Raw genomic sequence first — 69,899 nt, 5'->3', positions numbered from 1 at the left:
TGGAGGAGAAGGACATGCTCCGGAGCAGGGCTTTCCTGCTGCACCATCAGAGGGACAGGGCATCACGACTCTCCTGGAGATGGCTGCAGGGGTGTGAAGCCAGGCCTGCAGGCAGGGGTGTCCAGGGCTGTTCTGATCCATGTCCTTTGTGCCCCAGGGGGCTGTGTGCCAGGGCAGGGACTCTGCTGCCTGCCAGGGTCAGTGCCCAGCCTGCCTGGGGTGCTCCCCCTGGGACTGTGGGAAGCTGGGGGTGGAAGGAGCAAGCCCCAGCAGGGCAGGGCAGGGTGCTGCATGGGTCAGGGTCGCTCGCAGCTCCAGATCATGCCAGGACATTTCCGAGGGGACTTCTCAAGAGGAAGGGCAAGGTCTGGTTACATGAAAGGGAACGAGTTTGTGCTTTGAGTTTTCTCCTCCTGTTTGGCTGGGTGGGCATTAGGAGATGGGAATTTTTTTCTCCACTCTGGAGAAGGCACTGAGACCCCAGTTCTCATTAGAACTTTTCTCAGCTGCTCCTTACGTTCTGCACACACAGAGCTGTGTCCGGGGAGTGCCCTACTGCCAGGAGGTGCCTGCAGGGCAGAGCTGAGCACACAGTGGGTGGGATGGGCTCTGTGAGCACTGACAGGGAGGAGACATGGGGATGAGGAAACAGCTGCTGGCAGGGAGAGCTCCAGGCAGCGGAGGCATGGGCAGGGAGTGAGAGGGAGCTTCTACCAGAAATGCCATGGGAGGGGGGATTCAGCGTCTCCCTGCCATTCCCTGCAGTGCAGACACCTTCCCCAGAGCAATCCCCAGTCTCCTCTCCCACCCTTAATGTCACAGGGACTTGATCATGAGCTTCCTTCCCAGCAGCCCAACCACAGAAGAGGAGAAACCCTCAAGTGTCTGACTGCATCTCCCTGTCCTGACTCCCTTGGCAGGAGTACTTTGGCATTTTCCCCTCTTGTCCCTGCTGCCCTTGTTCTTCCCCTTGCAATCACTGGTGTGGCAGGTGAGGATTAAGGTGCAGCTCAGACAGCAATGCTGCATGTTCTCTCGTGCAGATGGATCCATGGAGGAAGAGCATCCACGTCTCCTCCTAGTATTGGGGCCCTGAGCAAGTGCAGTGTATGGGGCTGGGAGGGAGCTTACCCTTCCTTCAGGACACCCCATCTTTATGACATTCAGCTGCTTCCCTGGATCTTGGGGGTGGGTTCTGCTCAGCTGCAGGCTGCCCTCCAGAAGGGCACATCTCTCTGATGGCCTCTCTGTGTTATCTAGCAGCCCTGTGGAGAAGACACCTCAATGCTAAGGGTATGGAAATGCTGCTGAACCGTGTATATAGGCAGCTGTAATGAGCCCTGCGTGTCCCTGGCTGGGAGGGGAGCACTGAGATCCTCCTCACGTGCAATGAGACAGGATGAAGGGTCTGGAGATCTGCACTTGGAAAAGAGATTCCTCTGCTCTCTGCAGTGTCTCGTTTCTTCTCAGGGAATGTATGAGTGCGATCACCCTCCAGTTGAAAGAGGTGCCAGCACAGGGCAGCTGAGACCAGGACTGATGGACAGACTGGTTCTCCTCATCCTGCACTAAGGGACAGTCCCTTTTGCCACTCTGGACCCACAAGGTTTCGCTTGGAGTGCTGCAGAAAATCCAAGGATTTCTGCCTTGAAAAGACTCCTCGGGTGCGGTGAGGAAACGATAACAAAATGAACAAAACAGAACCCCTACAGTGGTGCTCTGCAGTTGGGAAAATTGGACGGGACAATGCTGGAAAGCTTTTTCATATCACAAGTGGCTTCAATCTGAGATCACCCTCTGTTCCTATTTACCTCTGTCTACAGGGCAGGACTGACTCCTGCAGAACCCCCTGCTCCCAGTGGCACCATCAGCCAGCACCAGGCCAAGCTAATGAAAGGGACCTGCTGAAGGTCTTTCTGAAATGGGAGAGGCAGGTGGGGGCAAGGGGGGAAGTGTTTCTGTGAAAGTGAATCGGTTGTTCTCAGAAAAGTCTACTGTAACTTGTCATTGCCTTTTGCTCCTTTGCCAGGTCCCCATGTCCAGAGGCAGCAAATGTCCAATGGCAGCTCCATCACCCAGTTTCTACTCCTGGCATTTGTAGACACACGGGAGCTGCAGCTCTTGCACTTCTGGCTCTTCCTGGGCATCTACCTGGCTGCCCTCCTGGGCAACGGCCTCATCATCACTGCTGTAGTCTGTGACCACCACCTCCACACTCCTATGTACTTCTTCCTTCTCAACCTCTCCATCCTCGACCTGGGCTGCATCTCTGTAACTCTCCCTAAATCCATGACCAATTCCCTCTGGGACACCAGGGCCATCTCCTATGCAGGATGTGCTGCACAGCTCTTTCTCTTGCCCTTTTTGATGTCAGCAGAGTTTTATCTGCTCACTGTCATGGCCTACGACCGTTACATTGCCATCTGCAACCCCCTGCACTATGGGACCCTCCTGGGCAGCACAGCTTGTCTCAGAATGGCAGCAGCTGCCTGGGGCAGTGGGTTTCTCACTGCTGTGCTGAACACGGCCCATACATTGACAATTCCCCTCTGCCAAGGCAATGCTGTGGACCAGTTCTTCTGTGAAATCCCCCAGATCCTCAAGCTCTCCTGCTCACACTCCTACCTCAGGGATTTTGTGGTACTTGTGGTTAGTGTCTGTTTAGTATTGGGATGTTTTGTTTTCATTGTGCTGTCCTATGTGCAGATCTTCAGGGCCGTGCTGAGGATCCCCTCAAAGCAGGGACGCCACAAAGCCTTTTCCACGTGCCTCCCTCACCTGGCTGTGGTCTCCCTGTTTATCAGCACTATCATGGTTGCCTGCCTGAAGCCCCCCTTCATCTCCTCCCCATCCCTGGATCTGGTGGTGGCAGTTCTGTACTCAGTGGTGCCTCCAGCAATGAACCCCCTCATCTACAGCCTGAGGAACCAGGAACTCAAGGAATCCATTAGGAAAGTGATTTCATGGATGTTTGTCAGTATTGATAAACTTTACATCACTCTCCACAAATGAAATCTAATGTCACCCAATGCAGGCCCCTACTTTGTTTATTGATTTAGACTTATTGTTAGTACTACCTGTTCTGTGATTTATGCTTGTTATGTTCCTACATAATCGTTTGTATTCAGCTCACTCTCCTGAGAAATGAACTCGTCTCTTTCTGTCACTGAAACCTGTATAAATGTGTCAGAGCCGCCTCTCTCATAGCATCTCTGTAATAAAATGACATTTCTCCCCGATGCAGTTCCTGAAGATTTGGCTGTTCTTCCAAAGCTGATGTCAACAACAGGCCTGGGAATTTTGCCTCAAAAGGGCCTGAGTTAAAAGCTCACTGTCACCTTGGTAGCTGTTAGAGAACAAGGGTTGGATTTAGGACACATCCCTTGCTCTGTATTGATAGCGGAGATGGTGAATGCTCACTGAGATACTGCCATACCATGCTGTCCCAATGCGTGACAGGGCAGAGGATATCCTCCAGGAGTGGAATCTGGAGCTGCCTGGAGAGCCCGCGACATGTGCATGGACCACGTTGTGCCTGGGGTGGTCACTGACTGGAGCCCCACAAAGTGAGAGATCGCCCGAGGTGGAGTCAACGAGAGGGAAAGCGCTAAATCCAGGTATCTGCAAGGAAACACAGATGGACACAGCCAACCCTACACAGACCAACTCCAACAGGCCACAGCGCCTTGACAGCAACCACACCACCAGCAGCACTTACACAACCATGAGCAACACAACTGGCCCCATCCTGTCCCCCCTCTCAGGCTGATCTGGTGTGAAGGTTGCACGAGTGGTCTGTGCATTCCCAGCAGAACTTACCCGCAGGGTCACACACCCCCGCAGCTCCTCCAGTGTGGGCCTGGGCTTTGGGTCTGCCCAGACTCACAGATATTACCCAAGTGGTAGTTCCAGCCCTGGGTCTCTCCAGATCCTGGGGTCCTCCTCCTCCTTGCTAGCCCCACTTGACGAGCAAAGCATGTACATACATTCACGCCCAAACACACGCGCACACACCAGTGAGCCCAGGAAAGGTAAAAGTGAGACAACTCATGCGCTGACATAAAGATAGTTTAATAGGTAAAGCAAAAGCCGCACATGCAAGCAAAGCAAAATGAGGAATTCACTCACTGCTTCCCACCAGCAGGCAGATATTTAGCCATTTAAAGGAAAGCAGGGCTTCATCACTCCTAACGGTTACTCGGGAAGAGAAATGCCATCACTGCAAACATCCCCACTTCCTCCTTCTTCCCACAGCTTTTATTGCTCAGCGTGATGTCCTATGGTCTGGAATATCCTTTTGGTCAGTTGGGGTCAGCTGTCCCAGCTGTGTCCCCTTCCAGCTTCTTGTGTACCCCCAGCCTACTCTCTGGCAGGGCAATGTGAGGATCAGAAAAGGCCTTGGCGCTGTGCAAGGACTGCTCAGCAATGACTAAAGCATCGGTGTGTTATTAACACTCTCTTCATCACAAATCTAAACCGCAGCACCATATGAACTACTATCAAGATAACTCTACCCCAACTCAAACCAGTATAATAAGCAGGACAGACCACGGTGATCAGGCACAGGGTTTGGCCAGACCACCACTGACCAGCCACCTCCCCATGGGCACCTGGCCCCAAGAATCCTCCTCTTCTCTTCTCTTCCACAGGCTGCTTCTTCCATGACCCACCTTGATCCCTCCCTCTCTCTGCCCACGTCTCCTCTCCAATTCATAACCCTCAGCAATTTCTTTTTCCCCAATGGTCTCAGGTTTTCTCCGTTTGTACCCAAATTTGATAGTTTGCATACCATTGCCTAGGTCCTCTGGGACTTCAATGGCAGCACTGATGGCTTTCCCAGGCACTGATGGCCTTGCAAGACTTGACTGCCAGGAAGGTCCCCAGTGCTCCCCTCCGTGCAGTTTGGCCACTTCTCCCATCTGCAGCCACCTGCGAGACCCAGCTGGGACACACGGTGCTGCCCATACTTCTGGTCCCTTCTCACGCTGTTCTCTGTCACATCCCGCAATTTCTCATGCCGTGTCCCATAGGTTCCCTTGTCATGTACAGGTGCCTTCACCCCAGGGCAGGGCCTGACTAGGGGCCCAGTCATCTGCCTGCAGCCTTCCCCATCTGGTGTCCTTGATGACCTCATGACACCTGCCTGCTCCTGGCCAATCACATTGTTGTCATGAGGTGACCTCACAAGCAACAGCCCAAGCATGTTGGCTTTGCCTGCCTCTACCCCTTTCCACTGCCTGAGCAGCCATCTGTGTCATGTTGGGGTTTGTGATGCGCTTGATGATGTCACAGTATCTGCCTGCCTGCCGCAAGTCAGTCCGGTTACTGCAAGAGAAATGGCATCACAATCCACCCCCCAGCCATGTCATCTTCACCTTCCTCTGCATCTCCCCTCTCCCAGGCTCTCAGCACTGCCGCAGGGGTTTTCCGACAACGAAGGCGACATCCCGGGGCCTGCCTCAGCACCTGGCCAATGGGGTTGTTCCCAAAGAAGTGACTTCAGAAGCCACCTCCCAGCTATGATGCCTCTCCTTGCCTCATCCTCTTCTGGCAACAGGAGTGACCTCCCAGCCAGCCTCCCAGAACCCTTCCCTTTTACCTGCTTCTCCTCTCCCCTCCCCAGCGCTGGCATTTCTGCTGGGCAGGCAGCAGCGTGCTCCCCCCCGGGGACTGCAGAGCCCTGCTGGGACAGCTGGAGTGGTGGGAGGGCAGCCACGGATGGCAAGGGCTCCTCAGGAAGGCAGGTAGGCGGGTGAGCAGGTGGAGGTGAGCTCTGTGCAAAGGGGAGGCTGGCGTGCACAGAGCCTGGCCTTGGAGGAAGCCTCGTGGTCACAGGTCCTCAATTCCGTGGCAAGTTCATCCACTCCATGATCTGCTGGGAGGGCAACAGGGCTGGGCACAAGCAACCCAGGAGATTCTGGGAGGGTGTGGAAGACAACATTTTGACACAGACACTCGATGAGCTCACTGAGGCTGGTCTCTTACTGACAGACAAGGTGGATCTGGCTGGGGCTGGGAAGGATGAGGGCAGCCATGGCTGCAAGGACCATGGGATGGTAAAGAAGTAGGACAAGGAGCAGAATGACAGTGCAGGACTGCGGGAGAGCTGATTTCAGTTAGCTGAGGATCTGCTTGGACTGTCCTGGAGGACAAAGGGGCTGTGAGTCCCTCCTGGATCTTCAAGGACAACATCCTCAAAGCCCAGGAAGAAGCCAGTCTGATGCACAGGGCATCAAGCAGGGCCTGGCAAGAGGTCAGCGTGGATGAACAGGGACCCTCCTGACTTAGGAGGTCACACTCGCGAAGGAAGTGCAGGGAGGCTGGAGGGGGAACGGGCTGCCCAGGAGGCAGAGACCCCTGGCCTGTGGGTGCAGGGATGGAGCCAGCAAAGCCAAAGCTCAGCGGTGGCTGGAAATGGCCATGCGTGGGGAGGGCAGCCAGAAGGGCTTCTCTAAATGTGTTGTCAGCACAAGGAAGGCAGCTGAGGGAACGCTGGCCCCAGTGCCCAGTGGGGCAGGGGACGGAGAGACAAAGCCAGTACCAATAGCGTAATTCCTCAGAACAAAGCTTCTCCCTTGAGAGTGCTGGTAGGAAATGTATTTTGCTGAGTAACTGGACACACCTATACATTTTTCTATACGTTAGGTTTACGTTACATGGACAGAAGTATAGATTTTTCCATAGACTCACGTCGAAAGACAGATACAGATTCAGTGAGAATTGTGCAAATTTGGCCATCCATAAGTTTCACTGAAGCTTTGTACCCTGCTTTCCTCCATCAGGCACGAGTGGTCAACACCTCCGAGCGTGACTCACTCTGTGCCAAGAGTTAGAAGTGGCATGGACAGTCCAGGGCAGGGAGTGTTTTGGGGCCCTGGGCTCTGTGCAAGCCACAAAAATTATCTTTCTTAATGCTGTAGGCCTCAGTATGATGGAAATGTTGAGACCATTTCCAAAAAATGAAGCAACAAAGAAACAGAATGAAAGATGTAGAGTGAAGGAGATGTCCTATTACAACTTTAAGCTTTGAACACTGTTGATGTTATTCTCCTCCTTGCTTTGTTTTCTCTTGTTGTAATATACTGATCTCTGGGGGATTTTGTGTACTGCCTTTGTTTGCAAAGGAAAGTGGTCCTAGAACTGAGGTGGGATGCAGTTACAGGGACACAGGCTCCAGCTGCAGCTTCCGAGTGTCTCCTCTGTGACACTGCCAGGCCCAGGCTCTGGGCACTTCAGAGACACTGGGTCCTCCAGAGGTAGCACTGGATACTTATGGTCAGGCAGTGAAGCACTGCCTGACAACCTGAGAAATTTTTACACGCGCTTAAAACTATGAGCATGACCTCATCAGCTGAAACGATTGAATACTTTTAATAAAAAGTCAGTGTTTTCCCATGAGATCAAACTGAGGGGTTTTCAGGATGTACATTAATCGCAAGAGGAGAACTGTTGACCTTCCACTATATTTGCATTGTCAGTACTCTCTCTGTTAGGCCGTGCATTTCATCTCCCTCATCTCTCACCTATTTCCACCTGTCCTAACTGAACTGACCATGTCTGAAGTCACCTTTCCAGCAGCCTATCCGCACATGAACACTTGCAGTTGCTCTCTAGATTTCCCTTCCCTTTATTCTTGGATCAGTCAGATACCTCTCAACAATCCAGTAGCTGCTTTGAGCATCAAGGAGTTAAAAGCTTGCCTATCTTTCAGTAGTCTGTCTAATTCTGTCTTTAGCCAACACTTTAATTGTGTTTATTTTATAATTTTGGTTCTGTGTAAAACATTTATTGCACGGTTATCCCTTGTGGAAGGTGAACCTCATTGGTGGCAGCTTGTACTTGGCATACAGTTGAGGAGTGTGTTATACTGTAATGGTGAATCTTATCAGTTTTATTTTGTTTGTTCAAAAATCAGAAAAGTCCCTCTTTGCCTTTGTGCAGCCAGGTCTCTAAGGAAAGCAGGCGGGGGCTGCTGCAAAGGAGCTGTAACATCCAGCTGCAGACTGCAGAGGAGAAGTCTGCTGTAGGATGGCTGATGAGAGACATGAGGGGGCTGGGGAGGTGAGGAGCAAGTTGTCCATGCTGTGTCAGACCTCAAGGGACAGCTTCTCCTGCCAGTCCAGACCGCCGGAGGAGACACCCTGCATCAATACCAATCAGAGTATACTGTTACGCCTCTTCTCTACACTGAAAAGTAATAAACTACACCCTTTAAAATAGAAATTCATTTTTATTGGAAGTTCTTTGAAGTCTTTCTTCATAACTACACTAGGAAAACCTCTCTAATAAACTGTACAAGAGTAGAGGAAAATTACAGGAAGAGACATGGTTCGTTAGGGCTTGCTTTATTTTAATGAGCCCCGTGGAGTATTTGTGCTGATTCCTTCAGCTTCAGGCACTGAGAGGAGATTGCACAAACCTCTCCAAGAGTCAGCATCAAAAGCAAAACCCAAAGTACCTTCAAGTATTCATAAGCCCCACTGAGGGCCATTACTGGCAAAGCCTCCCCAGGGACTCGTTAGAGCAGAGAGTTGGAGGCCATGATTGCAGGCAGGCAAAGGGAATGTGCAGGCAGCTCAGATGCTGAGAAAACCCTGGCTTTGTTTTATGAAGCAGAGAGGCCAAGCGCTGACCCCCAGCCCCGGGGAAGGCAGGTCCTGTCCCTCACGCATTGCTCAGGGCTCTTCCTGGGGCAGTGGGATGTGTGTGTGGGGGGTGACGCTGAGTGCGGGACAAGGCTATGGCAGCTCCCAGCCTTACTGGGGGTGTGCAAGGAGGCAATGAGGCCCCCCACTGCCTTAGGACAACATGTCTTCTCATAGGCCTTGGTTGCAGGGATGATTGCCATAGTTAAAGGAAACGGCCTTGGGTTCTCTTGGGCACTTCCAGCCTTGCCAGCGCTCTTTGCCATCTCCACCACAGCTTGTCCTACGCTGTCCCACAGCTGCTTCTTTTGCCCTGCAGGCTGCAGACACCCATCTCACTTCCTCACCTTGCTCTCACCCTGCCATTTCCATACATTCACTGACGGCTGTCCACCCTCACACTCTGTTCCTTCAAACACAAGGAGATGGACTGACCTCATGCTCCTGCTGGAGGACTTCATGTACCACAGCACCACCCTCTGAGTGACATTTCTTCCTCCTCGTGTCCAATCTCCACCATCCAAGCTGCACTGTGTGGCACTGTTTCTCTCTCCTGCTCTTTCCTACATCCAAGGAAAGCTCCAGCATCTGGGAAATCACCCTTCTAAACAGGCATCCAAACCCATCAGCCTTCTTGGAGCCCTTCATCTGACCAGACAGAAGTAACCTCTCCATGATCTTCCAAGGCTGTGAGCTTTTCTGCTTCTCATATAGACTTGACCAAGCTGCGTGCCTGCTGCTGTCCCATCCTGTACTCAGGCAGAAGAGACAGGACAGCCAAAATAGAAGCCCCCTTCCTGCACTGAGCCTAGGTCCTTCGGCAGAGGGGGTCTCACAGCCAATGTGCCAACCAGGTGCCTTCTGCTGGCCTGTCAGAGACACTGGCAGAGGTGAGTTTAGAAGCACATATCCCAGCCATGAGTCAAGGGCTGACCTATCGGCTGTTTCAGGAAGAAGTGACCTCACAGTCCCTTTCCCAGACACATTCCTGCTGTTGGCCTCTCACCTCCAGAGGCAGAAGTGACCTCACAGCCCCCTTCACAGCCATTGGCTTCCTACTGGGTTATGAGTTCCTGAGACACAATTGACCACATGGTACCGTATCCAGCCATCACCCTTCAGCAAGCAGATAGATGTACGTGAGCAGATAAAAGTAAGCTTGTTTCATCGTATTTATCTAATAGATTTCCTACCAATGGTTTGAGTAGAGAAATGTTCCTCAGAGGAACTGCTATATTGGTGCAATTTATGCCTCTACTTCTGCCTCTCTGTTTTTCCTTCTTCTTCTGTCTCTTCTGTCTTCAAAAAGCTCTCCAAGGAAAACATTCATTGAATCCTAGAATAACTCAGCTTGGAAGAGACCCCTGAACATCACCTTGTGCACCTATCCTGCTCAAGGCACATTGAACAAGATGAGGTTGCTCAAGGGCTCTGCCCAGTTGGGCATCATCCACAAAGGAGCTGAAAAGGCACTCGGGCACATTATCCAGGCAGTTAATGAAGACACTCCAGAGTGTTGGCCCCAGTGCTTGCACTGAGGGATGCCACTAGGAAGTGGCCACAGCTGACATTTGGGCTGGATCCACCAGCCAGCTCCCCACCCACTACATCACCCACTTCTTCCGTCCAGATTCCTGGACTGGGAACCAATCTGGCTATAAAGAGACTATGGGAAACCATGTCAAAACTCTTGCTAAGGCCCACGTACAAAACATCCCCTTCTTTCCCCTATCCACACAGGTTCAGCAATCCCTTTCTTGTCCTACAAGTACCTGGAAATGGCTGCAGCAGTATTTGGCCCATCCCCTTCCCGGGAAAAGATGTAACATTGACCAGCCTGTAATTCTCCCAATCCTCCTTCTTGCATTTCTTCAAGAAAGGTTTGGTGTCTTCCTTTTCCAAGGACCCCAGAACCTCTCTGATGGCTCTGACACCTTTGAGGGCACAATCCAGAAAGGGTGACGAGACCAGACAGGAGCATTTGCAATGAGCCTGTCCAAGGCAGGTGAGATGGATCTCCCTGGGCCAGTGGGGTTTGTTCCTGGAGTCACAGACACAAAGGGCAGGGCCCTGTGAGGTGCCCATATCTGAGCTGGCCTCATGCACTCCTCATACACACAGGGGTGTTCAGAGGCACGAGTGCTTCCCTTGCATGTGCGGAGGCAGGGCACTGCAGCAGGCACAATGGCTCTCTGGCCTCCAGTTGCCACTGCCAGGGGCTGGGAGGCACCTCAGCCCTGCGGTGTATTGCCCTGCTCTGCGCCTGTCTGAGATGCCCCTCGGCATGAGGAATGGACACAGGGACCTCGGTTCGCAGAAGCACATCCCACTGCTGCATTCAGGAGGTTTCACAGGGGATGTTACTCTCAAAGTGAAGTAACCTGGAGGCCCTGTGTGTCCCACTGTCCTTCATGGCACCTCTAGGAACATTTGGGCTCCCTCGGGTTCATCTCCCCACATGCACATGTGTGCATGCTGAAGTCTCCTCTGTACAATGCAAACATGGACTTCTGACCTAGTCATTCGGTGTCCTTCCATGGAGGGGCAAAGAACCTCTCCGAGCTGGAGTGAGAGGCCAGTGCTGGGAATGGTGGTTGCAAGGGGCTGGTCTGTGGCCATTGCCCTGGGGCACCTTGCCCAGGGTGTCAGGCAAACACGGGCACAGACTAGACGCTGTTCTGCTGGTCCTTTCAGTCTGTCCCTAGATGCCTGGCTGTGCAAGGGACACTGCTGTGTGCACCAACCCTGCACACTCACATGCTTCACTTGTTCACTGGTGGTTTCCTCACCAGGGCACTGTCTTGGGCTTGTTCTTGACAGCAACTCAAAGAATACCTAAGCCTTCATGCACTGCCCTGAGGAGGTCCCCCTTCTTTATGGAAATGCTGTTATGGAGTCCAGCTGTGTCGCAGAAGTGTCCATTACCTGTCCCTCCCTGCGGTCACAGGACGACCACACAGCACGACTGTCATCAAGCTGCCAGAGTACTCCAGCCTTACACCAACGCAAGGGATCAGAAAGAGAGTGTGGAAGTGGCAAGAGAACAGCCCTGGAAGACCAAGCGCTGGTGCTCCCTGGCAGTGCTGCCATGACGGGACTCATTTCTGCTCCACCCATGCATACAGGAACTGTCCCTGCAGCTCCAAAAAAGCCTTGGAGGAAGGATATCAGGAAAAAAAAAAGTCATTGAATGGCCCTTTTTTATGTTTAAATACACAGAGAGCAGAGCTGCTCATTTACACAGCCACTTGGTCAGAAAAGAAAAGCAGACAGTGAATTAGAAAGGGGATAACAACATTATCACAATTAGACCATGACCAGCTGCTAGGCAGAAGATGATGGGAAGTTTGTTGCTCCAGGAAAACATCCAGTTATCAGTTTCCACACTGCACCCTTGAGCTGCTGGTTCCTCATGCTGTAGATGAGGGGGTTCACTGCTGGAGGAACCACTGAGGACAGCACTGCCACCACCACATCCAGGGATGGGGAGGAGATGGAGGGGGGCTTTAGGTAGGCAAACATGCCAGTACTGACAAAAAGGGAAACCACGGCCAGGTGAGGGAGGCACGTGGAAAAGGCTTTGTGCCGTCCCTGCTCAGAGGGGATCCTCAGCACGGCCCTGAAGATCTGCACATAGGACACCACAATGAAAACAAAACAGCTGAATATTCCTAAGATACTGACCACAATAAGCCCAACTTCCCTGAGGTAGGAGTGTGAGCAGGAGAGCTTGAGGATGTGGGGAATTTCACAGAAGAACTGGTCCACAGCATTGCCTTGGCAGAGGGGGAGTGAAAATATATTGGCAGTGTATTGTCAATGCATTCACTGTGTGCAGGAGAGCATAGAGGAACCCAGTGCCCCAGGCAGCTGCTGCCATGTGGACACAAGCTGTGCTGCCCAGGAGGGTCCCATAGTGCAGGGGTTTGCAGATGGCAACATAGCGGTCGTAGGCCATGATGGTGAGGAGACAATACTCTGCTGACATCAAAAGGACAAACAGAAAGAGCTGGGCAGCACATCCTGCGTAGGAGATGTCCCTGGTGTTCCAGAGGGAATTGGCCATGGCGTTGAGGACAGTGGTAGAGATGGAGCCAAGGTCAAGGAGGGAGAGGTTGAGGAGGAAGTAGTACATGGGGGTGTGGAGGTGGTGGTCACAGGCTACGGCAGTGATGATGAGGCTGTTGCCCAGGAGGGCAGCCAGGTAGATGCCCAGGAAGAGCCAGAAGTGCAAGAGCTGCAGCTCCCGCCTGTCTGTGAATGCGAGGAGAAGGAATTGGGTGATGGAGCTGCTGTTGAACATTTGCTGCCTCTGGGCATGGGACACTGACATAGGAGGAAAAGACAGTGACAAATTAAGGGAGACTTCTCTGAGCAATATCAAAGCCATTTCTCATACACCGTCACCCTGCTACACACAGACACCCTTTTCCTTTTCTAGGAGACCTTCCTTCAGCTCTGCGGCTGGAGCCCTGGTTGGTGCTGGCTGAACGTGCCATGAGGAGCAGGGGCTCTGCCCGCTGGCTGCCAAGAGGTCAGCCCTGCTCTGCAGCAGTGGGTTCATGGGAAGAGTGGGGGCAGGGGCCAGTCCTGGTGTTCGACCTTCTCTCATGAAACTGCTCCTAGTGCAGAAGGGGCTGTCAGCATCTGCACTCCCAGTGATAAGGAACTGAGGTGGCAGAAGGCAGGTTGAGAGGTTTGGGTTTTTTTATATCTCCTCCTCCCCTTGCACGCAGGGGAGTGTGTTTGGATGTCGGAAAGGCTCAGCATTTGTGCTGCACTCAGGGAGAACAGAGGGAGTCCTGCGAGGCAAGAGGAGTGCCTGTGGCTTAGTGCAGAGGGAAGGGAGCTGGTCTGTCCCTCTGTCTTCCTCCCAGCTGCCCTGGGCTTGCACCTTTCTGAGGTGGAGGGTGACCACACTCCCATATTAACCTGAAAAGCCACCAAGCACTGCTGTGAGCAGAAGTATCCACCTCAGACCACTAAATGTCTCACCCTTTCCTAAGGTCTCAGGTCCCCACTTTTAGCCCAGGACACACACGGCTCATGTCACAAACAAATCTTCTCTGTCGTAGCATCTCTGATCTTCTCCATGCGGCCTTCAGATAACACAAAGGTTCTATACGGCAGGTTTGCATCCTGGAGGGAAGCTCACAGCTTGGAAGGAATCCTCAAGGCAATAGCCAAGTGTCCTAATGATGGCATTTGAGTGAAGGAGATTCAGCTCATACCCCAGCACCACAGAATGCATTGCCCACAGCCCCACACGTTAGAGGAAAGCTGGGACATCTGTTCCCATGGACACAAATGCATGAAAGGACCCACAAGATCAGCCTGTGACTTTGGAGCTAAAAACTCCCATCCCCAGAGAGCCTGGCAGCAAGAAGATAACAATAGCAATAACACAGAGCAGTGGAGGAACAAGGCAAAACACAGTGAGGGTGTGGCTGAGAGAGGCCAGGGCAGAGGCATTGGGACACTCAGACAGCGTTCCCCTTCCCCAGCTGTGCACGCCACCTCCCAGACACCACCATTGCCGCGCAGCTGCTCTCAGCCCCTGTGCTCTGCAGAGGGAACTGGGCCCGTGGCTGCAGAGCTGCACCACGGCTCTGCTGGAGCTCTGGCTGCAGAGGAGGTGGTTCACGCCTTGGAGCCCCCAGCCCTGAGGGCAGAGGCTTTGGTGGATGGGAGAGGAGGCAAGGGGGCTTGCTCAGAGGAAGGGGTCTGCATTGGAGGGGATCAAATGGAGGTTTCTGAATTCTCCCTCCCACAACATTTCTGGTCTTAGTTTCCTCTCATTCCCTCATCATCTCCCTGCTGCCTGGAGATTCTCACCCTGGGAGGTGTTTCCCTGTGCCATGTCTTTTCCCTGTCAGCAATCACAGACCCCATCCCAACCTCTGTGCACTCACCCTGGCCCCACAGAAACCTGCCTGTTTGCCGGGCACTGGCTGGGTGCATGTTCCTGTTTGCAGGTGGAAAAGGGCAGGTCAGAAGAACCCTGATGGGTCCAGCAGAGGTGATGCTGGTGCTGTCCATAGGCAGAGGAGTGGCTGAGGGCATGTTACGTGGCTTCTGACAGATCTACTGATCGCTCAGAGTTACATTCAGGAGTCTCAGTGACTTATTAAACTTCAGAGTTCCTTTTCCATTGATCTTTTTCTCTCCCCCTCCCAACCCCCCTGGAACAGGAAACTGTAAAGGCAGACTCAGGAAATCTCCTTATCTTTCTAGTAATCCCTGCCTTGATCTTCTCCTTGAGACATCCCCTTGGAAATATTCTCAGGATGATCTGGACCTGTGAGCAGCCCTGACCCATGCAGCACCCTCTCAACAGCAGAAGGACCCTGCCTTGCTGGGGGCTGCTCCTTCCACCCACAGCTTCTCCCCGCAGCAGCATGGTGAATTCCTCAGACAGGCTGAGTGCTGACCCTGGCAGGCAGCAGAGTCCCTGCCCCAGCACACAGCCCCCTGGTGTCCAGGGACTCTGCTCTGAAGGGCAGCCCTGGGCACCCCTGGCTGCATACCCATTTTTACACCCCTGCAGCAATCCCTGGGAGAAGGCAGCCGTCCTGTTCTGTCCCTCTGATGGTGAAGCAGGGAGTCCCTGCTCTGGAGCATGTCCTCCTCCTCTACACCAGAGAATCTCTGAGAGTGGTACTTACATATCTCTTACATATCAGCCTGTGCGACATGCCAACTTTAGGAGATCCCTCCAGGATCTGCAGATGCAATGCCCTGCAGCCACAGACTTACTGTCTGTGAAGAAGATTTCTCTCCTGGTGAGTTCTCAGCATCCTCCCAGCCCAGGCTGCCTTTAACCTCTCTCTGCCTCACTCCTCTCCCATCCGTGCCTGCAGGCAGTGCCCTCAGCCCTGCTGCGCTTTTCAGAGGAGCTACTCCTGGGCAGAGCTGTCTCTCTGCAGGGCTGCCCACTTGCCATCAGCTCCCTCCATCCCAGGAGCCCAGCCCAGCTCAGCAGCAGAGGCCCAGCCCAAGGCACCACTTTCTCTGCCCCTCTGGGCTCCCTCCAGGTGTCCCTGGGGCTCCAGGGGAACCTGCTGGGAAACAGGCTGAAGGCATCACTCATGTTCCCTCCCTCAGCTGGGGAGACACAAGTATTCCTAGCACTGCCATTTCTCCTATGAGGAAAACACTTGGGCAGGAGAATCACCTTTCCTTTTCCCATCACGAGACAGGACAAGCAGACAGTGACAAGGAGGGATCTGCATTACCCCTGCTGAGGGAAGGGATGCTGATGAGTCAATAGACACATCTCATTTGTAGGTTTGCAGTCCTGGGGCTAGAAGGGGACTTAGCTCCCTCCCATGCACAACACAAACCAACAGGAGGTGGGATTCCTCTTGCATCAGGTGTTCAGGTGGGCACAGAATAGGCACCTGCATGGGAGCTCCTTGTCGCAGTTCCCATGCCTGTTAATGGAGATGGAGGGCAGGATTGGGCTGTTCAGACACAACACCTGGTGACATTGAAGGTGTCAGGGGTGGTGAAAGATCTGTGCAGGGAACTGCAAGCTCTAATGGAGCCGTTCGTAGAGACAGGCCAACATCTGGGGGAATCCTCTTAGAGGCTGCTGGGAATTTTCTTTGGCCAACTGAAATGACAGCTGATGCCCAAATGAGGGCAAGTGAACCTGCCCCCACTCATTATGTTCAGGGCAGCCTTGAGAGTTATTCATCTGAACCACTGGAGCCATGTGCCACAGGGAAGAGCTCAGGCTCCCTCTTTTTGTCTTCTCCATCAGCTGTATTCACTAGGTCTCCACTCACTCTGCTGGCAGTTGCCTCATGTTCATCCCCACATTGCCTTACAGAGATCCGGGTGTCTACTCAATTTAATGTTTAAACCCAGGCCCACAGAGCTCCATGAGATGCCAAGGCTTGCAGAGACAGCACAGGACCAGAGACGAGTGGCGTTCCTCAGGGGTCAGTCTTGGGACTGGCACTGTTTAACATCTTTGTCGGTGACTTGGACAGTGGGATTGGGTGCACCCTCAGCAAGTTTGCTGATGACACCAAGATGTGGGGTGTGGTCGACACGCTGGTGGGAAGGCATGCCATCCAGAGGGACCTTGACAGGCTTGAAAGTTGGGCCCATGCGAACATCATGAAGTTCAACAAGGCCAAGTGCAAGGTCCTGCACATGGGTCGGGGCAATCCCAAGCACAAATACAGTCTGTGCAGAGAACGGATTGAGAGCATCCCTGAAGGAGAAGGACTTGCGGCAGTTGGTTAATCAGAAACTCAACATGACCGAGCAACGTGCACTTGCAGCCCAGAAAGCCACCTGTATCCTGGGCTGCATCAAAAGAAGCATGACCAGCAGGTCGAGGAAGGTGATTCTGCCCCTCTGCTTCACTCTCGTGAGATCCCACCCGGAGTGTGGAGTTCAGGTCTGGGTCTCCCAATAGAAGAAGGGCATGGACCTGTTGGAGTGAGTCCAGAGGAGGGCCATGAAGGTGATCAGAGGGCTGGAGCAGCTCTTTGAAGACAGGCTGAGAGAGTTGGGGTTGTTCAGCCTGGAGAAGGGAAGGCCGCATGGAGACTTTCCAGTACCTGAAGGGGGCCTACAAGAAAGCTGGAGAGGGACTTTTTATAAGGGCATATAGTGCTAGGACAAGGAGTAATGGCTTTAAAGTGAAAGAGGGTAGGTTTAGATTAGATACAAGGAAGAAATTCTTCACCTTGAGGGTGCTGAGGCACTGGAAGAGGTTCCCCAGGGAAGTTGTGGATGCCCCCTCCCTGGAAGTGTTCAAGGACAGCTTGGATGGGGCTTTGAGCAACCTGGTCTAGTGGAAGGTGTCCCTGCCCATGGCAGGGGCGTTGGAACCAGATCATCTTTAATTGATTTCCAACTCAAACCATTCTTTGATTCTATGATGGTTCTATTTACCAACAGGAAAGCAATTCCCGTTCAGGGTGGCTGTGTGACAGACACCCCAGAAGGCATTGCAAGCAGTGCGATTTGGTGCCTGTGTGCTGTTGACTGATACCATCAGTCAGAGGCATCAGTCATCAGATGCCATCAGAGAGGCAAGGTCTGTCCCTTCTCTTCCCAAGAGCTGCAGGCATTGCCTGAACACAAAGCACATCACACTGGGGTCTTTACTCACACCCTGGATGGTACAGCAAAGGAACAGGTGAACTATTTTCACCGTGTGCCTGGATACACCTTGTCTTCAAAGAAAGTGTCCCCCAAGCACAGCAATGGGTCCTACCAAAACTCAACTGAAACTGAAAAGGGCACGCAAGGGCACCAAGATGAGCTGTTTCTACTTCAGGAACAGAAGCTACAGAAGAATCAGAAATACTGTGGGACCACTGCTAAATGTTAGAGTAGGTGTAGGTAGACTGAGATATTCAACGCACTCTTTGCCTCAGTTGCCACCAGCAAGATCTCCCAGACCTTTGTGCTCTGAGGCAGAACTCTGGAGGAGAGCCACCAGCAGTGGATGAGGACCAAGGCAGTGGTTACTTGAGCAAACTACACCCTTACCAGTCTATGGGACCAGAGGGGCTGCACCCAAGGGTGCTGAGAGAGTGTTTTTCACCAGGAGGCACTGGTTCATTCTAATTCCAGTAAGAAAGGCACTCGGACGCTGTGAGGGATCTTTAAAATGCTATTCATTAGTGCTAACCCTGTAAGGAGAGAATGATGCAGATAATCTTAGGTGCCTTTAGATGGTGGGACCCCCAAGTGGCGTAGCACTGAACAGGCCTCTGACCCCCACACAGCATGCCATGCAGACCCCGCCCATAGAAGACAGTCTCCTGGTTTGGTCATTCAAGCTGCTCTTAGCTTTGTTTACAACAACTGTTTTCCTCATCTCTACAATGAAAGAGAAAGGATGTTCTCATGAGAACTCCTTGCTGCGATGTTAGGTACAGGCAAGGCCACGGAGGAGGCAGAAGGGCTGGTCCTGAGTGGGAGCTGCCTGCAGGCCGCTTGGGACAATGAGCTGCCGAGGTTGTCCTGCAGCCAAGGGATCTGTGCAGCACAGCACAGGCGTGAAGGCCAGGCTGTACGTACAGCGCAGCACTGCTGGCTGTACCGTGGTCTTCTGGTCAGGATCACTGCTCAGGTTTCCCTGTGAGAAGTCTGCGCTCCACCCTAGTGCCACAGCTGAGCTGCTGTGGCCAAACTGTGCACAGCCAGGAGGAGGTAGATCGCAGGCAGGAGGAGCTGGATCCCCGGAGCTTGGCACACAACTGTGATGGTTTGGGATGAAATGAGATGTGGTGGGACAGCTTGCTCATGTGGGGTTCTGCAATGGAGGAAAACAGGCTCTGCTGGAGAGACTGGCAGAGAGGATGAGTCTGGGGGTTGCCCCCTGTGTTGAGGGGATGCCCCTGGTGTTCTCCTCCTGTGGAGGAGGACAGCCAGCAGTGGATGGCGATCGACTTTGCTTAAGCAAACTCAAGCACCTTTACAGAAATGGAGATGGGTCAGTTGAGCAGATCCCTGAACACAAGTATTGGCATGCCCTGACCCCTGAGATTCCACTTTTTGGTCCAGAGGACTATGATGGCCCTTGAGAAGTCCTGGAATATCTCCTGACCCATGTGGTGGTTTAGGCTGTGAGGGGAATCCAAACAGCACCTCTGACTGGAGTAATTTCACCTTCAATATTAACGTACAGGGCAGATGGAGGGACTTCAGACCTTCCAGGCCCTCTGTGGAAGGGTTAGGTCTTCAGAGATGCAAAATGAAGATAAAGGTGTTGTGTCAGTGTCCACCACAGAAAAATTTGGCCTGCTTTGTCCGTTTCACCAGTTTGGGATCTGCCCTTTGACATTTTTTAGTAAAACAATGAACTCCTCACACCCACACACACTTGAAAGAAGGATGAAAGACAGACAGCAGAACTGAATCAGGGGCAACATTGTCTGAAAGGTATTACCATGAAATGGTAAGAAAGGGCTAGCAATGAGAGAAAAAGCAGTGTTCTAAACACTTAATGCCAGAATCTAAATACTCTTAAGGTATAGCTATCTTGTCAATTCAGAATGAATGACAAAAATAAAATTGAAGAAATTATGTTTATCATCATGAAGAAGAAGAGGAAATTTTAGAGCATGGTACTTTAACTGCTTTTAATGAAAAAAGAAATAAGTCCATAATGTGGCCGCTAAGCCCCCATCCAGACACTCACTCACTCTCCTCTCCTGAGGGATAGGGAGAGAACCGGAATGGCAAAGTGAGGAAGAACTCATGGGTCAAGATGAGGAGACTTGAATAGATAAAGCAAAAGCTGTGCCCACAAGCAAAGCAAAATCAGGAATACGTTTGCTCCTTCCCATTGGCAGGCAGGTGTTTTGTCACTTCCAGGAAAGCAGGGCTCCATCATGAGTAACAATTACCTGGGAAGAGAAATGCCAAAACTCCAAATGTCTTCCTCCTTCTTCCCCCAGCTTTTATTGCTGAGCATGATGTCATACAGTGTGGGACATCCCTTTGGTCAGCTGGGGTCAGCTGTCCTGGCTGTTTCCCCTCCTAACTTCTAGCCAAAACCCCAGCCCACTCATTGGAAGGGCAGCGTGACAAACAGAGAAGGCCTTCGTAATGTTTAAGCACTATTCAGCAATAGCTAAAAGAGTTTTGGTCAGAAATCTGAAACTTGGATCCCTACGGGCTGCTATGAAGACAACGCACTCCACCCCAGCCAGCCAAGGCAGGCTGGCCTTTTTGGAAGGTGTGAGAATGAGAACAGTGAAGAATTTGAGAGGCGGGAAAAGGGAAGCAGTAAATTAAAGATGAGGCCAGGGATGGCATCGGGACTGTTTGGGGTGCCTGTGCTGCTGCCTTGTACCTGATGTGAATTATTTCCACAGTCAGAGGGAACCTGAGGGCTTTCCGTAGTGTTGAGGATGTGAAGGGTGAGGAATGAGAGTGTCATTCAGGCTGGAAGGGACCTTGCTAGATATCTGTAGAAAACACCCTGCTCAAAGCAGGGTCACACCAGGTTGCTCATGGTTTTATCCAGATGGGTCTGAGAAACTTCCAGGGATGGAGGCAGTGCACACTCTCTGGGAAATGGCTTCCCATGTCTGGCTGTCCTCACCTTGCAAAACTTTCTCCCTATATTGAGCCTGACCCTGTCATGTTTCAGCTCATTGTCTCCTGTGCTCCTGCCTTGCACCACGGTGTCTTCTTGGGAACCTCACCGTAGGCAATGCAAGTCTGTTCCATCCTCCCCACAAAGCCCTCCATTCTCCACGGTGAACAAGCCCAGCTCCCTCAGCCTCTCCTAACAGGTCCTGTGCTCTAGCCTTGACCATCTCTGTGGCCCTACACTGAAATTTTGTGGCCCTCCAGCTTGCCAATGTCTCTCTGGCATTGTGGGCAACCAAAACCTGGGCAAGTATTCTGGATGCAGTGTCACAAGTGCTGAGTAGAGGGAGAGAATCACTTGCCCTGGCTGTGCTCCTGCTCACACAGCCCAGGCTGTTGTTGGCCATCTTTGCTGATGGCTCATCTTTTGCTTAATGGAACCCAAGGACGAGCAGACTCTTTCCTGTGGAGCTGCTACCCGCCTAGCCAGTCGCTGTCCTAGGACATTTCAGGGTCTACATCCACTTCAGGAGCAGGACTCTGTTTGAATCTTTACTGGATATTGTGAGGATCCTGTTGGCCCATCCCTCTAGACTGTCTGTGTCCTTTGGGATGGCAGCCCTGCCCTCAAGCCCTGCCCGGCTCTCTGCAATGGGATGTTTTCTACAAATGTTACCAAAAAGTACTCTCTCCTATCCTCCAGGTCACTCAAAAGATGTGAAACAGGGCAGGTTGCAAGCTAGACCCCTGCAGGACCCTACTAGCTAGATGCCTCCAGGCAGAGCACCACGCATGTACCACACTCCTCCAAGCCCAACTACTCTCCAGCTGGGTTTTTACTCAACTTCTTATCCACCCAGGCAGCCCGTACTGTCCTAACTTGGACACCAGAAATTTCTGGAGGGACGATGCTGAGAGCCTTGATGACTTCGAGGTAAAAGACCATCTCTGCTCTTCCTGTGTCCAGCAATCCTGTCCTTTCATCACAGAAAGCAAAGAGGATGGCCAGGAACAAGCTCCCCTGGGTAAATCCAGTCGCCTTCTCTTTCAGACACCCAGAAATGGGATTCGAGTGGACACGCTCTGGGGCAAAGCCTTTCATTCCCCTGCTCATCATTTGGGCATTTTTGGAAGGTGCATGCAATGTGTGGGTGCTGCCAGTGATCAGGGAGTCCCCAGAGACTCCATGGCCTTTCAAAGATAATGCTGGAGAGTGGCCTTCCTGTGCCATTGGCCTGCTCACTCAGCTCCCTGGGATGCCACTCCTACACTCCCATAGACTCCCAAGAGTGTTTGGTCAAGTGATCCCTGACTTGATCCCCATCCACTGCTGGCTCTTCTCCTCCAGACCCTGCCTTGTACCTGTGGCCACACAGTATCTTTGTTCTTCCTTTAACTGTTTCTGAACTCGTAGACACTCATTGTGGTGCCCTTGAATTGCCTTTCAAGTTTAAACTGAGTTTTGATCTGGACCCTTGCTGTGCTTGGAAGACGATGTCCTTGAAGACCAGCTGTATAGAGGTCTGCCACCACACCTTAGTAGTTTATTGCATCAGTGTCACAGCTGTGTCTGTAACATTAACATCCAGCTCATCTGGTTTGTGCCCCTGGCTGAGGGCACTGCTGCACATTTGGGCTGAAGCACTGCAGCTGTGGAACCAGGGAAGCTCATATTTGCCTTAAGGAACCCTGATACCGCGTGTCCAAGGCCCCGTGTGTGCAAAGGCTTTGCTTCAGAGCAGAGACAAGGCATGGAGAAAAGAGAGCTGCACATCTTTCTAGCCCCAGGTCTAAAGACCCAGGATGAAATGCCTAAATTCACTCAACAAAACATGTCCTCCCAGCTTGGAGAAATTAGATCCTTCCCTGTCACCTTCCATGTGTCCTCTCTAATGATGGGAGAATAAAAATGATTCTAATGCCCAAGTATTTTTCTGATAGGAGAAATGACACTGCAGGAAATAAGTGTCTCTCCCCCCAGCTGAGGGAGGGAACATGAGTGATGCCTTCAGCCTGTTTCCCAGCAGGTTCCCCTGGAGCCCCAGGGACACCTGGAGGGAGCCCAGAGGGGCAGAGAAAGTGGTGCCTTGGGCTGGGCCTCTGCTGCTGAGCTGGGCTGGGCTCCTGGGATGGAGGGAGCTGCTGGCAAGTGGGCAGCGCTGCAGAGAGACAGCTCTGCCCAGGAGCAGCTCCTCTGCAAAGGGCAGCAGGGCTGAGGGCACTGCCTGCAGGCACCGAGTGTTGATGAGCGAGGCAGAGAGAGCTTAAAGGCAGTGTGGAGTGGGAGGATGCTGAGAGCTCGCTGCAGGAAAGGATCTTCACATCCCTCTACATGGTAAGTCTCTGGGTGCAGGACAGTGTAACTGGTGTTCCTGGAGGGATATCCAAAAGCTGGTACATCTGACAGCACATAGGATCTTTCAGGAGGACTCTCACAGTTTCTCTAAGGTAGAGGTGGAGGATGGGCTACGGAGCAGGGCTTCCCCGCTGCACATCACGACAGGGCAGAATGGCTGCTTTCTGGGTACCACTCCGGGGTTTTGAAGATAACTGTGCAGCCAAGAGTGCCCAGGGCTGTCCTTCAGAGCAGTGAGGAGAAGCTTTGGGTGGAAGCAGTGACCCCTGGCAGGGCAGGGTCCTCCTGCTGTCCAGAGGGTGCAGCGTGGGTCAGGGCAGCTCAGACTTCTACATCACCCAGAGGACATTTGCAGAGGGTCATTTTAAAGATGGATATCATGTTAGAGGATTACATGAAAGGGAAGGTGTTTGTGCATTGAGTTTTCTCCTCTTGGTTGGCTGGGAGGGCAGTGGGAGATGGGCATTTATTTCTCTCCTCTGCAGTAGGCAATGAGACCCCAGTTCTCTTTAGGATTTTCTGAGCTGCTCCTTAGCCCCTGCACACACAGAGATGCCCCTGGGCAGTGCCCTGCTGCCAGGAGGTGCCTGCAGGGCAGAGCTGAGCACACAGCGGGTGGGATGGGCTCTGTGAGCATGGACAGGGAGGAGATGTGGGGACAGAGAAAGAGGTCGTGGCAAAGAAGAGCTCCAGGCAGCAGAGACATGGGCAGGAAGGGAGACAGGTGTGGGGGGGTGAGGATTCAAGTGCAGCTCAGACACCAACGCTGTGTATGCTGTCATGCACATATGGCCATGGAGGAAAAGCATCCAGCTCACACCCTGTTCACCTGTGGGGCTCTGGGTACTGCACTGTGTGCGGCTGGCAGGGACCTCACCATCCCTTCAGGACGTAACAAATTCAGGACAGGTGACTCTGTCCTTGGGAGGTCCTGCTGGGCTGCAGGCTGCCCTCCCGTAGGGCTCAGCTCTCCCAGGGCATCTCTGTGTTATGCAGGAGCCCCCTGGAGAAGACACCTCGGTGCTAAGGCCATTGAAATGCTGCTGGGAGGCTGCCTGTGGGCAGCTGTAATGAGCCCTCTGTGTCCCTGGTTGGGAGGGCAGAGCTGAGATCCTCCTCAGGTACGATGAGATGGGGTGAGGGGTTTGGAGATCTGCACTTGGAAACTGGATTCCCCTGCTCCCAGCAGTGGCCACTTTCATTTGGGGGGAACACCTGAGTGCGATAGTCCTCCAGGTGGAAGAGCTGCCAGCACAGGGCAGCTGAGAGCAGGGCTGAGGGACAGAGCGGCTGTCCTCACTCTGCACTAAGGGACAGTCCCTGTGCCCAGTCTCAGCACCCACAAGGTTTCCCTTGCAGCGCAGCAGAAATGCCAGGCATTGCTGCATTCAAACCACTCCTCAGCTGTGCTGGGGCAACTAGAACAGAAGGCACAACCCAAAATCCCCACAGCTCTGCTCTGCAGTCAGGTGAATTGGGAGTGACAATGCTGAAAAGCTCTTGATATCACAAGTGGATTTAATCTGAGATCACCCTGTGTTCCTGTTTACCTATTGCTGTAGGGCAGGACTGACCCCTGCAGAGCCCCCAGCAGAGCCTGCTGCTCCCTGGGGCACCCTCAGCCAGCACCAACCAGAGCTCACCAAAGCTCTTCCTGAAAAGTAAAAGGCAGTTTGGGGGCTTTCTATAAGAAATTGAATAGATTTTCCTGAAAGTAGTCAGCCCTAACTTCTGACTTCTTTTACCTCCTTGAACAGATCCCCATGCCCAGAGGGACAAAATGTCCAATGGCAGCTCCATCACCCAGTTCCTCCTCCTGACATTGAGACACGTGTCAGCTGCAGCTCTTGCACTTCTGGCTCTTCCTGGCCATCTACCTGGCTGCCCTCCTGGGCAACGGCACCATCATCACTGTCATAGCCTGTGACCACCGCCTCCACACCCCCATGTACTTCCTCCTCAATGTCTCCCTCCTCGACCTGGGATCCATCTCCATCGTTCTCCCCAAGTCTGTGGCCAGTTCCCTCTGGGACACCAGGGACATCTACTCGGGATGTGCTGCCCAACTCTTTCTATTTGTCTTTTTGATTTCAGCAGAGTTCTGTCTCTTCACCATCATGGCCTATGACCGCTATGTGGTGATCTGCAAACCCCTGCACTACGGGACCCTCCTGGGCAGCAGAGCTTGTGTCCACATGGCAGCAGCTGCCTGGGGCACTGGGTTTCTCAGTGCTGTGCTGCATTCTGCCAATACTTTTTCACTCCCCCTCTGCCAAGGCAATGCTGTGGACCAGTTCTTCTGTGAAATCCCCCAGATTCTCAAGCTCTCCTGCTCACATTCCTACCTCAGGGAGATTGGGCTTATTGTGGTTAGTCTCTGTATGGAGTTTGGGTATTTTATTTTCATTGTGCTGTCCTATGTGCAGATCTTCAGGGCTGTGCTGAGAATCCCCTCACAGCAGGGATGCCACAAAGCCTTTTCCACGTGCCTCCCTCACCTGGTCATGGTCTCCCTCTTTCTCAGCACTGCCATATTTACTTACCTGAAGCCCCCCTCCATCTCCTCCCCATCCCTGGATGTGGTGGTGTCAGTGCTGTACTCGGTTGTGCCCCCTCCAATGAACCCCCTCATCTACAGCATGAACAACAAAGAAATAAAAAATGTCCTATGGAAACTGGCCCAAGAAATGCTGTTTCACTGACAATAACCTGCCTCCCCTCCTCTGCATGTTTCCCAGAGTTTATCTTAGGCCACAAGTCTGCTTTTTTCTCTTGTGATAATTCTACTTAGAGGTAGTTTCCTGGGTTTAGACTGCTTCTGTGGAGGTTTGATCCTGTTGTGCCTGACCTTTGTTCAACAGTGTGTCAGATATCGCCTGTCAGATAGCAGCTCTTCAGGAAAAGGGGATCTCTTGGGTTCAGACACAAGAAAAATGTCCAAGGAATCGATCTTGTAATGTTTCTGTTCTCCTTTTGTTCTCAGTAGATTTGGGGTTAAGCTCAAGGTAATGCTGAGTTCCATTGGATCAAAAGTTCTGCTTTTAAAGGCTCTCTTCTTGGTGTCCAATGGCAGGGGAGATGCTCCATCAGCTCCCCATTATCTCCTCAGGTTGCTTCATGTATGACAGGACTGATGGCATGTACCAGACTCTCTGGAAATTAATTTGGAGGGGTGAGGAGAGGATGGGGACTCACCACATGCCCTGGGGTTGGAATAAGTGGAGACTCAGAAGCTGAAACATCCGCAAAGATGAAGTACCCCAGAAGTAAAGCATTAAATTGACATATCCACAAACATGGACTCTGTAGTGCCATGGGAATCAGAGGGGACTCAGCAGGCACAGGGAAGGGAGAGTGGAGAGCTGCAGGAGCCGCAGAGCTGCCTGAGGACCCCCAGGGCCAGGGCTCTGGTGCTGTCCTGGGGAGTGGGGCTGGTGGGAGCAGAGGAGGGGGAAAATTCAGTTGGGGCTTGGGGATCAGCTAAAGATGAATTGAGGAGAGCCAGAGAGTGCCTAGCCTCTGTTTCCTCATGCCCTTGTGGCCAGCACCAGCTCTGGGGCTGATGGGGAGCCTGAACCCCACTGTCTGCCCCCCAGCAGCTGCTGTGGCCTTCAGAGGGGCTGGGGCTGTGGGGTGAGTGCCCAGAGCTCTGCAGCAGCCTGCGCTGGGCAGTGCCATGGAGCCAGCCCAGGCTGGGCTGCTCTGCTGGGCTGGGCTGGGGAGAGGGCAGGGGAGGTGGGGAGAGGTGGGGAGGGGCTGGGCTGGGCTAGAAAGAGCCTGGGAGAGAAAAAGGCCAGTGTAGAGCTAAGGTGTGTGAGTGTGCAGGGTAGGGGCAGCCAGCACTCCCAGCGCAGAGTCAGGTGTCATGGTGAAGGAAGCAAGGCATCCAAGGTGCAGAAGAGAGGGGCCTGGTCTGTGCCATGTTTCCAGGACACCCTGGGGAAACTGCCCCAGGAAATTATCCCAGACCAGTCCCACACACCAACCATTTCCATCTCTGGCCATACACCCCAGCCCTGAGGAGGGACCTTTGCTGCGTGGTCACCTCTGGGGCTCAGTGATACCCAACTCCACTGCCATTATTAATAAAAAAGGAACCAGTTTCCTACTGACAGCCATTACATACCAAATCCTACAGCTCTTGCCAGAGCTGGTCTCTCAGCTAAGCCTCTTCTCAGACAGCTCCAGCTAGGTCAGGTGTTCATGGCCTTGTCATGACAAATGTTGAATATTTCCATTGAGTGAGATCCCAAGTCAGAGGATTTCTTTGCATTCAGTTTATAGGCTAAAGGACCCCATGCTCTGCAGATATCTCATTGCCTTATCTCTGGCCAGAAACTTCCTTATTTCAACATCTGTCGATTGCTGATTATTATCCTGCTCAGTAATACAGTTACAAGACTGGTTTCACCTTCCTAAAAGCTTAGAATCATAGCATCATAGAATTGGTAAGGTTGAAAAGGACCTCAGAGACCATCAAGTCCAACCTGTTAACCTGACTGCCTGGTCCACTTCTAAACCCTGTCCCTAAGCACGACATCCACGCGTTTTTTGAATACTTCCAGGGGCTGTGATTGCACCACTTCCCTGGACAGTCTGTTCCAATGCCTAACCACTCTCTGCGTGAAGAAATTTTTCTGAATATCTAATCTAAATCTTCCCTGGCACAACTTGAGCCCATTTCCTCTTGTCCTACCCCTTGTTTCTTGGCAAAGAGACCAACACCCACCTCATTACAACCTCCTTTCAGATAGTTGTAGAGAGCAACAAGGTCTCCCCTCAGCCTCCTCTTCTCCAAACTAAACAATCCCAACTCCCTCAGCCGCTCCTTGTAAGACTTGTGCTCTAGACCATTCACCAGCTTTGTTGCTCTACATTGGACATGCTCTTGCGTCTCAATGTCCTTCTCCTTGGGGAAGTTCCCCATGGGGACTGACAGGTCATTATGAGGTTCCAAGACCTTCCCTTCTGCAGGCTGAACAAGGCCCTTTCCTCCACTTTCTCCTCCCAGGCAAGTGCTCCAGCCCCTCAGCAGCTCGATGACTCTCCACTCAACTCGCTGCCAGTTACCAACACCTCCCTCGCTGTCGTGGTGATCTCTGGCCAAGAGCCCAGCAGCCCCACAGGTGCTCACTCCCTCCTCCCCTTCCCCAGTGAGGACCCAAAAATGGACACGGTTGTGTACAGGTGGTCTAAGGAGCGAAGAGCAGGGGGAGACAATCACTCCCCTCGCTCTTTTGGTGAGACTCCAGGACCCTGCTGGCTGCCTTTGCTACCAGGTCTCACTGCTGGGTCATGTTTTGCCTTCTGTCCCCCTCCACCACCAGGGCCTTTTCCGCAGAGCTGCTCCCCAGCCAGGCAGTCCCCAGCCCCTGCAACTGCAGGTGTTAGGCTACCCCAGGCACAGGGCCTGGCCTTTGTCCTTCTTCTGTCTCATGAAGTTCCTGACAGGACAGTCCTTCTGCCTGTCAGGTTTGCCCAGAATGGCATCCCTAGGGCACAGGAATGGTCCTCCCAATTTAGTGCCATCCACAAACGTGGTGACAGTTGCCTCCTCCGGGTCAGGGATACAGGTGTTAAACTGCACAGGGCTCAGGAGGGTCCCCCTGTGCTGCCCCACAATGCCCCAGTATGTCCCACTGGCCTCCAGGTAGGGTATGACCCCTTCTCCACTGCTCTCTCAGCCTCATCCTCCAACTGGTGTTTCACCCATCTGTTTGTCGACCCATCCAGACTGTAATGGCCCAATGTGGGTAAGAGGTTATCGAGGGAGACCATGCCAAAAGTCTTGCTGGAGCAGAGGTAAAGGACATCCACTGTTGTCCCCTCGTGCATAAAAGCAGTTCCTTCATCAGGAAGGCCGTCAGGTTGGTGAGGCAGGATTTACCCTTGGCTAATCCATGCTGACTGCATTTGGACACCTTCTGCTCTTTGACGTGCCCAGCAATGTCCCCCAAGAGCACTCATGGGAAGGCTCACTCCTCCCCTAAGTGAGCTTGTACAGCCTGGGGTTCCCGGGCACTTTTGGCCTCTCTCAAAGATGGCTGCAATGTTGGTTTGTCCTCACTCCCAAGAGACCTCTACCAATCCCGTGACCTTTCAAAAGGGATATTCCAAAGAAATATCAATCTTCCAGTGCCACTTCATTACCACTATTCTGCCTGTTATACCGTGTATTGAATTTTTATTCAAATTAAATTTAAATTAAATTTATTAAAATAAATTATTTCTATTAATTTAATTTTTATCTGTCATATATTTTCACCTCTCTTGATAGAAGAACCATTTCTAACGTCATCTTTTCAGATGCAGACTGCCCAGACAAAAGCCCTTTCCCTTATTCTTCAGTTTTCTCCTCCCTTTACTCTTTGTTCATTCAGATTCCTCTCACCCATCCAGTTGCTGCTCTGACATCAGGGAGTTAAAAGTTTGCCTGATTTTCAGTCATCTAATTGTCTCCTTAACCAACACTTTAATTATGTTTTAATTATGTTTAATTATGTATCTTTTTCACTCTACCTACCTGAAATAGCTCTCCCTAGATTATCCCCTGTAGAAAGGCATCCTCCTTAGAGGCAGCTTGTACTTAGCAGATGCTTGCAGAGTCTGTTTTCTTTATGGAACTTGACCATGCTTGACTTTTCCTTTGCTTGCAAATAGGAAAAACCCTTCTGTGCCTGTGTGCAGCCAGGTCTCTAAGGAGACCAGGGGGGAGATGGTGCAAAGGAGCTGTACCATCCGGCTGCAGAGATCAGTGGAGAAGTCTGCTGTAAGGAAAAGTCGCAGGTGGGCAAGGAGAGAACTGGTGGGGTTGGGGAGGTGAGGTGGGAGGTTGTCAGAGCTCAAGGGACAGCTTCTCCTACCAGTCCAGACCTCCTGAGGAGACACCCTGCAGCAACATCTATTGGAGAATGCTGCTGTCACCTCTTCTCTAAACTGAAAAGTAATAAACTACACCCTTGGAAATAAAACCTCATTTTTATTAGAAGCTCTTTGAAATCTTTCTCCACAAATACACTAGGAAAGAACTCTAATAATTTGTACAACTCTTGAAGACTTGAAGAAAATTAAAGGAAGAGAAATAGATCATTGGGGCTTTTTGTATTTTAACGAGCCCCATAGTGTATTTGGTGTGGAGTCCTTGAACTTCAGGTACTGAGAGGAGATTGCACAAACCACTGAATGAGTGAATGTCAAAAGCAATACCCAAAGTACCTTGAAGTATTAATGAGTCCGATTACTGGCAAAGCCTCCCCAGGGACTCGTTAGAGCAGAGAATTGGAGGCCATGATTGCAGGGAGGCAAAGGGAATGTGCAGGCAGCTCAGATGCTGAGTAAACTTTTTGTGTTTGTTTGTTTTAAATGAAGCAGCAAGGCCAAACCCTCACCCCCAGGCCATGGGAGGGCAGATCCTGTCCATCATGTGTGGGTCAGGACTCTTCCTGGGGGCAGTGGGATGTGAAGGTGAACAATGCCAAGTACAGGACAACTGTGCACCTGCTGGTTACCTAAGAAGAGGTGAGGAGAAAACCAAGTCCAGAGCCTCAAAATCAAGTTTTGCCTAGTCCAGATATGGCCGCACCAGTGCTGAGCCAAGGGGGATGACAGGCCCCTTGTCTGGGTGGCCACAGTCCTCCTACTGCAGCCCTGTATGCAGTTGGCCTTACTCACTCTTTCTGTGTAGTGTTTGCTCTAGGAAATGGCATTTGAAATGATGCTTCACAGGGTCTGCGTGCCTTTCTTCATGGGGACATAACAAACCAGAACCTCCAGGTACAACAGAACACCCAAGCCAGGTGCCTGCTGCTGGCACCTATCAGGTTCTCAGGCAGAAGTGATGTCATAGTCAGAATCCAAGCCATGTGTCTGCTGATGGGCAATCACCCAAAGAGACTGGAGGCTAAAGTGACCTCATGCTCGCCTTCATGGCCATGTGCCTCCTCATGGTCTATGAGCTGCTCAGACCCAATTGATGTCATAATGACATCCCAACCCATCAGCCCTCTTGTGGCCTATCAATTGACCAGACAAAAGGAACCTCACCATCATCTTCCAAGCCACGAGCCTGCTGCTGGCCTTTCAGCTTCTCCCAGGAAAGCAAGGCTCCATCATGCGTAACGGTTACTTATTGAAGTAATGCCATCCACCAATGCGAAGACAAATGCCATCACTCTGCATGTCCCTCCCCTCCTTCTTTCCCCAGCTTTTATTGCTGAGCATGATGTCATACGGTATGGGATACCCCTTTGGTCAGCTGGGGTCAGCTGTCCCAGCAATGTCCCCTCCCAACTTCTTGTGCACCCCCAGCCTACTTGCTGGTGAGGTGGGGTGAGAAGCAGAAAAGGCCTTGCCTCTGTGCAAGGACTGCTCAGGAAGAACGAAACCATCCCTGTGTCATCAACACTGTTTTCAGCACAAATCCAAATCAGAGCCCCATACTAGCTACTATGAAGAAAATTGACTCTATCCCAGCCAAAACCAGCACACCTTGCCCTCCATGGCTGCCCTCCCATTACCCAGCTGTCCCATCAGGGCTCTGCAGTCCCTACAGGCGAGCGTGTTTCTGCATGCCCAGCAGAAATGACATTGCTGGGGAGGGGAGGGGAGATGTCAGCAAAGTGGAAGTGCGTGGGAGGTTGGCTGGGAGGTTCCTTCTGTCGCAGGAAGAGAGAGATGCCAGGAGAGGCATCGGAGCTGGGAGGCTGATTTTGAGGTCACTTCTTTTGCAGCCTGACTGAATTGCAGCGGGCAGGCAGGTACTGTGACATCATCAAGCATTTCACAAACCCCAGCACAACACAAATGGTGGCTCAGGGAGGGCAGAGGTGGGTAAGACCAACGTGGTTGGGCTGTTGCTGGAAGGTCACCTCATGACAGCAATGTGATTGGCCAGAAGCAGGCAGGCATCATGAGGTCATCAAAAGCACCAGATGGGAAGGCTGCAGGCAGATGACTGAGCTGCTGGTCAGGCCCTGCCCTGGAGTGAAGCCACCTGTACCTGAAATGGGAACCTCTGGGACACGGCATGAGAAACTGCGGGATGTGACAGAGACCCATGTAAGAAGGGACTAGCAGTACAGGCAGCACGATGTGTCCCAGCTGGGTCTCACGAGTGGTTGAAGAGCAGAGACATGAGAAGAGGCCAAACTGCACAGATCATTGGAGTGGAGCTTTGGGGAGCTTCTGGGCAGTCAAGTCTTGCAAGGCTTGACTTGCATCTTGACTTCCCCAGCAGTGCCAGGGGAAGCCATCAGTGGTGCCATTGAAGGCCTGGATGTCCTAGGCCATGGTTTCCCAACTACCAAATGATGGTAGAAATGGAACAAACCTGAGACCGTTGGGGAAAAAGTAATTGGTGACAGTTGTTAACTGGGGAGGGGACTGGGGCACAGAAAGGGAGGGATCCAGGAGGACTGGGAGGAAGAAGCCTGTGGATGGGGCGAGGAGAGGGATGCAAGGGGCCAGCTGCAGTTTGGAAGGGGCTGCTCAGGGCTGATCCATCCAAACCCTGTGCCTGATCTCCATGGCGTGTCCTGTCTTCTTATTAAACTCTGCTCCTGGCTATTTGCTGTGTGAACATACTCAATTGTGTGTGTGTGTGTGTGCGCGTGCATGTGTGCGCATGCGTGCGTGCGTCTGTGTGTCAGAGAGAGAATGCACGTACGTGCTTTGCTGGCCAGCTCCAAGTGGGGCTGGCTGGCAGAAGAGGACACCAGGATGTGGAGACACCCAAGGCTGAAGTTGCCAAGTGGGTAACGGCTCCAAGACCGAGTAGGACACCTGGGCAGACCCACAACTCAGGGGCCATGGGGGTGTGTGCCCATGGGTAGGTGCTGCAGAGGACCACCAGACCACTCATGACCTTCACAGCAGAGCAGAGAAGGGACCAGGATGGGGACAGTTGTGTTGTCCATGGTTGTGTGTGTTCTGTTGCTGGTGTGGTGGCTGTAAAGGTGCTGTTCCCTGGTGGAGTTGGTCTGTGGATGGTTGGGTATGTTCATCTTTCCTTACTTGCAGATACCGGCATTTAGCACTTTCCCTTTGGGTGACTCCACCTTGGGTGATCTCACACTTAGCGGGGCTTCAGTCACTGCTTACCCCAGGCACACGCTGTCCCCATAGAACCCCAAGGCTCTCCAGATCACCTCTCTGGAGAATTTCCTCTGTACTATCATATCTGAGAAAGCCCTGGGTATGTACCTCACTGACCAGTCACCATCTCCGTGGTCACCACACACGAATGGGTGAGTCCAAATTCCAACCCTTGCTCTCTAACAGCTACTAATGGGACCACGAGCTTGTCTCTTCCAATTCCAAGGAGAAACAGGCCCTTTTGGGGTGAAATTCCTTGGGCCTGTTGATGACATCAGGAGAAGAGTCCCCACCTCAGTCAGTGCACTGGGGTGATCCCATTTTATTGCTGAAATCCTATGAAAGTGTCAGCTCTGCCTGAGCGAAAGACACAATTTTCCATCAGCTCCAGCTTTGACAGAGCAGGTTCATTCCTCAAGAGAAGTAACATGGATTCAGACATTTATTTAGGAGAACAATAACAACTAATAACAATACGGATAATAGAAAATGATAAAACAGCAAATGATGAACAGGCGTGCAATGAGGCACCATGGGAGTCATTCCTGAAGAGTGATGGAAAATTTACCACTACTGAGAAGCATCCCTAAAATAACTTTCGTGATGGACTCCTTCAGCTCCTGGTTCCTCATGCTGTAGATGAGGGGGTTCACTGCTGGAGGTACCACCGAGTACAGCACTGCAACAACCAGGTCCAGAGATGGGGAGGAGATGGAGGGGGGCTTCAGGTGGGCAAACATGGCAGTGCTGACAAACAGGGAGACCACGGCCAGGTGAGGGAGGCACGTGGCAAAGGCTTTGTGGCGTCCCTGCTGTGAGGGGATCCTCAGCACGGCCCTGAAGATCTCCACATAGGACAGCACAATGAAAACAAAACACCACCAAAATACAAAAGCACTAAACATGACAAGCCCAAATTCCCGGTGGTAAGAGTGTGAGCAGGAGAGCTTGAGGATCTGGGGGATTTCACAGAAGAACTGGTCCACAGCATTGCCTTGGCAGAGGGGGAGTGAAAATGTATTGGCAGTGTGCAGCACAGCAGTGAGAAAAGCATAGCCCCAGGCAGCTGCTGCCATGTGGACACAAGCTCTGCTGCCCAAAAGGGTCCCGTAGTGCAGGGGTTTGCAGATGGCAACGTAGCGGTCATAGGACATGAGTGTGAGGAGAAACAATTCTGCTGACATCAAAAACAAAAAGAAAAAAACCTGGGCAGAACATCCCAAGTAGAAGATGTCCCTGGTGTCCCAGAGGGAATTGGCCATGGCTTTGGGGACAGTGGTGGAGATGGATCCAAGGTCAAGACTGGAGAGATTAAGGAGGAAGAAGTACATGGGGGTGTGGAGGTGGTGGTCGCAGGCAACGGCGGTGATGATGAGGCCATTGCCCAGGAGGGCAGCCAGGTAGATGCCCAGGAAGAGCCAAAAGTGCAAGAGCTGCCGCTCCCGCGTGTCTGCAAATGCCAGGAGGAGGAACTGGGTGATGGAGCTGCCGTTGGACATTTTGTCCCTCTGGGCATGAGGACCTGTCCAAGGAGGAAAAGACAATGGCAGTTTAGAGGAGACTTCTCTGAGGGAAAAAACATGGCATTATTCATAGAAAACTCCCTCCCTGAGCTGAATAGATACCCCTGAAAAGATACCCCTGGGCAGGACCCCCAGAGTTGGTTTCAGAACAAAAACTGACCCACATCCCCACCCCAACCCCAGAGAGCAAGAGTACCACGGACAGGTGGAGAAACAGGCAAGAACACTGCAATGCTCCAGAAAGAATGAAGCGAGGATAGAAAGGCGTGCGGACATGCTGTGAAGCCTCCTTACCCAGCTATGCCCGCTGCTGCTCAGCTGATGACACTGTAGGGCAAGTGCTTTTAGCATTTTTTTTTGTGTACCACATTCCAAGAAGCCTTCAGCTGGAGGTCCAGCTGCTGAGGTGGTGACTCATGCCCTGGACCCATGGCTTTGGGGGCAGAGGCTCTGCTGGGTAGGAGAGGAGATCAAGGGTTGCGTTGGGAACTGTGTCTGCACTGCAGGGGCTGGCAGGGAGATGCCTGAATCCCCACTCCCACAGCATTGCTGGTAGCAGCTCCCTCTCACTCCCTGCCCATGTCTCTGAGGCCTAGAGCTGTCCCTTCTGGCAGCAGTTTCTCTGTCCCTGGGTCTCCTCCTTCTCCGTGCTCACAGAGCCCATCCCACCTGCTGTGTGCTCAGCTCTGCCCTGCAGGCACCTCCTGGCAGCAGGGCACTGCCCAGGGGCATCTCTGTGTGTGCAGGGGCGAAGGAGCAGCTTAGAAAATCTGTATGAGAACTGGGGTCTCATTGCCTACTCCAGAGCAAAGAAATAAATTCCCATCTCCCACTGCACCCCCAGCCAACCAAGAGTAGAAAAACAGAGCACAGAATCCTTCCCTATCAGGTAAATGCTGCCCCAACGTCCTTCAGAAGGACCCTCTGCAAATGTCCTCAGAGTGATCTGGAGCTGCGAGCAGACCTCACGCACGCAGATCCCTCTCAACAGTGGAAGTACCCTGCCCTGCCCTGCCAAGGCTCACTCCTTCCACCCACAGCTTCTCCCCATAGCGCCGTTGGGAGCTCCCTGGGCAGGCTAAGTTCTGACCCTGGCAGGTGGCAGAGTCCCTGCCCCAGCACACAGCCCCCTGGGGTGCAGGGACCCTGCTCGGAAGGACGGCCCTTGGCACCCCTGGCTGCACACCCACCTTCACACCCCTGCAGCCATCCCTGGGAGAAGGCAGCAATCACAGCCAGTCCTCTGATGGTGCAGTGGGGAATCCTTGCTCTGAAGCATGTCCTTCTGCTCTACACTAGAGAAACTCTGAGGGTCCTCCTGACATATTCCATAATCTGTGGCATGTGCCAGCTTTATGAGATCGTTCCAGGAACCACAGCTGCTCTGCCTTACACCCAGAGACTTATTGTATTTAGGGCTGTGAAGATTTCTCCTGTAGTGAACACTCAGCTCTCCTTCCCCTCCAGATTGCCGTCTCTCTCTTCCTCACTCCTCTCCCCTCGCTGCCTGCAGGCAGTGCCCTCAGCCCTGCTGCCCTTTGCAGAGGAGCTGCTCTTGGCAGAGCTGTCTCTCTGCAGTGCTGCCCACTTGCCAGCAGCTCCCTCCATGCCAGGAGCCCAGCCCAGCTCAGCAGCAGAGGCCCAGCCCAAGGCACCCCTTTCTCTGCCCCCTCTGGACTCCTTTGAGATGTCCCTGGGGCTCCAAGGGCTGACAGCTCCTGCAAGGCAGCTTGGTCCTTCCAGGGCAATGTGTTTTGAAGTCAACTCAAGTAATCATGGACAATCCCTCATCAAACCATGGAGAGAGACTGATTCCAGCAGCATGGTTTGTCCTACCAGAGCATGGTTGACTGCAAGAGGTGTAAATGTTCCTCCCTGGACACCCCCATTTCTGTACCATAGCAAAAAGTCACACAGATAGGGAAAGGGAGGGGTTGGCTTCCCCTGTGCCAAGCAGGGATTCAGCCGAGGCAACACAGGCATCTCATCCCAAGCTGGAAACCCTGGGCCTGAAGTGGCATCCAGCTCCCCCCATGCACCCCACACGCCAAAGGGAATCAGTTCAGGAGTGCATAAAAGAGTGGCCTGCATGTGAGCTCCTGCTCTGAGCCCCTAGGCTTCATTCAGTAGGGACTCAGGCGCTCACACTCAGACACTTGGTAATGACTGAGGTGCCAGGGGTGGTCCAAGACGTGGGCAAGTGTTTGCAAGCTCTGATGGAAAATCTCTGAGAACACCCACATTCTTTCTGAGCATCAGCTGAGGGCCCGAGGGGGGACGGGGATATCCTTTGCCACCCACGGTGACACCAGCCACCTATGTGCCTTTGTCAAGTATCTCCCTGGAGCATGCAGAGCTATTGAGGTAACCAAATGGAGGACTGCCTCAGACAGAGACCCAGGTCTCTCTCTGTCCACTGTACTCACTGGAGCTCCAGTCACCGCAAAGCTAAGTCGCATCCACATCCCTGCACTGAATACATCAGGGCTCTCATTTTAATGGCATAAAAAAAAGGCTTGAGTGCCATGGCAGGTGCCTGGGGTGCCAAACGCAACTGCACTCAGCAGGCAAACACAGCACAGGACCTCCAGAAAAGCTGTGCCCTCTTGGAGCTGCTGTGGGGCAGACAGCCCAGGGCCCCCCAGATGGGTCTGGTGCCTGTGTGCCACCTGAACACCAACACCACAGCACAGATGCAAGGTCTGTCCCATCTACACCCAGGGGCACTGCAGGACTGGGAGGCAGATCACACCAGGGTGCCCTCCCCTCTCCCTGTGCTCTCAGCCCTTGGCCATTCTCTCTCTCAGTCTCTGAGATTCACCTGCCTGATGCTACGAAGAGGAAAGGTGACAATCATGTTCACAGAGTGGCTGGATCAAAGTCTGTTACCCCCAGAGACTTTCTCTGAAGCCCCCCGTCCTCCCTGCAGTTTGTCTTGCAAGCCCCACAGCTCTGCAGAGTTCATCCAGAAACACCAAAGCCCTCTCTGGGCCAGGTGTCATTGCCCAGCCCTGCTCCTCTGCCCTTGGAGACATCAGGGTTTGCTCTCTTTGTGGGCACCTCATCTCCTCCTTACCTTGCCATCTACCAAACACTCCAGCACGTCTGTGCCCTGAAGCAAAGCCTTTCCATATGTTGGGTCTTGGGCCCCTGCTCCCATGTTTTCCTGGAACAAGTTGGTGCCGCAGCCCAAATGTGCGCAGGCAGGAGGAGCAGGGGAACAGATAGGAGAAACTGGACCCTTACAGCCCTGTGAATTTTGTGGATTAAATTAGATGTGGTGGGACAGCTTGCTCACCTGAGGTGCTGCAATGGAGGGAGACAGGCTCTGCCAGAAAGAGTAGCAGGGCGGATGAGGAGGGGAAGATGCCTCCTTTGCGAAGGAGCAGGTCAGATGTCAGGAGCTCCCGTATGGGACGGACAATGGGTAGGATTAGCTTTGTCACTGAGGATTAGAAGAGCCAGCAAGGGTGTGTGGTGAGTTGCCCTTGGCTGTCCGCCAGGTGCCCACCAAGCCGCTCTATCACTCCCCCTCCTCACCAGGACAAGGCAGAAAATATGACAAAATGCTCATGAGTCGAGATAAGGACAAGGAGATCACTCACTAGTTACTGTCATGGGCAAAACAGACTCAACCTGGAGAACTGAAATGAATTGATTGCCAATTAAACAGAACAGAATAATGAGAACTAAGAACAAATCTCAAAACCCCTTACCCCCACCCCTCCCTTCTTCCCAGGCTCAGCCTCACTCCTGACTTCTTTCCCTCCTTCCCCCAAGCAGCACAGGGGGATGGTGAATGTGGGCTGCAATCAGCTGATAATGCTTTGTCTCTGCTGCTCCTTCCTCCTCACGCTCTTCCCCTGCTCCAGCGTGGGGTCCCTCCCGCAGGATCCAGTCAAGTTCACTGATCTTGGTGTCTGCAGGGCTGTTTCTCTCACATTTTCTCCCTCCTCTCTCCCACCTGCTGGTGTGTAATGTTTTTTAGCCCTTCTTAAATACGTTATCACAGAGGCGATACCAACATCAGTGAGGGGCTCAGATTTGGCAAGCGGTGCGTCCATCTTGGAGTCAGCTGAACGTGGCTCTGTCTGACATGGGGCGAACTCCTGGGGTCTTCTCACAGAAGCAGCATCTCCACCTCCACCCCCGCTTCCAAAACTTTGCCATGTAAACCCAACACAGGGTGACTTTTTTTTGGACATTACAAACTACTTGATCAGGGAGAAGAAATGGAAAAGATCTTCTGTCAACAACCCAAGGAAGTCTCAGATCAATGAGCAGGTTCCCATGGGGAACTGAAAGTGCCCTGGCATTCATTGGCCAGGCAAAGTGGCAGGGTGCCAACAATCTGGGGGATCTTGGGACAAGTTCTTCACACATCTGTGAGGTGGGCCAACAACGGTGATGGTCACCTGGACTTGGTACTGGCAAAGAAGGAAGAGCTGGTCAGGGATGTGATCATCAGTGTCCGCCTTGGCTGTTGTGACCAGGAAATAGTGGGGTCCCAGGCACCAGAGGGGAGTGAGGAAGGCCAGCAGCAGAGCAGAGGCTGGTGGACTCCAGAGGAGAAGACTGACATACTTGGGGGGGCTGATACAGGTGATACTATGGGAAGCAGCTCTGAAAGGTGAAGGAGCTCAGGAAATCAGATAGGCCTTACAGAAGAGCCTCCTCGAAGGACATTTGGATACCCATGAAAAGAACCATTCATCGTGTGAGGCTGCTTGTCTGAATTGACAGAGCTCCAGGGCAAAAAAAGCAGCACCCAGGAGCTAGAAGTAGGGGAAGCTACAAAGAAGGAGTTTAGAAACCTTGTCCATGGATGTAGGGATGATGCCAAAACTCCCCCGGACCTGCAGGGGAGGGTAAGGGCAGCGAGATGAGCTGATCCAGCTTCCTTTATAGTAAAAGATTAGACAGGGCTAACGTGGGCCTGCTGCTGAACTTTGTAAGAGTAGGAGCAGACAGGACTGAGGTACTTAATGGCTTCTCTTGCCACCAGCAAGGTCTCCCAGGCCTTTGTTCCTGAAGGCAGGAGTCTGGAGAACAACCCGAGTGAATAGGGCTCAAGGCAGGGGTTACTTGAGCAAACTCAGACACCGTTACAGAAATGGAGATGGGTCGTTTGACCAGGGGGCTCCCTGCACACAAGTATCACTATGCCATGGCACCTGAGAGTCCCACAAACACCCACCTTTTGGTCCAGAGGAGTGTGATTCCTCTTGAGATGTCCTGGCCTATCTCCTCACTCAAGTGTTGTTTCAGGCACCCACTTTTCCAACATATTCAGACCTCATCAGGAGAGGCTCCAGATCAATATGAATTGGAGATTGCTGATACCACCTGCTTTGTAAGCAGGGGAAAAAAAAAAAAGAAAAAATGGAAACAGAAGAAATACGACTTTATTGCCATTTATTACTGGAATGTTCTCTGTTTGGCTACACTCCTGAGATCTCTCTGATCATCCACACCAGACTTGAAGCCTTTAGGAGAATGATGCCCAGAGCCTTGGCTTGTAAGGGCATTTTGCATGTTAATGAGCCCTCTGGTGCCAAGTTCCTGAACTGCAGATACTGCAAGACACAACAAACCTCTAATGAAGTGAAAGGCAGAAGTAAAGCGCAAGATTTTGAGGGTGTTTGGGACCCCATGAAGGGCCATCACTGAGCAGCTGTGAAGGAACCAACCAGTCGAGGTGCCTGTCCCTGGAGGCTGGTGAAGCACAAACTTGGAGACACTGGTTGCAGGTGGTAAAGGCAAGGTGGAGGTGGCTCTGATGCCATGTAAGCCCTTGGGGTTTGTTTACCAGCAGAATGGCCGAGCCCTGATCCCCAGGGCCTGGGAAAGAAGATTCGTTCTCTCAAATGGTTCTCAAGGCTCTGCACTTGTGTTTCGGGGGGTGGCTTTGGTGCCAAGTGCTGTTGCTTTAACCACAACGCTATGGCTTTCTGAGGATGTGGCAATGTCTGTGAGGTCCTCACAACCCCTTCAGCTTCTTTCATGGACCTGCGAATGGTCCTCAATCACCTAAGATGTCCCAGTCCCAAACTTGTTTGAATCCTCAATTTGGATCCATCCCCCAGCACTGAAATGCACGTGCTCCTTCTGCTGCTGCCCTAAAATAAAAATAAAAAAATCAATCTATTCCACATTAGCATGACCAGCCGAAGCTCTTCAGATCTTCTTCCTGCCTTTAACGCACTGCTACGCATACACCACTCTCTCCCTGCCCTCCCATGTGCTTCACAAACCCTTCACTCTTCTCCTGCAGGAATGGGCCATCACTCCGGGAGGTTCGTGCATCATTTTTGAAGCATTTTAACATGATTATCCTCAGAAGGCCCACCGGCTTTATATGTCAAGAAATGGGATGCCAGAGGCCAAGGGAAGGATGGTTTGGGCACTGTCGGGGGATCTGGGAGATGGAAGCGTGCTCCCACCTCCCCAACACCCTGCCCTCCTCAGTGAGGGGTATGAGAAACTGCCAACAAGGCCTGGACTCATGGTCGTGACAAGTATCTTATGTCTAACTGCAGGCAGTGTTGTCCTGCCAGCTCAGGATTTAAGCTTCCAGCCCGGGAGGTATTTAAAAGCCATGTGGACGTGGCGCTTCAGGATATGGTTTAGTGGTGGACTTGGCAGTGTTATATTTATGGTTGGACTTGGTGATCTTAAGGGTCTTTTCCAACCTAAATGATTCGATGATTTTATGATTTGAGTCAAAACCATTTGAATTCACACTACCTCCAGCTTCCCTCTGAGGCTGGCTGTTGTGTGGCACAACTGTCCTGGCTCTCTGGGCAGGTTGGGCAATGGTGTGATGCCTGCATTGGAAGTTTTCCCCTTCCAGGGGTAAAAGACCTTCGATGAGAGAAGGTTGCAGAGATTTGGGTTGCAGAGGTTTGAAGTAGTCCTTTCAAAACCTGAGCAGGCTGAGCTTGGGAGCCAAGGGAGAATAGAGAAGATTCAACAATGTTTTTGAATGAGTGGTACCATCACTAATAACAGTAACAGGGAACTCCCTGTTCTCGGTGGTGATGATGATAATGATGATGATGATGATAATGATGATGATGAACTAAAGCTCTTTCATTTCATTCCCAACAGTCATTTTTACTTCTCAAAACAGCTACTACATCTCAGGAGTTAGCCTCTTGCATGAAGTTCTTAGTGTTTTTTCTCTCACTTCTACCTTTTTTATCATTTCAAGAGTACACCGCTCAGACAGAATTGCCCCTAAATCATCCCTCTTCCATATCTTTTCTCCCTTTTTTCTGCTGTGAGAGGCAGCTGGAATACAGGAGTTGTTTCTTTTTTAGCCCAAGGCGGCCAAGGAACAGATCCCAGCTTAGTGAAAAGGCACAAAGGCAGCCAGAAGTTTTATGTGCTGGACACTGACACAACACCATTACCTGCATTTCCAGTCTCTGGAGTCCTAACTGTGTCAAATGAAACTACATTCCCTGGAAACTACATTTCCTTGGGAAACAGCATCCAGTGCTTGACACTCCCCATGATTGAGAAGTTACTCCTTTTATTAAGCATCTTTCCAAACCCAACCGTCCACCTTGGTTTTTACCCATCTACTTATACACTGATGCAGGCCATAAAATCCTATCCTGGACACAAGAATATTGTGGGGGATGATGCTAAAAGCCTTGATGACTTCCAGGTAAAAGGCCATCTCTGCTCTCCCTGCATCCAGCAATCCTGTCCTTTCATCACAGAAAGCAAAGAGGATGGCGAGAGACAAGCTCCCCTGGGTAAACCCAGTCCCCTTCTCTTTCAGACACTGAGAAATTGGATCTGGGGCACAGCCTTTCATTCCCCTACTCATCATTTGGGCATATTTGAAAAGCACATGCAAGGTGTGAGTGCTGCCAGTCATCAGGGAGTTCCCCCAGTCTCCATGGACTTTGAAAGATGATGGAGAGTGGCTTCACTGTGCCATTGGCCTGCTCACTCAGCTCCCTGCCATGCTGCCCCTCCTGTCCCATACACTGGGAAGCATTTGCTCAAGTGATCCCTGACTTGATCCCCATCCACTGCTGGTTGATCTCCCCCAGAGTCCTGCCCTGAGTCACAGAGGCCTGGGAGACCTTGCTGGGGAAGTCTGAGAAAAGAGGACATAGAGAATCTCACATCTATCTACACCTGCTCTTCCTAAATTCAGCAATGGCCACACAGTACCTGCGTTTTTCCTTTAACTCTTCCTGAAGCAGTAAACACTCCTTCTGGTGCCCTTCAATTGCCTTTCAAGTTTAGACTGAGTTTCCATCTTGACCCTTGCTGAGCTTGGAGGATGCTGTCCTTGAAGAGCAGCTGTCCTGAGCTCTGCCACCATGTCACAGCTCTGTCTGCTCAGGAACAGCTCCAGCTCTGCCTGCCTGTGCCCCTGGCTGAGGGCACTGCTGCACATATGGGCTGAAGCACTGCAGCTGTGGGACGAGGCAAGCTCTGACTTGCCATAAGGAAACCTGGTACCAAACGTCAACGACCCCGTCTGTGCAAAGGCTTTTCTTCAGAGCAGAGAGATGACATGGACAAAAGAGAGCTGCCAGTCTTTCTAGCCCTAGGACTACAAACCCAGAATGAAATGCCTATTTCATTCAACTGAGGATATCCCCCCATCTTGAAGAAATTAGATCTTTCCTTGTCACCTTCCTGGGTGTCCTGTCTAATGATGGGACAAAAAAAGAGGATTCTCATGCCACAGTCTTTTCATGAGAGGAGAAGTAAGTGTCTCTCTCTGCAGCTGAGGGAGGGAACATGAGTGATGCCTTCAGCCTGTTTCCCAGCAGGTTCCCCTGGAGCCCCAGGGACACCTGGAGGGAGCCCAGAGGGGCAGAGAAAGTGCTGCCTTGGGCTGGGCCTCTGCTGCTGAGCTGGGCTGGGCTCCTGGCATGGAGGCAGCTCATGGCAACTGGGCAGCGCTGCAGAAAGACAGCTCTGCCCAGGGGCAGCTCCTCTGTAAAGCGCAGCAGGGCTGAGGGCACTGCCTGCAGGCAGCAAGGGGAGATGAGAGAAGTAAGAGTGATCTTAAAGGCAGTGTGGAGTGGGAGGATGCTGAGACCTCACTGGAGGAGGAATCTTCACAGCCTTGAACACAGTAAGTCTCTGGCAGCAGGGCAATGCACATGAGTGTCTTGGAGGAGTCTCCTAGACTTGGCACGTCGTGCTGCAGATAGGAATTGGCAGGATGGTTCTCAGGGTTTCTTTACTGTGGAGAAGGACATGCTCCAAAACAGGGATACCCTGCCACACTGTCAGAGGACAGAATATGACGCTGCCCTCTCCTGAGGATGGTTGCAGGGGTGTGCATCCAGGGGTGCCCAGGGCTGTGCATCAGAGCAGAGTCCCTGCACCCCAAGGGGCTGAGTGCTGGGGCAGGGGCTCTGCATCATGTCAGGGTCAGCACTCAACCTGCCCGGGAAGCTCTGCACGACACAGTGGAGAGGAGACATGGGTTGAAGAAGTGACTCCTGGCAGGGCAGGAACCTTCTGCTGGCCAGAGGGTGCATCACACAAAGGACATTTGCAGAGATTTTGTTTTAAAGATGGATGTCAAGGTAGGGGATTACAGGAAAGGGAAGGAGCCTGTGCTTTCAGTTTTTCCTTTCTTCGTTGGCTGGGTGGGCAGTGGGAGATGGGAATTTATTTCTGTGCTCCCGAGTAGGCAATGAGACCCCAGTTCTCATTAAGATTTGTCTGAGATTCTCCTTAGCCCCTGCACACACAGAGATGTCCCTGGGCAGTGCCCTGCTGCCAGGAGGTGCCTGCAGGGCAGAGCTGAGCACACAGAGGGCAGGATCGGGTCTCTGAACATGAAGAGGCAGGAGATGTGGGGACAGAGAAAGAGGTTGTGGCCAAGAAGAGCTCCAGGCAGCAGAGCCATGGGCAGGAAGGGAGAACTGCTGCCAGCAATGCTGTGGGAGGAGGGATTCAGGCATCTCCCAGCCATCCCCTGCAGTGCAGATGCTTTCCCTGGAGCAACCCCCTGGTCTTCTCACTCACAGAGCAAAGCCTCTGCCCTTAATGTCATGGGGGGACAGTCATGAGTTGCCTTCCAATCAGCCTGACCACCAGAGAGGACAGAAACTCAAGTGTCCGACTCTGTCTCCCTCTCCTGCCTCCCTTGGCAGGGCTCCTTTGGCATGTTCTCCTCTTCTCCCTGCGTCCCTTCTTACTGTTACACTCACTGGTGTGTGTTGGGGTGAATCAAGTGCAGCTCAGACACCAACGCTGCGTGTGCTGTCATGCACATATGGCCATGGAGGAAAAGCATCCAGCTCACACCCTGTTCACCTGTGGGGCTCTGGGTACTGCAGTGTCTGTGGCTGGCAGTGATCTCACCATCCCTTCAGGACGTAACAAATTCAGGACAGGTGACTCTGTCCTTGGGAGGTCCTGCTGGGCTGCAGGCTGCCCTCCCGTGGGGCACAGGTCTCCCAGGGCATCTCTGTGTTTTGCAGGAGCCCCCTGGAGAAGACACCTCGGTGCTAAGGCCATTGAAATGCTGCTGGGTGGCTGCCTGTGGGCAGCTGTAACGAGCCCTCTGTGTCCCTGGTTGGGAGGGCAGAGCTGAGATCCTCCTCAGGTAAGATGAGATGGGGTGAGGGGGTTGGAGATCTGCACTGGGAAACTGGATTCCCCTGCTCCCAGCAGTGGCCTGTTTCTTTTGCGGGGAACACCCGAGTGCAATAGTCCTCCAGGTGGAAGAGCTGCCAGCACAGGGCAGCTGAGAGCAGGGCTGAGGGACAGAGCGGCTGTCCTCACTCTGCACTAAGGGACAGTCCCTGTGCCCAGTCTCAGCACCCACAAGGTTTCCCTTGCAGCGCAGCAGAAATGCCAGGCATTGCTGCATTCAAACCACTCCTCAGCTGTGCTGGGGCAACTAGAACAGAAGACAAAAAAATCCCCGCAGCTCTGCTGTGCAGTCAGGTGAATTGGGAGTGACAATGCTGAAAAGCTCTTTGATATCAGGATTGGATTTAATCTGAGATCACCCTGAGTTCCCATTTACCTTTTTCTATAGGGCAGGACTGACCCCTGCAGAGCCCCCAGCAGAGCCTGCTGCTCCCTGGGGCACCCTCAGCCAGCACCAACCAGAGCTTATGAAAGGGACCTGCCAAAGGTCTTCCTGAATGGAGGGAGAGACAGTTGGGGGGGGTGGGGGGGGAGGGGTGTCTCATGAAATGTCTCATGAAATGGGTTTGATTTTGCTCAGAGAAATCTCTCCTAACTTGTCGCTGTCTTTCCTCTTGGACAGTCCCTCATGCCCCACGGCAGCAAGTGTCTAGCAGCAGCTCCATCACCCAGTTCCTCCTCCTGGCCTTTGCAGACACACGGGAGCTGCAGCTCTTGCACTTCTGGCTCTTCCTGGGCATCTACCTGGCTGCCCTCCTGGGCAACGGCCTCATCATCACTGCTGTAGCTTGCAACCACCACCTCTAAACCTCTATGTACTTCTTCCTACTTAATCTCTCCATCGTTGACCTGGGCTGCATCTCCACCACTGTTTCCAAAGCCATGGCCAATTCCCTCTGGGATAACAGGGCCATCTCCTATGCAGGATGTGCTGCCCAAGTCTTTCTGTTTGTGTTTTTGATGTCAGCAGAATTGTATCTTCTCACCATCATGGCCTACAACCGCTACATTGGCATCTGCAAACCTCTGCACTATGGGACCCTCCTGGGCAGCACAGCTTGTGTCCACATGGCAGCAGCTGCCTGGGGCACTGGGTTTCTCCATGCTCTCCTTCACACTGCCAGTACTTTTTCACTCCCCCTCTGCCAAGGCAATGCTGTGAACCAGTTCTTCTGTGAAATCCCCCGCATCCTCAAGCTCTCTTGCCCACACTCCTGCCTCAAGGAATTTATTGTACTTGTTACTTTCCCATTAGCATTTGGGTGTTTTGTTTTCATTGTGCTGTCCTGTGTGCAGATCTTCAGGGCTGTGCTGAGGATCCCCTCTGAGCAGGGACGCCACAAAGCCTTTTCCACGTGCCTCCCTCACCTGGTCTCCCTGTTTATCAGCACTGCCATGTTTGCCCACCTGAGACCCCCCTCCATCTCCTCCCCATCCCTGGATCTGGTGATGGCAGTGCTGTACTCAGTGGTGCCTCCTGCAGTGAACCCCCTCATCTACAGCATGAGGAACCAGGAGCTGAAGGAGGCCATTAGGAAAGTGATTTCAGGAATGTTTTTCAACTGTGATACATTTTCCATCACTGGAGATCCCTGGAGAGCTTGGGGTTTCTACAGGGAGACCGTGTGCTTGGGGCGGGCAGTGGCTGGAGCCCCACAAAGTGGGAGATCGCACAAGGTGGAGTCACCAAAATGGAAGGTGCAAAATTCAGGGGTCTGCAAAGAAACAAAGATGGCCACACCCAACCATACACAGACCAGCTCCAACAGGGAACAGCACCTTTACAGTCACCACGACACCAGCAGCACTCACACAACCATGAGTGACACAAACATCCCCAGCCCATTCCCCCTCTCGGGATGATCTGCTGTGAAGGTCACAAGTGGTCTGTGCATCCTCTGACCACTTGGGTCTGCTCAGATCCCTGCCCAGTCTTGGGGCCGTTACCCACTTGGCAGTTGGAACCCTGGGTCTCTCCACATCCTGGTGTCCTCTTTCTGAAGCCAGCCTCACTTGGATTTGGCCAGCAGAGCATGTCCATAAATTCACCCCAAACACATATCCAACAGTGAGCACACTCATGCATCAAACAGCCAGGAGCAGAGTTTAAGAAGATGGCAAGACCATGGTGATTAGGCACAGATTTGGCCAGACCAGCCCTGGTCAGCCCCCTGCCCACATGCAGCCAGCCCCTTGCATACCCCTCCTCTCCCCATACACTTTCTCCTTCTTCCCAGTCTACCTGAATCCCTCCATTTCTATGCCCCAGTCCACTCCCCAATTAACAACTGTCACCATAGAATCATAGAGTCATAGAATCATAGAATCATTTAGGTTGGCAAAGACCCTTAAGATCATTGAGTCCAACCATTAACCTAGCACTGCCAAGTCCACCACTAAACCATGTCCTTCAGCATTACATTTACATGTCTTTAAGTACTGCCAAGGATGGGGACTCAACCACTTCCCTGGGCAGCCTGTTCCAGTGCCTGACAGCCCTTTCAGGGAAGACATTTTTCCTAATATCCAATCTAAACCTCCCCTGGCGCAACTTGAGGCCATTTGCTCTTGTCCTATCACTTGTTACTTGGCAGAAGAGACCGACCCCCACCTCACTACAGCTTCCTTTCAGGCAGTTGTAGAGAGCAATAAGGTCTCCCCTCAGCCTCCTCTTCTCCAGACCAAACAACCCCAGCTCCCTCAGCTGCTCCTCACCAGCCTTGTGCTCCAGACCCTTCACCACCTTTGTTGCCCTGCTCTGGCCACGCTCCAGCACCTCGATGTCCTTCTTGGAGTGAGGGGCCCAACACTGAACACAGGATTCGAGGTGTGGCCTCACCAGTGCTGAGGACAGGGGGACGATCACTTCCCTAGTCCTGCTGGCCACGCTGTTCCTGATACAAGCCAGGATGCTATTGGCCTTCTTGGCTACCTGGGCACACTGCTGGCTCATATTCAGCCGGCTGTTGACCAACACCCCCAGGTCCTTTTCCACTGGGAGCTTCGCAGCCACTCTTCCCCAAGCCTGTAGTGTTGCATGTGGTTGTCATGACTCAAGTGCAGGACCCTTTCTGCCCTAAAAATGAGGGCTTAGACCCTAAAAATTAAACTGTGGGCCCTACAAAAAGGCTATGGGTAATAAAAGACAGGTTGGGACCCTAGAAATGAGGATTTCGGCCCTAAAAATGAGAATTTGGGTAGTAAAACTGATGGGCTAGCTGCTAAAAATGACGCTCTGTACCCTGATAAGGAGGGAAATTTCTTGGTTCCTCTATGGCCTGTGATGGGTGCGATCAGCCCCTTGACCATACTGGCAGTGGGTTGGTGCAGGCTCCAGAAGAGGCAAAGGCCTGAGCCGTAGCAGGGCCATGAACTCCTCATGTTTCAATCTGTTCTCTGAAAACCCACAAAAGAGCAGAGTGGCACAGTGAGTGTCGATGCATATGAGCTTGGAACACCGACCATGTGGTTGACACGTGAATAGTGGGTGGCTTTTCCAAGACTCATTTATCAAGGGACAAAGAAAGTTGTGGGTACAAGGAGCCTCATGTATACCTTTCTTATCACATGTAATTTGACTATGAGCCAACCACTTTATCCTAGAAATATGACAGCCTCAGTGAGCCTTCTTTGAGCTCTCCCTGCTCGGCAGCGTGGCGGCATGGCGGTGATCTCCCCTGGCGCTGGGACACCTCTCAAGGTTGCTCCTCGAGGCAGAGAGACCTTTACCAACGGCAGATCTTTGGTAAGCAACTGATATTGCGCATAACCTTGTAGTATGGTAACTTTGATTTTGTCTTTGATTGCATGCTGAATTGATGCTAATGAAATGTTGCATAAACTTTTCATGTACAACCCCTTAGACATAAACCGTTCTCCAAGTCTGAGACTGAGACTGGACCTAGCCACACCTAAGTTCCATCAGGAATTTAGAAAGCAAGGGGGTCTACTCTGAACCTCATGACTCAATGGGTGGGTCCTCCTTAATCTTTTGTATCCCTGGACTCTCTGTAAATCATTTTAACACAAGTCTAACTCAGTTTTCCTTTGTACGTTTCTTCCATGCAGTCATTAATAGAGTGAACCTTGCCATCGAACTTTGTTAAGTTGCACTTTTACAACACCATATTAAAACCACTTTTGCTAATACTGTTATTGGTGATTCCTTAAGCAACCTAAATCATCCATTTGCAAAAAATTGGCGTAGGCGGCAGTATCCTAAATCAGGATTCACAATAGAGGGTCAGCCTCCCCATCAGTCCCCGGGCTGGGGCCAGCCATGGCACGAGGAGATGGAGGTCAGTGTTTGCCTGTGTCCCCTGCCACTGTCTCCAGGAGATCCCTATTGCCCACTGCCGACAGCCCCTCTGAGCCAGCCCCTCTCCCCAGCACAAGGCTGCTGGCCTGGAGGCTCCCCAGGGTACTCCTGCTGCCCCAGTGAAAGAGCAGCCTGCCCTGAGCTGGTGTGTGCAGACATAGGTTTCTTTAGGTCACTTATTCCCCTGGGAAAACACAGAGTTGCTCCATTGCTCTTCTCCAGGGACATCCCTGACCCTCGAGAGCCTTTCCCCAGGGGACTGTGTCCATGCGGCCACTCCTGCCCCTTCCCTGTGCTTCTCGCAGGGCCCGGATCTGGCAACGCTGCTCTGCAGAGCAAGCGGGCTGTGGTGCCCAAAAGCCACAGAGAGACAATCCCAGGCAGATCCCTGTGGATCACTCACCATCTCCAGGGGTGCTGGGCACCCACAGGTGAAGGCTGAGCTCAAGCCCATGCCCTAACACATCGCCACATGCCCTGCTGCCCTCAGCCCATGGAGAACCCAAGCACAGCAGCACAGCCTTGTGGGGGAAATTTCTTCAGCCTGTTCCTGACCTCAGCTTTGGAAGAAGAGCCCAACCCCCAAACACCGGCACGGAGGAAATCCATTTTATTACAGAGATGTGGCACGGGAGGCCAGCTGTACCATCATGCCAGACATGTGCAAAGACCTCTGGGTCAGACAGACTGGGTTCATGCCTCTGGAGAAGCGGAGTGCATGCAGACATTCCTGGAGAAACAGAATTGTCACAGATAATACGCTAGGGCTAGAAAGACATGCAGCTCTCTTTTGTCCTTGCCATGTCTTCGCTTTGAAGCAAAGCCTTTGCACACATGAAGTCTTGGACACTTGGTACCAGGTTTCCCTCTGGCAAGTCTAAATTTGCCTGGTGCCACCGCTGAGGTGCTTCAGCCCAAATGCGCAGCAATGCCCTCAGCCAGGGGCACAGCCAGGGTGAGCTGGAGCCATTACTGTTGGAGACGGAGCTGTGACACTGGTAAAATAAACTGCCAAGGCGTGGTGGCAGAGCTCAGGACAGCTGGTCTTCAAGAACTGTGTCCTCTAAGCACAGCAATAGTCCAGACTGAGATTCAGCCTAAACCCGAAAGGCAATTCAAGGACACCATAACGAGCTGTTACTGCTTCAGGAACAGTTAAAGAAAAAAGAAAGCTTCTGTGTGGCCAGTGCTGAATTTAGTTAAGAGATAGATCTCAGATTTTCTATGTCATGTTGTCCTCTGTCTTCCCCAGCAAGGTCTCCCAGGCTGCTGTTACTTGAGGCAGGACTCTGGAGGAGAAGAACTAGCGGTGGATGTTCATCAAGTCAGGGGTCACTTGGACAAACGCAATCCTTCCCAGTGTACAGGACAGGAGGGTCGGCATCCCAGGGAGCTGAGAGAGCAGGCCAAGGGCACAGCGAAGCCACTCTCCATAATTTCTGAGAGGTCATGGAGACTGGGGGAACTCCCTGATGACTGTCAAAATGCAAATTTTTCAAAAATGCCTCATGTGCAGGGGAACGAAAGGCTGTGCCCCAGATCGTGTCCACTCGGCTCCCATTTCTGGGTGTCCAAAAGAGAAGGGGACTGGATTTACCCAGGGTAGGTTGTGCCTGACCATCCTCTTTGCTTTCTCTGATGAAGGGACAGGATTGCTGGATGTGGGCAGAGCAGTGCTTGTCTTTTACTTGGAAGGCAGAAAGGCTATCAGCATCATTCCCCACAATATTCTTGCATCCAAGTTAGGATGTTATGGTCTGCATGGGTGGATGAGGAGATGGGTAAAAATTCAGCTGCACAGTCGGACTGGGAGGAATGTGGTCAATGCGTAGTATTCTGCCCAGAGGCCTGTAGCTGGTAGGGTCCTGTCATGTTTCAAGGGGTTCTAATTACCCAAAAGAGTTGAGAAAATGCTTTTTCATAACATTTGTAGATGACAGCACATTGAGGAGCGCAGACACTACATCGGACGGCAGGGTTGCCGTCCCAAAAGGTTTAGACAGGCTGGAAGGATGGGCCAATAGTAGCATCATGTTATCCAACAAGGACAGATCTAAAGTCCTGTCCTGACGTTGACTAAGGCCCTGCGGTGACAGAGGGCAGGGACTGCCTCGGTTGGTACCAGATCTGCAGGAAAGGCTCTGGTGGTCCTTTGCTTTCGTTAGGCAAAACACAAGCCATCAGCAAAAGCCAAAAGCATCCTGGGCAGTATGAGCAGGAGCACAGCCAGTGGAAGTGATTACTGCCCTCTGGTCAGCACATTTTAGAACATATCCATAATACTTCCCTAGATTTTGACCTCCTGCAATGCCTGAGAGACATTGATAAGCTGGAGCCCGTTCCATGGAGGGCCACCAAGGTAGTCAGGGTTAGAGCACTTGTACTGCTAGACGAAGCTTAAAAAGCTGGGCTTGTCCAGCTGGGAGAAGGGAAGATCCTGGGGGAACATGCAGCAGCATGGCACTGTTCCTAGGAGGACTGAGTCAGGCTCATGGCCATGGTACAAGACACAAGGACAAGAGGCAATGGGCTGAAACAAGAGAGGGTCAGGCTAGATAGAGGGAGAAATTATTCCAGCGTGAGGACAGTCAAATGCTGAAAGCTGTTTCCGAGAGAGTGTGCGCCTGCTCTATCCCGGAAAGTGACCCAGATGTGTTAGGATAAAGCCCTGAGTAATCTGGTCTGACCCTGCTTTGAGCAGGAGGTTGGTCCAGACACCTCCCGAGGTCCCTTCCAGATGGAATGATGCTGTCCTTCCTTCCCCTTCATGATTTCCAATTCAGGAGAGCTCTCAGGTTCTCCCTGACCCCAGAAGTCATTCACGTCAGGTTGAGGGCTGCTTCACAGGTGTCCCCAAACAGCCCTGACCCCATCCTTTCCTTCTGTTTTGATTTCCCCCTGCCCAGGTTGTTCTCTGTTACCCTCCAAAAGAACAGCCTACCACATTCATCCTTTCCCCATTGGCCCTGCATTTCTTTTTTGTACCCTCTCATAGTACGTCTGAGGTGGTTGCTGTAGTGTTTCTGACCACGGGTTGCGACTCAGTTGAACACATCACTCTCTCATTACCTGTGGTGTCCTGCAATTCCCCATGCTACTTTCTTGCTGGAGGCATTGGCCCACAAATCTTAAATGCTGACATGTTGGAGTTTCAGTCCCAAGGGACCTTCACATCCTTGTGGCTTTGGTCAACAGAAACCTCTTGAAGTTTTTCAAGATGAAGGGGGCAAGGCCTGCATAGGGACTGGGATAAACCCCATGCACGAGGAGTAGCTGTGACGTGACTGGCTGAGGAGTGTCCTGAGGAGAAGGGCATGGGAGTTACAATGGATGCCGTAGGAGCCACTGTGTTTCCCATTTTGAAAGGTGGATGGAGAAACTGGAGAAAGTCCAGAGCAAGTCTGTCATGGTGGGGATAGGGACCTAAAGCACATGATCTGTGTGGAGTGGTGGAAGGAACTGGGTCTCTTTAGTCTGCTGAAGGAGAGGCACGGGGCGGTCTAAAAGCAACTGAATCCTGGCAGAGAAAACAGCCACAAGTTTCTTCCCGGGGGCTTCAGGCTGGGCCTCAGGAAAAATGGACTAGGAGGGTGATGCTACCCTGCAGCAGGACACCCAGAGCCTCTGTGTGATCTCCATTTTTGGAGGTTTTCAGGTTTCAGTCAACCTGGGATTGGTGATACCCCACCCTATGCTGGGAAGCTGGACCAGAGATCCCAGCCCTCCCTTTCACAACAACCCTTCCATGAGCCTGTGCCTTGCAGTGTGCCTTAGGAGAAAGGATTCAGCTGGAGGTGGGGGTCTCTGCAGCAGAGGGTCATAGGACAATTCAGGGTGGAATGGTCTTGTACTCAAGAGGTCTCTAGTTCTACCTTTGGCTCCAAGCAGGGCCAGCTCTGAGGTCTGAGCACGTTGCTCCATAAATGTCAGCATCCCTGTACAAAGTCTGCCACCATTACGGAAACGGAGACGAGGTATTTGACCAGCTCCTTGAACCCAGGAATGGGTCTGCCATGCCTCCTGAGATTCCCAGGAACACCTAAGCTTTGTGTGCAGAGAAGCGTGAGTCCTCCTTTGGTGTCCTGGCCAGTCTCCTGGCAAATGCAGTTCTTTAGGCTGTGGAGAGAATCAAAAGAATAATTTTGATCCAGGTTAGTTTCATTTTTCATGCTGAAATGCAGGGCAGGTGAAGGGAGCTCAGAGCTTCCAGGCTCTCTGCTGCCCAGTTAGGACTTCAGAAACCAGAAATGCAGGTAACGGTGTTGTGTCAGTGTACAGCACGTGGAAATGTTGTCTTCCTTTGTGCCTTTGCACTAATCTGGGATGTGTCCCTCAGCTGCCTTTGGCTAAAAAAGAAACAGCTGCCGTCTTCCACCTCTCTCCTCCACAAAACAGCAAGAAAAGATAGGAAGCAGGGATAATTTAAGGGCAATACTGTCTAAGAAGTGTAATATTTAAATGTAGTATTTAAATGATAACAAAGAGCTAGCAGTGAGAGAAAAAGCACTGTTCTAAGAACTTCATGCCAGAAGCTAACTACTTATGGCTATTTTGTCAAGTAAAAATGAATGTTGGGAATGAAATTAAAGTGCTTGAATTAATCATAATGAAGAATAAGAAGGAACTCCCTTACAGCACTGTGCTGTTCCTGTTATTATAGTGATAGTACCGCTCATTCCTTAAACAGCCTTGAGAGCTGCTTTATTTTTCTCATTTCCAAAGCTCAACCTACTCAGATCATCAAAGGACTACCTCAAATCTCTGCGACCCAGATGTCTCCAACCTTCTCTCATCAAAGGTCTTTTACCCCAGGACACTTCTCACAATCACTTCAATACACTGCCCGGTCTCTATTTTTCATCTGGGGGAAGTCAGGGTATTCCTTTGCAAAGCCTTCCCCACAAAAGCCTTTTCTACATGCTAATCCCACTGGTATCACCTCCTGCTGGGTACAGCTCCATCCGCTTTCTGCAGAGCTCCATGGGATGGGCAGTTTTCCTGTTTCTTCTGCCCCTTCACCTTCACAACCTTCTTGTATTGTCTGCGTATCAAATACTGTCTCAGGAAACACATTTATCCCCCACAGTTTCAGCCGTTCCCAATTGTGCTCATGATTTTAAAAAGCTGCATGAAGAAAAGGAACAGGGCGATGTTTGGAGCGATGGCGTTTGTCTTCCCAAGTCACCGTTACACGTGATGGAGCCCTGCTTTCCTGGAGATGGCTGAACACCTGCCTGCCGATGTGAAGGAGGGAATGAATTCCTTGCTTTGCTTTGCTTGCACACATGGTTTTGCTTTACCTATTAAACTGCCTTTATCTCAACCCACGATTTTCTCTACTTTTACCCTTCTGATTCTCTCCCCCATCCCAGCAGGGGGGTAGTGAGCGAGCCACTGTGTGGTGCTTAGTTGCTGGCTAGGGTTAAACCATGATAAACAGAAACTCCAGGGGTCTCTGGGCCCCTGTTCCAGTGCTGGACTGGCCCCCTGGTGATTTTTTTTTCTTTTTATTCTTTATGTCAAGTTAGTCAAGCATTACACAGCTCAGTGCAAGACATCATAAACAGGGGAAGATGACCTTCATGTCTTTTAACTTTTTTAAGCTGATTCCACACAGGGACACTGTAGATAGTCCGTGGCATCTAGCAAGTGATTTTTCAAGCCTGAGGGCAGTCATCTCTTCATTGGTTGTGTCACCCTCTGGGCCCTACTGACTACTGACCATGCTTTGACTCTTTCCCTAGAACGTTACGTTGGTCAGACACAGCTTGAAGTAGCTTTTGGCATCACACTCTTGAGGGGCACTGAAGGTGCTCTAGAGTACAAAGATATCATGGTGGGGCATGGCGTAACAGGAATGCCTCAGGAGACCTTTCCCCTTCTTGAGCAGGATGAAAGCCAGGCTGGACATATGGTTTTGTCTGAGCAAATATGGGATACTTTGTTCAGGAAACCACATAACCCAGTGGGACTTTTGGTACTGCTTGGGACTGTTTTACATCCTCGATAGCATCACTTTGTCCATAGGAGTCTCCTCAAGGCAATTCTCACTTCCTTATTCCTCAGGCTATAGATGACAGGGTTAAACATGGGGGTCACAACTGTGTAAAACAGGGCAAGGTATTTGTCAGTGTCTACCGAATCCCTTGACCGTCACTTTAAGTAGACGACTGTGGCCGAGCCATAGAAGAGCCTCACCACCCCAAGGTGTGACGAGCAGGTGGAAAAGGCTTTGCGTCTGCCCAAACCTGAAGGCATTTTCAGAATTGCCCTAATAATTTGAATGTAAGAAGTAACTATTAAGGAGAAGGATTGCGAAGAGCAGGATGATGGTGTACAGCATCACTTGGTTCCAGAACGTGTCTGCACAGGCCAGTTCCAGCAGAGGGGGGACATCGCAGAAAAAGTGATGGAGGTCATGGGATGCACAGAAGGGCAAAGTGAACACCTCGTAGGTCTGTCCTACTTGCACTGGTACGACAGCCACCCAGGACCCCACCACCAGTCTGACGCAGAGACCCCTGCTCATGACGAGGGTGTAGTGCAGGGGGTCACATATGGCTATGCAGTGGTTGTAGGCCATGGCAGCCAGGAGAAGGCATTCAATGCTGCCCAGCAAAACCAGGCAATACAGCTGGGCAGCACAGCCCAGGAAGGAGATCCTGCCATCTGCCCGCAGGAAACCCACCAGCATTTTTGGCAGAGTGGCTGATGTGTAGCAGATCTCCAGGATGGACAAGTTCTCAGGAAGAAATACATGGGGCTGTGGAGGTTTGAGTCCACCACTGTGATGAGTGCAATCAGGCTGTTCCCTGTGAGGATCATGAGGTATATGACCAGGAATACTGTGAAGCACAGGCCCTGCAGGCCGGAGTGGTGAGAAAATCCCAGAAGAACGAATCCGGATCCAACAGTGTGATTCTCCAAGCCTTTTCTTTGGGGCATTTTCCCTAGATGGAGCAATCCAAACATCAGGCTCTTAGAGGATGCTAATGGCCTGTCCACCATCCCACACACTTCAAGCCCAGAGAAAGCCTATGAACATCAGCATACATGTGATTGCAGGATTAGGCAAGCTGGACCAAGATCTGCCTGAATGTTTGGAAATCTAACATGGTTTGCTTGCTGCAGGGGGAGGGTTAAAAAGAGGAAAGAACAGAATTCTTCAGCCTGAATGACTGGGGTTTTTTAATATGGGTAAAAGAAACTTGACTTTCTTTTTTAGAGTTGATTTTCTTAAACAGAATACCTGGTGAGAGATGAGAAAAAAAGGAAGAAAATGGGTAAATACCCCTTTCAGAACAGTCTTGCTTACGTTCCTTGTTCAGATCTTGTAAGAGCTGCATTGAATGTAAGAACACGAAGAAATAGGGTGAAAAGGAGGAAAGGGATGAAAAGGGGAAGACAAAGCAAGGCAAGGCCAGGCAAGGAGAGGCAATCAAAAGAAAGTGAGGCAAGGCCTGACTTGATTCTTAGATCTCGACAAGAGAGATTCATCCCAGCTCTCCTCACATGTAAGAGCTCATCCCCTGATGCCGTGTCCACACACAAACATCTGGGAGACTATTTTAGACCTGAATCATTACTTTTTACATGGCGAAGGGTGAATCCCATCAGAAGTACAACAGGCTTCTATCTGCCAATGAATCGAGTGACACTGATGTATCCAGGGGACATTTGAAAAAGACGGATAAGCAGCAGTTTATGCATAAATCTCAAGTTTTTGGGGTGCTAAAAGACATTTTTATGCAAGCAATCAAACTGCTTGATGCACTTTTCAGTTATACAGAGAAGAAAGTGATTAAAATTCGGTGATCTCCTTACGATATCCAATTTTCCGGAGCAGGTCAGGCTTTTATAACTTCTGAATGAGCCCTGAATAATTCAGCATTCCTAAACTTGCTGCTCTGTCGCTTGGATTTCTGACAGCTTAGAAATCCAGCCGAGGGCCCATTCACTCTGACCCCAACCCTGCAATGCTTCCCACTCCCCTGCAAGCCCTCGCAGAAGCAGAGCGATGCTCTTGCTGCCTGGGGACCTGAGCCTTCCCTTTGCATTTCCCACCTTCCCAGAGCATAAAGCTGGGCACACTTGAGGGATGGGAGCTACAAGCAAGCAGCGCTGCAAGAGCAGGTTGCTTCTTCTGAAGAAGAGACTCAGCTGAACGATGTTTTAGAATCTCAGTTTGTCATGGGGAAGAACACCCTCTTCCAGGCAGAGGACTGAGGATACTGGCCATGTCTCTCCAGCTATCTCTGCCTCCCTTTGAGGAGTCTTCTTCAACTCAGATGTACTAAAGATGAGAATAGCAGGTCAGAAAACATGTGATAAAAACATTCAGATTAGCCAAGTGAAAAACACAGGGCGGTTTTCTCAAGAGAAAAATCTGAATTCACAAAAACACACGGTCCTAACAGTGTGATCCTTTTCCCAAGGTATTCCTGCCTTTTTCCTGTTTTTTCCATCTCATAGAGGTGCCATTCAAAATTTCCAAGATAAAATTAGGGCTTGCATCAGTGAAAAGTCACCATGATTGTTTTCTAATCTACCTACTTTTTCATATAAATGTACAGAAAAATAAAACACTTCTCTGAAAAAAAAACTGTGAGATACCTACATTTATTTTAAATTAAGGCTTTCACTCAAAGCAACCATTTACATGCAGGTTAGCCACATACCAGCATTTCTTGCTTGTTTCAAAATGTCCTCAAACACACAGCCTGTTCTTTTTAACTCTCCGATGTCTCAGTGCTTCACAAGATCATGGATGCAGCACGGTTCAGGCTAGCTTGGCTCATGGGAAACTGCCAGAGTACTTCTTAGATGGTGACTATCTCACAGGCGGCACTTTTCAAAGCTGAAAGAAGCCCGTTTCCATGCCCAGCCAAGCTGGACAGATGCCTGCAGCTGCTTCTGGCGGTGTCTGTGCTGCCACACTATCTCAGGGCATGCCAAAAGGGACTTACCGTTGACAGGAGCCAAGAGGCAGGAACACCCTCCTCAGTCCATGGTACTGCAGGAGGCAGAGGTGACCTCTTTTTCTCTCCGTCATTCCCCTCAAAACCACCTGGATATGGCTCTCCGGACATGTCTCTGTCACTCTCACCTGGTTATAAGACAGTTAGTAAGCAGCCTCAGGAGAGAAGGTGGGGGTGCTGGTGCTGCACTGCTCCTCCCTGGACACCCACGGCACCAGGAACTGTTTTAGAAAGACTGTCAGAATCATGGGTGCCAGCCTGACAAGCAACTTCCAGCATAACTATAGGTCTTTAGAAAGAGAAAAACTGAGACATGAGGTTTAGCTCCTCAAAGGACAAGTGCCAAACTTGTGGGAGGAAAAACAAACAAACAAAAAAAGGCAAGCAGGGAAGCAGAACATAAGCCTTTCAGTCTGTGCTTAACTTCACTGTGCAGCAACAGAAAAGGCTTCTCCTCCATCTCTCTGGGTCCTAACCCGTGCCTGTGGCCCATCTTATCCTCAAGACGGAGGTGGCCCTGAGAGGTTGAACTCTGACAGCTTGTGGTGTCTGCATGCTGGTTCACATCCAGAAAGAGCTTGGAGAGGAAGCTTGGGTTTGGGACATCTGCATTGGAAGGAAAAAAGGACTGTATCACGGCACTACGCTGCAGATCTCTGTATCTGTACAGAATAATTTGGCCCCAACGCCTCAAGAATGGTCGACTGAGTCTGACCTAGGTAGACTTGGTGGCTTTATAGCCAATAGCACAAATAACCCCTCCAGAGGAAAGGATCTCCTGCCATTGTGTGAGGTAAATGCAGTCCCTGATTCCTTGCTCTGAAACCCGACATGTGACTCAACAGCCTCCAGTCTGTTGTTTCGGGTTACCCAACAAAGTCAGGATTAAGACAAGAGGATCATCTCCCACCAGGACCAAAGGACCCAATGGTCAGGAAGGCTATGAAGTGCTGTGGCTTGGACTAATCCAGGCACTGCAGGGTGCTTTCCTCCTGTCAGAGCTGTAGGACTGTAAATATGGAGAGAGACCGGGGTCAGCAGAGCTACTCCAGGAGAAATATCCCACCCAAAGCCTGGTTATCTAGGTAACTAAGCTCTGATTAGAGCTCAACAGAGAAACAATGGATATGGTATATGAGAAATACAAAATGGTTCATCTGACCTGAGTCTGATTTGGGTGACACACAGTGGTGCCCACAGCCATGGCACCTCCAGTTCATGAGGAAGCAGAGGGCAGCTGCTCATGTCGCCAGGCCTTGAACCAGCACTGACAGGATGATACCAGGATGCCCGTCTGTCCATCCCATCTACCCAAATTATCTTTATCTAATGCTGTTACCATAGTAATCATTGCCTGAGACGATATTACAGATGTCGTTACACAGGTGCTGTTGGCTTTGCAAGATGCTTTAGGATACCTGTTAGGTTAGTCAGGGGTTGGGTTCAGGTTTGAGTTAGGATTAGAGTTAGGGTTAGGGTAAGGGTTAGGGTTACACCTGGTTTAGAGTTAGACTTCAGGCTGTGGCTGATGTTCGTTTAGGGTTAGGTAAGGGTTAGAGTTAGAGTTGAGGTTTATGATTAGAGTAGTGGTAGGGCTGGTTTCGGTAATGGGTAGGGTAAGGTTTAAGGTAAAAGGGTTAGTTCAGGGTTAGGTTAGGAAGCATTTGTCTTCCCAAGTTACCATGAATGGTCCCCCTTCCTCCTTCTTTCCCCCAGCTTTTTTTTGCTGAACATGACATCACATGGTATGGAATATCCCTTTGGTCAGTTGGGGTCAGCTGTCCCAGCTCTGTGCCCTCCCAACTTCTTGTGCACCCCCAGCCTACTCACTGGTGGGGTGGTGTGAGAGGCAGAAAAGTCCTTGACACTGTGGAGGCTCTGTTCAGCAATAACTAAAACATCCCTGTGTGATCAACATTGTTTTGGTCACAAATCCAAAGCATGGCCCCATACTGCTGCTATGAAGAATCATAGAATCCTAGAATGCTTTGGGATGGAAGGGACCTTTAAAGGCCATCCAGTCCATCCCCCCTGCAATTGGCAGGGACATCTACAACTAGATCAGGTTGCTCAGAGCCCCATCCAGCCTGGCCTTGAATGTTTCCAAGGATGGGGCATCTACCACCTCTCTGGGCAACCCGTTCCAGTGTTTCACTGCCCTCATCATAAAAAAGTTCTTCCTTATATCTAGTCTCAATCTCCCCTCCTTTAGTTTAAAACCATCACCCCTTGTCCTATCACTACAGGCCCTGCTAAAAAGTCTGTCCCCATCTTTTGTCTAAGCCCCCTTTAAGTTCTGAAAGGCCGCAATAAGGTCTCCCCGCAGCCTTCTCTTCTCCAGGCTGAACAACCCCAGCTCTCTCAGCCTTTCCTCATAGCAGAGGTGTTCCAGCCCTTGGATCATTTCTGTGGCCCTCCTCTGGACCCCCTCCAACAGGTCAATGTCCTTCCTGTGCAGAGGACCCCAGAGCTGGACGCAGTACTCCAGTGGGGTCTCCCTAGAGCAGAGTAGAGGGGCAGAATCACCTCCCTCGACCTGCTGGCCACAGTTCTTTTGATGCAGCCCAGGATACAGTGGGCTTTCTGGACTGTGAGAGCACATTGCTGGCTCATGTCCAGCTTTTTCTCTGTCGGTTCCCCCAAGTCCTTCTCGACAGGGCTGCTCTCAATCCCTTCATCCCCCAGCCTGTGCTGATACCAGGGATTGCCCTGACCCAGGTGCAGGACCTTGCACTTGGCCTTGTTGAACCTCATGAGGTTCACACAGGCCCACCTCTCCAGCTTGTCCAGGTCCCTCTGGATGGCATCCTGTCCCTCAGGCATGTTGACTGCACCACTCAGCTTGGTGGCATCTGCAAACTTGCTGAGGGTGCACTTGGTCTCGCTGTCTATGTCACTGATGAAGACATTGAACAGCACTGGCCCCAGAACGAAGCCCTGAGGGACACCACTCGTCACTGATCTCTATCTGGACATCGAGCCATTGACCACTACCTTCTGGATGCGACCATCCAGCCAGTTCCTTATCCACCAAACAGTCCACCCATCAAATCCATATCCTTCCAATTTAGAGAGGAGGATATTGTGGGGGACCATGTCAAAGGCCTTACAGAAGTCCAGATAGATGACAGCCATAGCTCTTCCCTCATCCACTGATGTAGTCACTCCATCACAGAAGGCTACTAGGTTGGTCAGGCAGGACTTGCCCTTGGTGAAGCTGTGCTGGCTGTCCCGAATCACCTCCCTGTCCTCCATGTACCCTAGCATAGCATCTATGAGGAATCCCACAGCTCTTGCCGCAGTTTCCAAGCCCATTCTGAGAAAGCTCCAGCTGGATCAGGTGCTCATGGCCTTGTCATGACAAATATTGAACATTTCCATTGAGTGAGATCCCAAGTCAGAAGTTTTATTTACATTGAGTTCACAGCCAAAGCACTCCATGGTCTTCAGATATCTCATTTTATTTTCTCCGGCCAGAAACTTCCATATTTCAAAATTTGACTCTTGCCTATTATTCTCCTGCCAAGCAATATAGGTACGAGACCGGTTTCGCCTTCCTGAAAGCCTCCCCATGGGGACTGAAAGGTCACGATGAGCTTCCCAAGGCCTTCCCTTCTGCACGCTGAACAAGGCCCTTTCCTCCACTTTCTCCTCCCAGGCAAGTGCTCCAGCCCCTCAGCAGCTCGATGACTCTCCACTCAACTCCCTGCCAGTTACCAACACCTCCCTTGCTGTGCTGGTGATCTCTGGCCAAGAGCCCAGCAGCCCCACAGGCACTCCCTCCCTCCTCCCCTTCCCCAGTGGGGGCCCAAAAATGGACACGGTTGTGTACAGGTGGTCTAAGGAGCGAAGAGCAGGGGGAGACAATCACTGCCCTTGCTCTTTTGGTGAGACTCCAGGACTCTGCTGGCTGCCTTTGCTACCAGGTCTCACTGCTGGGTTATGTTTTGCCTTCTGTCCCCCCCCACCACCAGGGCCTTTTCCGCAGAGCTGCTCCCCAGCCAGGCAGTCCCCAGCCCCTGCAACTGCAGACTGTTAGGCTATGGTCAGTCTTCTATCTCCTGAAGTTCCTGACAGGACAGTCCTTCTGCCTGTCAGGTTTGCCCAGAATGGCATCCCTAGGGCACAGGAATGGTCCTCCCAATTTAGTGCCATCCACAAACGTGGTGACAGTTGCCTCCTCCGGGTCAGGGATACAGGTGTTAAACTGCACAGGGCTCAGGAGAGTCCCCTGTGCTGCCCCACAATGCCCCAGTATGGCCCACTGGCCTCCAGGTAGGGCATGACCCCTTCTCCACTGCTCTCTCAGCCTCATCCTCCAACTGGGGTTTCACCCATCTGTTTGTTGACCCATCCAGACTGTAATGGCCCAATGTGGGTACAAGGCTATTGAGGGAGACCATGCCAAAAGTCTTGCTGGAGTGGAGGTAAAGGACATGCACTGTTCTCCCCTCGTGCATAAAAGCAGTTCCTTCATCAGGAAGGGCGTCAGGTTGGTGAGGCGTGATTTACCCTTGGCTAATCCATGCTGACTGCATTTGGACACCTTCTGCTCTTTGAGGTGCCCAGCAATGTCCCCCAAGAGCACTCACGGGAAGGCTCACTCCTACTCACTACAAGTGAGCTTGTACAGCCTGAGCTTCCCGGGGCTGCACTTTTGGCCTCTTTCAAAGATGGCTGCAACATTGGTTTGTCCTCACTCCCAAGAGACCTCTACCAATCCCGTGACCTTTCAAAAGGGATATTCCAAAAAAATATCGATCTTCCAGTGTAACTTCATTACCACTATTCTGCCTGTTATGCACTGTATTGAATTTAAATTTAAATTAAATTTATTAAAATAAATTAATATTATTTCTATTAATTTAATTTTTATCTGTCATATATTTTCACCTCTCTTGATAGAAGAACCATTTCTAACGTCATCTTTTCAGATGCAGACTGCCTAGACAAAAGCCCTTTCCCTTATTCTCCAGTCTTCTCCTCCCCTTACTCTTTCTTCATTCAGATTCCTCTCACCCATCCAGTTGCAGCTTTGACATCAGGGGCTTAAAAGTTTGCCTGTCTTGCAGCAGTCTAATTGACTCATTAGCCAACTCTTTAATTATGTTTATATCTCTCTTCTTTGGATCTCCCTACCTGAAATAGTTCTCCTAAGATTATCCCCTGTAGAAAGGCAACCTCATTAGAGGCAGCTTGGACTTAGCAGATGCTTGCAGAGTGCGTTTTCTGTATGGAACCTGACCATGCTTGACTTTTCGTTTGCTTGCAAATAGGAAAAACCCTTCTGTGCCTGTGTGCAGCCAGGTCTCTAAGGAGACCAGGGGGGAGATGGTGCAAAGGAGCTGTACCATCCGGCTGCAGAGATCAGTGGAGAAGTCTGCTGTAAGGAAAAGTCGCAGGTGGGCAAGTAGAGAAATGGTGGGGTTGGGGAGGTGAGGTGGGAGGTTGTCAGAGCTCAAGGGACAGCTTCTCCTACCAGTCCAGACCTCCGGAGGAGACACCCTGCAGCAATATCTATTGGAGAATGCTGCTGTCACCTCTCCTCTACACTGAAAAGTAATAAAATACACCCTTGAAAATAAGACCTTATGTTTTTTAGAAGCTCTTTGAAATCTTTCCCCATAACTACGCTAGGAAACAGCTCCAATTATCTGTACGACTCTTGAAGACTTGATGAAAATTACAGGAAGAGAGATGGCTCGTTAGGGCTTCCTTTGTTTCAATGAGCCCCATGGAGTATTTGTGGTGAATCCTTCAGCTTCAGGCACTGAGAGGAGATTGCACAAACCTCTCCAAGAGTCAGCATCAAAAGCAAAACCCAAAGTACCTTGAAGTATTCATAAGTCCCACTGAGGGCCATTACTGGCAAAGCCTCCCCAGGGACTCGTTAGAGCAGAGAATTGGAGGCCATGATTGCAGGCAGGCAACGGGAATGTGCAGGCAGCTCAGATGCTGAGGAAACCCTGGCTTTGTTTCATGAAGCAGAAAGGCCAAGCGCTGACCCCCAGCCCCGGGGAAGGCAGGTCCTGTCCCTCACGCATTGCTCAGGGCTCTTCCTGGGGCAGTGGGATGGGGGGGGGGGGGGGTGACGCTGAGTGCAGGACAAGGCTATGGCAGCTCCCAGCCTTACTGGGGGTGTGCAAGGAGGCAATGGGGCCCCCCACTGCCTTAGGACAACATGTCTCCTCATAGGCCTTGGTGGCAGGGACGATTGCTGTACCCAGGGGGACAAAGCCTTGGGTTCTCTTGGCGACTTCCAGCCTTGCCACCACTCTTTGCCGTCTCCACCACAGCTTGTCCTACGCTGTCCCACAGCTGCTTCTTTTGCCCTGCAGGCTGCAGACACCCATCTCGCTTCCTCACCAATGTCCAATCTCCGCCATCCCAGCTGCACTGTGTGGCACTGTTTCTCTCTCCTGCTCTTTCCTACATCCAAGGAAAGCTCCAGCATCTGGGAAATCACCCTTCTAAACAGGCATCCAAACCCATCAGCCTTCTTGGAGCCCTTCATCTGACCAGACAGAAGTAACCTCACCATGACCTTCCAAGGCTGTGAGCCTTTCTGCTTCTTGGATAGACATGACCAAGCTGCGTACCTGCTGCTGTCCCATCCTGTGCTCAGGCAGAAGAGACAGGACAGCCAAAATAGAAGCCCCTTTCCTGGAGTGAGCCTAGGTCCTTCGGCAGAGGGGGTCTCACAGCCAACGTGCCAACCAGGTGCCTTCTGCTGGCCTGTCAGAGACACTGGCAGAGGTGAGTTTAGAAGAACATATCCCAGCCATGAGTCAAGGGCTGACCTATCGGCTGTTTCAGGAAGAAGTGACCTCACAGTGCCTTTCCCAGACACATTCCTGCTGTTGGCCTCTCACCTCCAGAGGCAGAAGTGACCTCACAGCCCCCTTCACAGCCATTGGCTTCCTAATGGATTATGAGTTCCTGGGACACATTTGACCACATGATACCATATCCAGCCATCACCCTTCAGCAAGCAGATAGATGTACGTGAGCTGATAAAAGTAAGCTTGTTTCACCAAATTTATCTAATAGATTTCCTACCAACCATTTGAGCAGAGAAACGTTCCTCAGAGGAAAGTTGTATTTATATTGATGCATTTTATGCCTCTACTCTTGCCTCTCTGTTTCTCCTTCTTCCTCTGTCTCTTCTGTCTTCAAAAAGCTCTCCAAGGAAAACATTCATTGAATTCTAGAATAACTCAGCTTGGAAGAGACCTCTGAACATCACCTCGTCCGCCTATCCTGCTCAAGGTAGGGTGAATAAGATGAGGTTGCGGAATGGGCCTGCCCAGTTTGGCATCATCCACAAAGGAGCTGAAAAGGCACTCCGGCACATTATCCAGGGAGTTAATGAAGACACTCCGGAGTGTTGGCCCCAGTGCTTGCACTGAGGGGTGCCACTAGGAATGGCCACCAGGGGGACTCTACCACTGCTGACATTTGGGCTGGATCCACTAGCCACCTTCCCACCCACTACATCACCCACTTCTTCAGTCCAGGTATCACCAATCTGGCTATAAAGAGACTATAGGAAACCATGTCAAAACTCTTCCTTAGGCCCGTGTACAAAACATCCCCTTCTTTCACCTACCCATACAGGTTCAGCAATGCCTTTCTTCTCCTACAAGTACCTGGAAATGGCTGCAGCAGTATTTGGCCCATTGCCTTCCCGGGGACTGAGGCAACATTGGCCAGCCTGTAATTCTCCCAGTCCTCCTTCTTGCACTTCTTGAAGAAAGATTCGATGTCTGCCTTTTCCAAGGACCCCAGAACCTCTCTGATGGCTCTGACACATTTGAGGGCACAATCCAGGAGCATTTGCAATGATCCTTTGCAAGGCGGGTGAGATGAATCTCGCTGGGCCAGTGGGTTTTGTTCCTGGAGTCACACACAGAAAGGGCAGGGTTCTGTCAGGTGTCTACATCTGAGCTGGCCTCGTGGACTCCTTATGCACCTAGGGGTGTTCAGAGACAGAGTCTTTCCCTCTTTCTTACACATATAGGCAGGGCACTGCAGCAGGCACAATGGCTCTCTGGTTTCCTGTTGCCACTGCCAGAGGCTGGGAGGCATCTCAGCTCTGTGGTGTATCGCCCAGTTCTGCATTCATCTGAGACGCACCTCAGCATGAGGAATGGACACAGGGACCGCAGTTCAAGGAAGCACATCCCACGGCTGACTTCAGGCGGTTTCCCATGGGATGTTGCTCCAAATGTGAAGTGACCTTGAGGCAGTGTCTGTCCCACAGGCCTCCTTGGAACCCCAATGAATAGCTGATGGCATTTCTGCCCACTCAGGTTCATCTCACCTCACGTACGTGATGTGCATGCTTACATCTCCTCTGCACAACAGAAACATGGACTTCTGACTTACTCCTTTGGTGTCCTTCCATGGAGGGACAAAGAACCTCTCCGAGCTGGAGTGAGAGGCCAGTGCTGGGAATGATGGTTGCAAGGGGCTGGTCTGTGGCCATTGCCCTTGGGCACCTTGCCCAGGGTGTCACGCAAACACGGGCACAGACCAACCCGGCTCTGCTGGTCCTTCCAGTCTCTCGCAGGAGGCCTGGCTGTGCGAGGGACACTGCTGTGTGCCCCAGCCCTGCACACTCACACACCTTAGATGTTCACTGGTGTTTTCCTCACCAGGGCACTATCTTGAGCTTGTTCTTGACAGCAACTTTGGAAGGAGACCTAAGCCTTCAGGCACTGCCTGAGGAGGTCACCCTTCTTTATGGAAGCGCTGTTATGGAGGCCAGCTCTGTCACAGAAGTGCCTAGTGTGACCAGGCTGCCAGAGCACTCAGGGCTGACACCAACACAAGGGATCAGAAAGAGAGTGTGGAAGTGGAGAGAGAACAGCTCTTGAAGACCAAGCGCTGGTGCTCCCTGGCAGTGCTGCCATGCCAGGACGCTTTTCCCCTCCACCCATGCACACAGAAACTGTCCCTGCAGCTCCAAAAAAGGCCTTGGAGGAAAGATGTCAGGAAAAAAATAGTTCCTGCAGGGTCCTTTATTTTGTTTACAAACACAGGGAGCATGGCTCCTCATTTACACAGCCACTTGGTCAGAAAAGAAAAGCAGACAGTGAATTAGAAAGGAGATGACAACATTATCACAATTGAGAAACCACCAACAACAACAAAAAATACAGAAGACAGGTTGGTCCTGCAATGAGTTACATTATAACTACCACGCAGAAGATGATGGGCAGTTTATTGCTTCAAAAAAACATACAGTCATCATTTTCCACACTGCATGCTTGAGCTGCTGGTTCCTCATGGTGTAGATGAGGGGGTTCAATGCTGAAAGAACCACTGAGTACAGCACTGCCACCACCAGATCCAGGGATGGGGAGGAGATGGAGGGGAGCTTCAGGTAGGCAAACATGGCAGTGCTGATAAAAAGGAAGACCACAGCCAGGTGAGGGAGGCACGTGGAAAAGGCTTTGTGGCGTCCCTGCTCAGAGGGGATCCTCAGCACGGCCCTGAAGATCTGCACATAGGACAGCACAATGAAAATAAAACACCGAATGACCACAAAGACACTAACCACAAGAAGCCCAGCCTCCCTGAGGTAGGCATCTGAGCAGGAGAGGTTGAGGATGTGAGGGATTTCACAGAAGAACTGGTCCACAGCATTGCCTTGGCAGAGGGGGAGTGAAAATGTATTGGCCATGTGCAGTCCAGCATAGAAGAAACAACTGCCCCAGGCAGCTGCTGCCATGTGGAAACAAGCTCTGCTGCTCAAGAGGGTCCCTTAGTGCAGGGGTTTGCAGATGGCCATGTAGCGGTCATAGGCCATGATGGTGAGAAGGCAATACTCTGCTGACATCAAAAAGACAAACAGAAAGAGCTGGGCAGTACATCCTGTGTAGGAGATGTCCCTGGTGTCCCAGAGGGAATTGGCCATGGCTTTGGGAACAGTGGTGGAGATGGAGCCCAGGTTGAGGAGGGATAGGTTGAGGAGGAAGAAGTACATGGGGGTGTGGAGGTGGTGGTTGCAGGCTACAGTAGTGATGATGATGCCATTGCCCAGGAGGGCAGCCAGGTAGGTGCCCAGGAAGAGCCAGAAGTGCAAGAGCTGCAGCTCCCGCCTGTCTGCAAATGCCAGGAGAAGGAACTGGGTGATGGAGCTGCTGTTGGACATCTGCTGTTTCTGGGCATGGGGCACCATCATAAGAGAAAAAGAGAGTGAGAAGTTAGGGGAGATGTCTCTGAGCGAAATCAAAGCCATTTCCAATAGATCCTGCCCCTGCCACACACAGACACCCATTTGTTTTTCTAGGAGAGCTTCCTTCAGCTCTGTGGCTGCAGCTCAGCCTGGTGCTATCTGAGTGTGCAATTCAGAGCAGAGCCTCTGCCCATGGGCTCTTGATAAGCCAGCCCTACTCTGCAGAAGTGGGGAGGGGCAGGGACCAGTCCTGATGTTCAACTTTGTCAGGTGAAAACAACGCAGAAGGGCCCGTCAGCATCCGCACTCCCAGTGCTAAGGAACGGGGACGGCAACGGCAGTTTCAGAGATCTAGGTTTTTGTACAATTCTCCCCATCTCCCCTGGTGAGTATTCTCGGATGTCAGAATTTCTGTTGCCCTTACGGAGAAGAGAGCAAGTCCTGCAAGGCAAGAGGAGTGCCTGTGGTTTAGTGCAGACTGAGGGGAGCTGGTCTTTCCCACCGTCTTGCTCCCAGATGTCTTGGGCTTGCACCTTTCTAGAGATGGAGGGTGATCACAGTCCCATGGTACCCTGAAAAACCACCCAGTACTGCTGAGAGCAGAGGAATCCACCACTGACCACTATGTCTCAGGCCTTCTTGAGGTCTCAGCACCCCACTTCTAGCCAAGGACACACAGGGCTCATTTCACCAGCCCAACAGCATTTTCTCTGTCGTAGAATATCTGTGCTTATACATGGGGCTTTCAAATAACACAAAGGTTCAATAGGACAGGTTTTCATCCTGGAGGGAAGCTCACAGCTTGGAAGGAAACCTCAAGCAGACAGCCAAGTGTCCTAATGATGGCATTTGAGTGAGGGAGATTTAGCTCATTCCCTAGATGCACTGACTGCGCATTGCCCACAGCCCCACAGGTGAGAGGAAAGCTGGGACACTTGTTCCCATGGACACACCTGCATGAAAGAGCCCACAAAATCAGTGTGTGACTCTGCAGCTGAAACTCCGATCCCCAGAGAGCCTGGCAGCAAGAATAAGATAACAGTAGCAATAACACAGACCAGTGGAGAAAGAAGGGAAAATCC

At 51.6% G+C, this 69,899-nt stretch overlaps 1 protein-coding gene and 3 pseudogenes across 4 annotated transcripts; 1 reads left to right on the top strand and 3 right to left on the bottom strand.

Moving 5' to 3' along the window:
• Nucleotides 1-11,969: 11,969 nt before the first annotated feature.
• Nucleotides 11,970-12,948, bottom strand: LOC309603573 (olfactory receptor 14A16-like; annotated as a pseudogene). Its single transcript has one exon. The product of its transcript is annotated as an olfactory receptor 14A16-like (transcript).
• A 20,756-nt stretch (nt 12,949-33,704) lies between these two features.
• On the bottom strand, nt 33,705-34,664 carry LOC309603572 (olfactory receptor 14A16-like; the record flags this gene model as incomplete). The annotated part of the gene is made up of 1 exon (XM_082338384.1): nt 33,705-34,664. One exon carries the CDS (start codon nt 34,662-34,664, stop codon nt 33,705-33,707), a length of 960 nt encoding a protein of 319 aa, XP_082194510.1.
• Nucleotides 34,665-42,288: 7,624 nt separating this feature from the next.
• Nucleotides 42,289-47,201, top strand: LOC309603571 (olfactory receptor 14A16-like; annotated as a pseudogene). Its single transcript has 2 exons — nt 42,289-42,363; nt 45,981-47,201. The product of its transcript is annotated as an olfactory receptor 14A16-like (transcript).
• An 8,467-nt stretch (nt 47,202-55,668) lies between these two features.
• Nucleotides 55,669-56,601, bottom strand: LOC309603566 (olfactory receptor 10AG1-like; annotated as a pseudogene). Its single transcript has one exon. The product of its transcript is annotated as an olfactory receptor 10AG1-like (transcript).
• Between the last annotated feature and the right edge of the window lie 13,298 nt (nt 56,602-69,899).

This window comes from Platalea leucorodia (genome assembly GCF_965183815.1).
Source record: "Platalea leucorodia genome assembly, contig: HAP1_HAP1_SCAFFOLD_128, whole genome shotgun sequence".
NCBI classification, from domain to species: domain Eukaryota; kingdom Metazoa; phylum Chordata; class Aves; order Pelecaniformes; family Threskiornithidae; genus Platalea; species Platalea leucorodia.
This window is presented reverse-complemented; position numbering and strand designations above follow the sequence as displayed.